Source organism: Pyrus communis, chromosome 4, assembly GCF_041283825.1.
Source record: "Pyrus communis isolate YQ-2024b chromosome 4, ASM4128382v1, whole genome shotgun sequence".
NCBI classification, from domain to species: domain Eukaryota; kingdom Viridiplantae; phylum Streptophyta; class Magnoliopsida; order Rosales; family Rosaceae; genus Pyrus; species Pyrus communis.
The window spans coordinates 3,207,372-3,274,257 of NC_142568.1; the positions used below are offsets into that span (position 1 = coordinate 3,207,372).

Below are 66,886 nucleotides of genomic sequence, written 5' to 3' on the forward strand. Positions count from 1 at the left end.
TCATTTTCTAATCCCAGAAGAACTCCCCCCCCCCCCCATTGAATAAAAGTAAAACCACATGCTATTTTTTATGCCAAAATAACTTTGAATCACCAATTAACAACTCCCAAAAGCAACTTTAGCATATCACCATTTTTACCAACGCACCAACTGAGAATCTGTGACTTGTGCGAGTACATCTTCCAAGTGATAAAGAACTGATAAACAACAGAGCAAAGAGCAAAGAGCAAAGAGAACTAGGCTTTGTCTTGTTCAAAGAATGAAATGACAAACATTCTCACGATGAACGTATGTTTGCAGGTTGAGGTACACGATGAACCGTCCATTTATTTTAGTAGCAATTAATATTTTTATGATTTGAGTTTTAAAAAGCGATAGGTGCTAGTCAGGCGGCGGATATGAGTTTAGTGCCTAGGCGTCTAGACGAGGCCTAGACGATTTTTATTTTATTTTAATTAAGTTTATGATATATTATATAAATAAATATCTATTTACACTTAAAAATATATATAATTATATTAGGATATATAAAATTGCAATATAAAATGACATATAGATTATAAAGTATTAGAACATATTGAAAACATGAGGAACAAACATAAAATGAGTGTCCGTCCAAATATTCAACAAGTTTCTTATTGAAAAAATAAAATGCAAAATAAAAGTTATTTATTTTCTATCTAAGTAAGAGTCATAACCTAAACGGGTGTCGAGATGCTCGTTTTTAATTTTCAAAACTCCTTATTAATCAGAGTAATGACTAGCTACATAACTCCTAGGGAGAGCCTAAACGGCGATAGACGAGAATTTCTAGAACTGTGATCATGACAAACCGTCGTATATTTTTTAGGATTATGATTCTCTCCCCTTCTCTTTCCATATTCTTCAATCCCCTCTTCTCACATTCTCTATTTTATCTTTTTATTTATATAAAAAATTAATATAAAATGTTGACGTAATTTAACCGTCATCGTTCAAATAGAAAGAGAAGAAAGGGAATGAAAAAAAAAAGGGAAAAAGAATCTTATTCCTATTTTTTTATTAAGATCCACTCACCCAGTCACGTCATTTCATTTTCTTAAATACAAGACAATACGGTAGGAGGAGTACGTGGTTGAAATAATTGCTGGACAGGTTTTTCGGTGCCTTAATTAGAAACTCACATGCTGACCTCCATTGGCAAAGCGAAGTTGTTGGTTTGGTTAACCTACTTCCAATTAACTATTCTATGAAAGATTTATAAGCGTCATCGAGATACACCACGTGAACATCAGGTGTTATTATAGAGATACTGAGATACTTATATTAAAATATTAGCAACTTAAAAAATAAAATTTCTTATTACTTATATATAATAATGCGTGATGCACTATCTATATGTCTTGAACACAATGAAAATTTTCTCCTACTCTATAGGGCTGTCTACAAGATCATAGCATACCATTTGCCTCTTCGGATCCTCTTTATGAGGATGATGTGGATTCTCAAATCGTGTCCGTTTATCGTACATTGTGCGATCAGTTTTCGTTAGATACTATTCATATTTAATTTTAAATAAAAGTATTTAAAATGATTTCTGATCGCACAATGTACGATGAATAGATATAATTTGAGTATCTCAAAAATCCTCACAAAGAAGATTCGGAAAGGATTCTCATTCCCATTAGCCTTGCCTTCCAACTACTGACGACTGTCCTTTTCTTTCCTAGACTTTTTTTAGGAATCATATAAATAAAAAATTCGCGTATTGAAAAATACACAATTATGAATAATGCATGTTAGAAAATAAATTTAATAATTAAAAGGGTTTAATTTCTTAATTTAAATTTTTTTTGCATGAATGATCTTCATATAAAGATTAAGAAATTGAAGTTATTGAACAATTAAATATGAGATTTATACAGTACAATTACGTTATTCACAAAGAATGAGATATGTGCTTCCTCTAACGAAGAGATGCAAGTATTATCCTACACATGCATGTAATTATAAAGTTGTTCTTATCCTTGCGTTTGTTCTATTTATCTTCTTTGTAATCATTCCTACAATACTATCATTTACCCATTATTCAACGGTGTAGAGAGCTACAAATCACACAACATAATTAGTAACTTAATCACAAATTTTCACCATACATTTAGAAAACAACAAACCACAATTAACCTCAAATCATCTAATTATCAATGTTGTTAAACAAATCATAAATCAAGCCACCCATTTTAAGCTACCATTTGTTAGTGGCTAGTAAATAATGATCTCTTAAGGGTAAGTGAGGGTGGCAATGTGATTATGAGCCACAGTTCCAATCCACAGTTTGCCTTTTGCTTCCCTAACTTCACTCACAAGTTTCATAACCACACCCTTTCTGTCCTCAAGAACTTCCAAAATTTCTCCCTTCTCGTCGAACAGTGAAATCATTGTGTACATCTTCATCCCCATAATCCGCGCCAAGTAGGTCATTCGGATGGGCAAGCGAAAGTAGACACTACGTATCCAAGGATTATGAGAGAGAACCTCTTGTGCTTGAGTCCTGCAACAGTCTATTGCTACCCAGAACTGGCCCTTCTCATTTATTCTTATATTGTCTGGAAAACCTGGAAGGTTGGCAACAAGTTCCACTGTCCCAGTTTTTGGACCCTCTAGCCAATATTTCATTAGCCTGCAATAATGCAAAGAACAAGCAGAAATATTAGGTTGCACTGTACGTACCCTTATAAAGGGACATGTTCAACTGATTTCGATAAAGTAGCTCAAAATATTTTTCAATTCAACAATTATCGTCCATGAAATCTAAACTAAGTAACTTCCTTCGACAAAGTGGATAACTAGCTCAAATTAAAACTAGCTTTATTTTCATGCTATGGTTTGGATGACCTTGATTAATTAACCAGCTGTGTAATTTATTACCTGCAGTTGGTGGTCTCGGTAAAGAGAAGAACTGTTTGGTCCTGTGAAAGTTGAATTCCATTTGGAAAAGCCAAACCATCCAAGACAATGTGAGTTGTTTTAGTAGGAGGGTCATATCTCAGAAGCCTACCAGTGGATTCTCCTTCCAGTAGTATAACGAAATGATCCCTGCAATTTGATTAATTTCCATTAACACCTCATTTGGTTGCTAATTAGTATATACAATTAGCATTAACATGTGAAGTCAAGATATCACTAATGCAATCATCTTAAAAGGACTAATAAAAAAAAATCTCAGATATCCAAGGACACTTTTATAAACGTTTGATAGAGAAATTTAAAAGTTTGTATGGATTAAAAAAAAATTATATTTAGTGTTTTCAAGAGAAATGCGTAGATCATATATATATATATATATATATATATATATATATATATATCGTATAATTCTTATGTATATCATATGATAAAGTACCACATGAGTGGCTAAAAGCATTCAATCTCCAAAAAATTCAAATTCTTTCAAACTTTCTCTTGTTATTTGATACATGATGGTACACTCGATCTGTAGGACTCGAGTTCAATCGCAGAAACCGATTACACTTGCTTTTTTGGACTTGACTCAAGAAGGAAACATCAATTCTGCAAGAAGCATGCTCTTTCGCATGCTGTTTTGAAATGTTCTTTTCCCGTGAAAACACTTACGAACAAAAATACTTCCATAAAAAACAATCTCAAACACAAAAGTACTTTTGACTTACACACGGTTGTATCTCTTGCTTGTGTCTGTGAAGAAAATAGAGCCATTCCTGTGGATGTCAAGGTCATTTGCAAAAAGTATAGGCTTCCCTTCCACATGAGTTGACAAAGTAGTAGCAATGCCTCCTTCGGGGCCAACAACTAGGAGGCCATAATATGCATCAGCAATGTACAAATCTCCACTCTCTTTGTCAAATCTTAGGCCAAGGGGACGACCACACTTTTTCTCGTGCTTCCATTGCTTATGCGTGGTTGAGTCTATGCCTTTAGCACAAACCTTCTCTGACCTTTTGAGACACACATCCACTATAATTAGCAATGCATGTAATGATTTTCTTTTTTGAAAGCATATAAAGGAATTGGTTTTTTAGCCAAAGTGGTTTTTGAGATCGACATAACTCCTCATTTTAGTCATTGAGTTTGTCCACCGCAAATTATTTTGGTCATTCTGTGAAAAATGTATCAATATCCTCGTTAAGTAGAGGGGTTGATTTGACAAAAATAACCTTAAAAAGATGGTCACGTGGCTGTTCCATGACAATTTAACAAGAATATTGACGGATTTTTCATGGAAATATCAAAATGATTTACGATGGACAAACTTAGGGACAACTTTAGTCGCTTTTCATTGTTAAAACCCAAAGTAAGAAATACCAACTAGCCTAAAGAATTTTGAACAATATTTACTGTACATGCAAACACATTAGAGTTCAAACAATGAAAAAAGACAATTGCATCTCCAAATATGAAACCAAGCCATAAGAAAGAAATGAATAAATGAAATTAGTCACACACCAATTTGTTGTCACAAGTGCAAACGTTTCCCATCCCAAATCCTTGCCCATCCATCTAACAATGCGTCCATCAGCTAACCCTGTGTACGGACCTCGACCCAAAGCATCAAACTCCAACGACTCGGGACCAAAAACTTGATCTTCAAACTCCAGCTTCCCAAGCCCTAACCTACTCTCATTGTCCCTCGGCCACCTCTCCATGACTTGCTTGTACGGTGCAATGCTGTGCTTCACAGGCTTAAACTCATGGTTCCCAAGTGGTCCCATTTGCAGTGGGTCCATCACAACAAACCCTAAAACCAGAATTAGAAGAAGGAGAACTGGGTGCTGCAGTAATGCTTCATCTCTGAGCATAAGCAGTTTCTTCTTCTCCATGTTCAACACAGAAAGAGAAGAGCAGGAGAGTTGGGATGGCGATGTTATGGTGGTGAAGTTGAAGTGTTCATAAAGGTAGGATATGATTGGTTGATTTTGTCATGCAGTGTTTGTGATCGGCTGTGTGGTTGAGGGAGTAGGTTGTATATTTGTTGACCATGTCTTCTGCATTACGCATATCTTATATATTGGTGAAAGTACGTAGATATTTAGTAATGAAGAATGTTATCTGGGCATATAGCAATTGTTTTACGTTGTATACATATGGTTAAGGGGTTTGATAGGCATGCATGCAAGCATCTGTTTGTTGTGATGGCTATGTGGTTGAGAGTAGGTTCTCTCCTATGTGACATCTCTTTTGCATTCACTCTAGGACTGGCAAACGCGTCGTGTTTGTTGTGTTTGTGTTAAACCCGTTATCTTAACAGGTCATAATAGTTTACCTGATAACGATCCGATTCATTAATAGGTCTTGTCGTTTCGTATAGAGTTAACGAGTCATGCAAGAAATTGTCATGCCTAATGTTTAGATGTTGCAAACGATATCTTATCGGGTTCTTAATGTGGGACCTGATAACGACTCAACTTGTTAACGAGTTCTTAACGGGTGACCCCATAATGCCCCCACTTGTTAACAAGTTCTTAAGGGATGCTCGATAAAAACTCAGCTCGTTAACGAATTGACCTGTTATTTCCATGTCGTTCGTATCAAATTAATGATGGTGCGAGAAGTTGCCCGGCCTAATTCACCCATTCTTATTGTTGTGATGGCTAGGGAAATTGCAATCAACTATGAATGCATAAAGGCAAATTTTAAAAATAAAAATAAAAATAAAAACAAAACATAAAACTGCCACTATGGTCTAAAGTAATATTGGTGATGGCTAGGGAAATTGCAATCAACTATGAATGCACAAAGGCCAATTTAAAAAAATAAAATAAAATAAAAAATAAAAACAAAACATAGAACTGTCACTATAGTCTAAGTAATATTTCTTTACATTAAAAAATGTGAGGTCTTAAATTTTGACTCCCATGTATAATGCTAAGAGAACACTGGTTAGCCGGTTAACGTTGGAGCTGTGCTTTAAAAATCAAATTTGTAACATTAGATATTATGCAACAACTCAATTTTAATTATTTACATTTCGCGTCGAGTATCCTCACGAACCTAGTTAAGTTGATGAGGTAACTTTGACCTCCATAGTACTTCTAATTCTCAAAAACTTTGCTCACTGTATTACAAATCACCAACAACAATACACATTAACATTATACATTGTGTGCTATCTGTGATGAACAGCTAGAACTACACAGAACAGAAAGACCCACGCCCTCACTTTCTGATGCCATTGCAAGGCAGAGCTTACTGACTTGTTTCTCCTCAACCGAACTTCGTTACAATGAGCCGCTCTTGCAATTACAAAAACTCGGAGCAAACTAGATTCGCCAATTTTGGGAAATCAGGCCAGGTGGAACAGCAAATGAAATCGGCGTACAATATACATCATCCCAACAGTTCATCCCGGTGACCTTGGTGACGAATCCTGCAAGTAAATGATAACATAAGGCTTCTTTCATGTTTTGATTTTCTTTATTTCTTCTACGTCAAGAAATTTAGTTGGGAACAAATTGTGACAAGATTAGGAACAGTGAAGGGATAGTAGTGGTGCAACTTGCCCCACCCCAAAAGGATAAAGTACAGAAAAACGAATAATATGCCTCCACATAGCAGGAAATGATGAGCATCCCGGCCGGATACATTCTTGGTTGCTATTGGTTTATAGTTTTATACAAACACGACCAAGAAAAAGATTAATTGCTAATGTTCTATAATGCTATACATGTATATGTAAGACAAGGCTGCATATTACATTAAGCAATTGGTTGCCATTTATCAAAATTTAACGGCTTTTTAGCTTAAAATGGTCCATGAAATTCGCATAACTCCTCGTTAGGCAGAGGGGTTGGTTTGACAAAAATACCCTTGAAAAGGTGGGCACGTGACAATTTAACGAGGTTTGTGGTGGACAAACTCAAGGACCACTTCTATCGATTTTCATTGTCAGGTAGCAAAGTGAGGAGTCAATTTTGGCTAAAAGCCAAAATTTAAAAGCTAAGATTGGAGAGAAAGTAAAGTAACTGTGCAGCCAATGAAGTATTCCTTGGCCTATTGGCTGGAAAAAATGGTATTCCTTTGCATATTATGGCGACATTGTGATTTCGGAACTATTCGAAGAATTCTGCCTATTGGAAATTATCTTGACATAGATATATGTTGCTAAAATACTACCATGAGTACTGTAAGTTTTTTTCTAACTATTCGACAAACTTAATTTTCAAACAGTATGTATTTATTGTTATTTTTTAAAATAAAACATGTATTAAAAGAACTCGAACTTACCAATAGGGCACTACGCACAAGGGCAAAGCCTCCTCGTATGCTGATGTGAACCATAACAAGAAAGCATTGATTGTGTTTGTGTAAACAAGCATGCTCCAGGATTCTGCAAGTCACAAGAGAGCATGCGCCATCAGTGTCATACTCATATACTTCCAACAAAAGCAAAACTGTCATGGAATGTCATTTTTTTCTAGCTTCGTGAAGAAAAAACATGTCATACACAAATTCTTCTATTACAATGTTTTCAGTTCCACTTGTTTCTATAACAAAACAATCAGAAAAATGAGTCCATCCAAGCTTTGTGATGTTTAGATGACGGTTTTAAATAGCTCCGCTAAAATTTCATAACATATTGCAAAACTGATAAGTCTAACACCACAAAAGTATACAACGTTCTAAAAATCAGCCTAGGCGGCAATAATAACCTCCAGCGACTGCGTTTTCTTGGCAAACGAGTGATATTCTTCTAACAAATTGTGATATATCGATAATTACTGTATCATAATCGAAAAGGGTTAAAAACTATGTAAATAGAGTATACAATCTCCACAATAAAGGGTTGGCATAAAGATACAAAGCAGTGCATAAGAAACAGAAAAAAAAATTTGCTACAAACAACAAATTTCCTATGCGGTAATAATAACCTCCAGCGACTGCAACTTCTTTGCAAAATACAATAAATTGTTTACAGGCAGGATGTTTTGATCAAGTTGTGCAGAAAAAAGAAAGCATCTCTATATTATAAAACACAACCCCAGAACATAGAAACTTTAATGCTAAAACAAAAGTATACCAAATCTTCAGGAGCGTCATCAACCACTTCAGCAGGTTGGTCTGGACCGATACTTGCCAGGCAAGTTCCCTTGCATCTCATATATTTCTGCATACTGCTCAAGAGAGAATCACAAAGAATTAAATAGATGTTACATCCCATATGAAAAATATAAAGTGCCGCTTAATGTTATGAAAAAGAAAAATGATCAGAAACAAAAACTTAATTGAAAACAAATAAAGTGCAAAAGGAGATGGGAAAGCAGTCAATCAGTTCAATTAAATCTACAAACAGAGCAAGTCCATCAGTCCAACTAAAACTACAAACAGAGCAACTGGAGTAAACTACTACAAAAAAAGACTACGAAATGAATCATCAACGTAAAGCTCCCACACATTCAAGAAGAATATCACAAAAAAAAAAACCTTTTGGGTCGTCATGGCTGAAAAGAATCTTCCATTAGTGTTTAGACAATATAAGTTCCCTTTAAAATGTTACAATCCAAACATGAAAGAAAAAAAAAAAAAAATAATTACAGCATGACGAAAGCCTGTACATATATTTTTCTGCTACTTATTGAATCTATACAGAAGGAAGCATATTTTATTTTTGGCCTGAGCAATGGGCAACATAGAAGTTAACACAATAACTGATTGACATAATATTGATCATATCCCCCATGATATATAATATAGCCAGCTGCAAAGCAGGTGCAGGCTGTGCACCACACAGGACCCAAACGAGTGGATCCACCATAAAAATCTGAGGCATGAAGTAGAAACTACGTATTTGAATTGAGGCTCAAATGCTCATCCATCAACTTTGAAAATTACGACTTTTTAACCATAAAACAAATGTGGACTTTCAAGAAGTTAAACTGCTTGGCTACAACAAACATCTTTACACTTTTTTTGGTCTTTCAAATTGATAGTTTCAAAATTATTTATTAGTCAGTGGTACACAATCAATTTTTTGAATAATAATAGCATGCATTCTTTTCCTTTTTCTTTTGATATAAAAAGGGCCACAATATTAGTGTTTGCATGTATGATGACTACTTTTTAACCAACAAGAAAAATTCAAGAATTATAAATAAAAGGTTCAATAAAGAAAACTGAAACTCAACTTACATGTCACACTGGTTAAGTACCGAAAGCTTATTTGGAACACAAGATTGTCCCTTTGACTTGCAAACTGTATCGCATGATTCCCCTTGCCTGACGCACAAAATAAGAAATTTTGTGAATCAGCTACAGTTTGAGATTTTCTATTAATTGATATATAAATATATAGAGAAAAACAATTGTTGTGAAACCTCACCTTCCAACAAGAACATCAATGCCATTCAGTCTGGCTTCTAAAAATGTATAATTTGCAGCTGTTGACATATTTAGAAAGAACAAAATTAACCCTCTTAACTAGAATTATACTGTATCCAGTCAGAGAGATGGGAACTGATTTTATCAATCAAATTAAAAGGTTTAGCAGGAGGGCTAACAGCAAAACATCAATGATGCTCCAATAGTCCAGTTTGACATTAATTTATATATATATATATATATATATATATATATATATATATATATATATAAAAGACCTTCTACACTAGCATTACTATGTTCACTGTTATATTAACTTAAGATGTATCGCGCAGAAAAGCTATATATTAGTGTGGACTGTGGAAAGAAAATTTCGTTTCAACGACCAAAAAAGGTAATTTAAAAAAACATTTTTTTATACTTACAAGCAAAAAGGAATGCCATTGGACTATAGTACTAAGTGGCAAAAACAATTTAATAATGAGGATTTCTAATAAAAGTTTATCCAAAATCCCATGGAAATTATGGGGAACTAGAAACCTATCAGGTATAACTAGGTTCTGAGTTCTTTTTTTTTACAGGTCATTTATGGAAACAGTTAGCTCCTCCAAGAAAGCAAACAGGAACCATTAATTTCCGAAACCATTACTACATAGGAATCAGATATTAAATAGGGCATGAAGACCCTTGCCACTACTTTGAAGAGCAAGCTAAAGTCTTCTTCCAAATTTGGGCTACTGGTTCCACTTCTATAGCTGTGTCTCATTTTAAGACTTTATTCAGTCCCGAGTACTATTAATAGCATCCTACATCTTTACACTACTATACCAAATTAAGAATAAACAAAACCCTTTTTCAAGAAACAAGGACAAGTTCTTCATCCAAGAAAAAGTCCAACTAAAAAATCATAACACAACTAAAAAATTCATGCTTTCAATGAGGGAAACAATGCACTTTTTTATACAAAAACAACTATAAAATTTAGATGAAAACTGTATAATCAAATGTTAAGCTAGCGTTAGAGCAAGTACTAAACAGCACATAGGAGTTGAAACCTGCCTTCACCCAAAATAAATAAAAGGAATTCTCCACACAATACGAGGAAAAAAAAGGTCATAATGTTTCAAACATGGTCCTCAATAAGATGGGGTATGTTTTATAATTAACCACTACAGAAATCTCTGATGTTGTTAAAGAATAGAACATATTCTAATATATCACCAAAGCCGAATCTTACCTGAAGAGTTTGATGGCAGAGAAAAACAGTGATGGAAATCACTAAGGTAAGCATTTTCATGGACCTGAGATGTTCAAACTTATTCAGACAGGGTCCCAGCATATGAAAACATCACATGCACACATATTGAAACCATACAAATAAAAAATCCAAAATTTCTACTGTTTTGTAAGGTATTTCAATAAGAAAAGAATGAGTCAAAACTAAACGAACAAGGAATCTGGGGAAGTTTATGTGCTACGCTATTATATTTGCTCTTACTGATTATATCCTGAGGCTGAAATCACTATTGGTGCTTGATAGACATTCATGTGCCCTTTTTCTCAATGCTTAAGTCTACAATGGTTGTTTTCTGTTATATTTTCAAATTGGAAATGCTGCCGTTTCTTAATGTGTTTTGGTGTTGTCTTGGATGTATTTTGCAGTTGTCTTGGTGTAGGCAGACGATGGTTTCAGTTTCATTTTTTATTTTTCTTCCTGTAGAGGCATCTAGTCCTTAGTATTGTATCAGTGCTTTTTATTAGTCAGGTCTTGTATCCTATAAGAAATTTAAGAATAGTGAGAGAAGTTGTTCATTTTCTGTCTTTCCTACTTTCCTTTCTGGCCATGATACTGGTTTGAAAAGAAAATTTAGTAAGGGAGAGGAGGATCATAATTTGTAATCGATCATCTGAGTATTATAGATAAGTTTAAATAGCCTCCATGCAAGTCAATGAAGAACCTACAAGTTAGCCGTAGGAATTGACCAAAAAAAATACCCGATAAATGAAATCAACTAAATTAGCTCAATCAGGAGCACTCAAGTAGCTAGCCAAATCTACTAATAGCTCAATCATCCCTAAACATAAAGCCTACACCAATGACAATAACATTCTTACTGTATATAAAATTGATATATTTAATAGGGAGACTGCTATCATATTCTGTCATTTGGACAAATCTGACATCTAACGAAGACTTTTCACTTTCAGTGACCCCTCTGACCTGAATTCTCATGTTAAGTCTGATCACCAGTTTCTTAACCAAGTATTGAGAATCCAGTGACAAAATTCCAATAAAAAGGTACATACCAATTGCGATACATTTCTTGATTAAATCTTTCTACGAGATTTATAAAAAGAGATTGCATGCCACATGTAAGTTAACATTTAAGACCATGGCTCTGAGTTCTTGACAAAGGAAGATACTTAACTTCGCAAACTAATTTGGTCAAACAGGCAACTAATAATTAAGTTACTCCTAGGACCACATTTGATAAATACCTTCGAGAACTTATTCCCATAATGAGGAAACAGTATCTATCATGGGAAAAAGCCAAAAGCAACAAACCAAGTCCAAGAAGACAAACGATTACATCATAAATGCATTACTTACCACACTCTCAGAATTATGACGGCACCTCCCAGCACAGAAATCGAAAGCACTAGAATATGTCCCTGCCAAATGAAAATTTTGAGCACAGAAATCGAAAAACTGAGCTTTCACCAAACTCATTCCATGCAGTGGATAATGGGAACGAATAGCTCAATCAGGAACTCTAATTTTACAAAACCTAGTTCAAATAGCAGCTGAACATTCATTTATCAATGTACAATTTATAGCAAGGAATGCTCAAGATTAGTCTCTAAGAAAAGATTAAAACCTTCTTGTACAATTTATAATTGTACCTGCCGTAGCTGGTTTGGCCATCTTCACCTTTATTACTTGTTCCTCTGTAATCTGTGTCACAAAACCCAGTAAAAATGAAGATTATAATATTATAAAGAGAACAGAAAAGCATAAATTAAACAGTAATAAATAAAAATATACACACATATAACACGATAAAACAAAAATTAAAGAAAATTACCCTTGAAGGATTTAGACAGCATGAAACACAATATTCATAAGAATTACAACACTCTGAAACAACGTTGCAACCACTGCAAACAAAAGGGGGCCGGGATGTTATAAGTTTGCTCAATCTTCTTATAATGTGTAGCATTTCAGAGTTCTACTTAGTGAAAAACTCACTAACAAGAGAATGTTTCTCCTTTTTCAGGGCAGCAGCGGGACCGGGGATTTACTGTCAGTGCATCACAGACACGGCCTACAATGCAAACATAGATTATGTAACTAAGGGAATGAAAACTGACACGGATGTAAAAACCATTAGAGTAACTTCTTAGCAACATTAGCATATTGCAGTAGCAACCATCTCCCCCTTGCCCTCCCTTTTTCTTTTCTCCCTCACAGTTCCACTATGAGCTCATTACTTGTATCATCACTTATATGGACGTTTCACAGGGAAAATTAACCATTTTTTGGCATCTCCCGTTACTTCAATATGAAATCCACAACCAAGAACTAATAATTATAGTATCATGGTAATCCCTTTGAGAATGTTGGGAAGTACTAAAATGTTGATGATTTAAATTTCAAGAATGACAACAACAACAACAACAACAACAAAATAACAGACTCAGTGAGGGACAAGCTGACCATTATCATCAGAAAGTAAGTATCTTCCTTGAACCGTATTTTTGCAAAAGTGCTTCGTTTGAAAGCCAACATCCTTCCTGTAAAATTTCAATGGGAAACAAAAAACAAGCAGTTAACCACACTAAAATTAGCATCAACTGGGGAAGAGCCAGAACAAAATGTACAAAATATAACACCAAACCACGAAAACACAAACAATCCAGATGAGCAATTTGGTTGTTCAACAAGTCAGAAAAGAATTAAGGAAAACTACACAGCACACAAAATCGAAAGTCTACCGCTGTATGACCAAGAAATTACAAATTTACAATAGTGTGTGCTGAATTCGTTTAAAATTCGGATAAATTCTAGTTAAAACACCAAGAAGGCTGGGGTTAAAAGAAAAAAGGATAAGGCATCCTACAAGAACAAGCTGCCAAGCCTGCCATGTCCTCCAAATTAACTTCACATCATTAAACCCACATCAAATACTACGTTTTCTTCGTCTCTTTTAGCTTTTGTACATATTTTATGAAAGGAAAAGAGAAAATTCAAATACCCATTTGGGGAAGCCATCAAAGATTCAAACTTTACAACCGCATCACCACAAAGATTGAACATTTCCTCTGTTTTTCTCAGCAATCAAAAAGACGATATAAAAAGTTCAATACTTTGAAATTACCTGATGGCTGAGATTCTGGGGGAGAATAGAAGGATGAACAGGTGAAAGAATAGCAAGGATAAGTTTGATCTGGATATGGGTATTGCCATACTGGAGAACGAATATCGAAGTTGAATTTTGGGGCCGGATTGAAGGTTTCAATCTTCGTCTTCTTGGAAACGATTCAAAATCTAAGAAATCAAAGGGACGGCCTTCTCCTTCAACGAAAAAATGAAGGATAAATTCAATATAAATCTAAGCCAGTTTTGTGAGATTAATAAACAAATTAAAGTGTGGCTTGATTTCCGAACCACTATCTTAGTTAAAATTGATCTCTGAATTACTTTTTATAATTGAGGCCCTTAATTATTTGAAATTAATAAATTAACTATTTATCGTCAGATTTGATAAAATTTAATCTATTTTATTGTCAAATATTGACACAATTTTAGGCTTATTTTTATTTATGCACTTTAGAACTTCATTTTAATCTCATTTTGTCATTTATAATTTAAAAATCGTTATTTTATTTTTTTAAACTTAAAATTTATTTCACTTTGACTTATGAACTCTCTTTCATTCTTGAAACTTATAAGTCATCTTATATATGAGACCCAACACTTAATAAAACTATGTCACATGTGCAATAAATTTGATTATAAATCTTTATTGTACGTTATTATTTAATAATCAGAGAATATTAAATTTAAAAGAAATTAAGGAGATGAAAACAATAAAAAAGAAATTGATTAGCATACCATACCTAAATCTTAACATGTAAGAAATTAACATATCTAAGGCAATGTAGATCAAATTTTGAGTTTTATAGATATCACTTTCAAGTTTTAGAGAGTAAAATAAGATTAAAATTAAGTTTCGACAAGGCAAAGTTGAGCGAATTTTGAATTTCAAAATGTAGAGAAACGATTTTTGAATTACAAAAAGCAAAGTAAGATTAAGATCAAGTTTTAGAGGCATAGCTACAAATAAGTCCACGATTTTATTCTAGGGGCGTTTGTTGCGCCGGACTATCTCGGACTGGATTAGCTTCAAGGACTAAGCTGGACTGGCTTAGACTAGACTAAACTGGACTAACTTAGTGAAGCGTTTGGTGCAGTATTGGACTAAGAAGCTGGATAATAACAATTTCTAATATTATTTTATTTAATATATAAATTATTAATATTTTATTATGATCTTATCTTTTTCTCCATCTTTTCCTACCATTTCCATCGCCACATGGAGCCAAATTCATTGTTTCCAATTTTTAGGATTGCAATCGATATGATATCAAGAGGTCCAGAACTCCAGAATTAAAACCCAAAATAAACAAAATTAAATAAAATAAAAAAATAAAAAATAATAAAAAAAGAAATTTAACATCAAAACTAAACCCAGAATTGGAAACGCAATGTAAAACACTAGAAAATGGAGATAAAGACCACACACTGTATATTCCTTCGAGAAAGAGACTTTGAGGCCCTAACAAAATTTACCCAGAATCAAAATTAAACCCCAAAAAAAAATAAAAGGAAATGAAAGAAATTAACATCAAAATTAAACCCAGAACTTCACACTGCAATGCCAAATCCATATAAATTTTTCGACCAACCAAACAAAATTAACCCATAACTCCAGAACTCAAAATTAAACCAGAACTCCAGAACGTCCAAGAATGCTATAAAGTGTGCGACTGCAGCGCTATTCCTTTAGGTGGCTTCGACGACACCGAATCTTGGTCGTTGACGATCTCTTCTTCAAGCTCGTCGTCGTCCTCCCTCGACGACACCGAATCTTGGTTGCACAAAAGATGAAGGTGGGTCACTGCCGACGGCCGGGCCATGGTGACGGCTCCGCAGAAGAAGGCGGAGCGTGGAGGGACTGGGGGGGGGGGTGGGGGGTAGGGGGTGGGGGGGGGTTAGCAAGCGAAAGTGGGGATTGGATGTCGGCCTGGTTTCCTTCTTCTAGTCCTTGCTAATACCAAGCGAAAGTGTGGGATTAGGCTGAGAGCTTTAGCGAAGCACGTAGGGACTCGTAGTCGAGGCGAGTCCCATTTATTTTAGTCCCACAACCTACCAAACGTAGGATTATAGTCCTACTTAAGGTAGTCCAAGCCAATCCCTCCTAAGAAGGTGTAACAAATGTGCCCCTAAAGAATAAATCTCATTTGCCAAAATTTAATAACAAAGTGGAAGAAATTTCTGAAATTTAACAGTAAAGAGTTAATTAGCTAATTTTGAATAATTCAGAGAATTAATATATCAAAAAATAATTTAAGATTTCTTAATTTTTTTTAAATTTAAGAAATCAATTTTAATTAGAATAAATCAATTATTTTAAGAAAAGAATTGAACAGAATAGAATAGTTCCCAGTTCCGTCTCTCTCCGTTTCTCTCACTCTCTGCAAATTGCAATGTCCGGAAACCACCATGTCCTCCGCCTGGTGCTCTCATGCCGCAAAATCACAGCACAGGTGACGAGCCCCAGCAGCTCCTCAATCATAGCCATGGCCTCCTCCTCCGAGCAAGAGTTCGTCGCCCGCTACCGATCCAATCTCAACCGCTTCCCTCGCTCCCAAACCTTCTGGGACGCCAAGGTCGCCTCTCGCGTCGGCGAGAAGCTCGCCCTCCGTCTCCGGGATATCGGCGTCACCGGCGTCGAGATCGACCTCCGCGAAGAGCTGGCCAGGCCTGTCCACCACCGCATCAGGGTGTTGCCGCTCTTCGATTCCGTTAAGCGAGCCGGCGTTGTTGTCGATGGCGTTGACGAGCTTGGCCTTGGTGGGCCCTAGGGTTCCTTAAATTTGGTCCCAATGCGCAATGAGTTGATGACACGTGTAATGCAATTTAGTTTTGGTGTGAGTGAGGTGCACGGGAAGGGTGGACCCGATTTGGGATTTTGCGACGGCTTGTATAATTTTTTTTTTTTTTTACATTTGAATATGTAATATTGAATTAAAATTTTGTACCACCACACCGTATTTTGAAACATTTGTATTATTGACTGGTATCTTATGTATGGTAAACCCAGCAGCAAGTGATTCTTTTAGGCTTTGTTACATTGTATAAAGTGTGAGTGGATTGGCTACGACTGGTAAAGTTCGGGATTGAAAAACAATGAATCATGGCCTTTAATGAACTTTTAAATTATTAAAACAAATAATGGATAAACGAGGTAGTTGGACCAATGGTCATCGAACCAAGCTTGTTTCTTTAAATTGAAATTCTGTGATACCTGGTATTTGGGAATTTTATTTAATGTGGAGAATTGCAGTTTTGGTACGTTAGCAAACAAGTCAATGGTTGTTTTAATTTTTTTTTTTTTTGGAAAAAAAATGATATTATCTACATTAAGGAGGTGGATTTAGTCTCACAATAAGGTGATTCAAATTCGCCTTTGACGAGAATCGAACCTAATACAACTGACTTAAAATTAAAGAAGAATATCCTTAGACCGTAGTACTAATTAGCAATGGTTGTGTTAATATTAGACTTCATACAATTTGAATATAATTATTATAGAAACGGAATAGGAGGGGTAGTTGTCATCTTATTATGTATAGAGAATTGAGTCTCCGTTTCCTAAGGTCCTCATTTTGAGGTGACTAAAAACAAAATAAGAAAATGAGTTTTCTAATTATTGAAACTTTTACATCTAAACTAATATAATGTTGTGATTAATATGCAGTCTCACAGGTGCCCAAAACGAAAACTTTAAAAGAGCACGACTGAAGGAATTGATCCATCTTCTCAAATAAACGCGTTCATGAAATACCGGTCCTATTGAGAGCAAGACTGATTCTGAATTCAAGAGAAAGAGAAGACTAATCCCTCTTTTGCTATTTATATTCATGTTTTCGCAAACTGATAAAATTTATACTTTGGTTCCGTAGCTTTCTAATTCGTGGAAATAGTTCCAATCCGTGATTTACAAGCTTTTACTATTTATATTCACGTTTCAAAAACTCACGTTTGTACAGGTTGTTATATTTTGAAGGACTCTTTATGTGTATATAAAGCTGTTAACAATAGCTCTGTATTTTATGTAAATACTTTTGTACATGTTTTATGTATACAGTTTTTATATATTTACGCACCATACTTACAACATGTTATGTCTTTTATTCTAACACTTCCATATATACAATATTTATAATCTATTTGACATTCTTGCAACAACGCGTGAGTATTTGATTTGTAGGTGGTACTATCTATACATCAATTTTTATTTCTCACACATTTTTCTTAATTTTTAACCGTTAATGATATTCATATCATATTTTTATATCACATTTTTATATCATCTTAGATGACATTTAATATGAACAGTCACATCATTTGAATTAATCAGATTCTTAAATTTAGTTTATAATTTAATAAACTAATAATTAAGAAAAACTAGTTAATTAAATGATAATCATGGTATACGAGAAGTCTTTCTCTTTCTTTTCCTTGGGTTTTACAAATTTTTTAAATGATGTGGCTGTCCACATCAGATGTCATATAAAATGGTATAAAAATATAATATAAAAACATGATGTAAATAACATTATTCGTTAGATAAATAAATTGAACAAAGTCACTTCTGATTTGATTGCATTTCCCCATCAGGACCAATATAAAACTGTCCAAAAACGACAAGCAACAAAACAGAAGTTCACGGTTTGATTTAATTTCATCTGTCTTCATCCTTCCGAAACGCCAAAATGAAACGCTCTGTAAAGTTCTACAACTTTGCTCCCATTCGGCACATTTCACATAGACTCCGTGATGGCTTTAATTCGTACTTTATATTAACAATTGCTTCCACTTGTTTTTACCCAGAAAAATAATAATAAAGAGAAATAAAAGTTCCACCCGTCTGCTATTTTGGGTTATCATTCTTCCACCTGTCCAAACTTTAATAGTCAAGATATTTTTTAGTATATTCGAAACACGAAATGATATTCTACGGATTATAATATAAGTGTAGAGATGTTTGGAAAAAAATTATTTACTTATTAATAACACATTGTGTATTAACTCGTGTTCCAGCTATGTAATTAAATCTCTCCACACAAGTATAAACATACAATTTGAACACAGAAAAGTAGATTTAAATTGTTACAGAAATCCAAATGTTATTCAATTTTTCTGTGCATAATAATAATAATATAGTAGGTATGTTCCAGAATAATATTCAAATTCATCATGATAATGATATTTCAAATTTTAAAAACTATAATCTGATTTGAGCACTCTTTTGCTTTTGGAGCCATCCATGAAACCCTTCAAACCTGTAACTCCAATGTTACCTTCGGCTTCAGCAGCAGCTTTTTCTAGAAGCACTTCTTCTTCAGTGGGCTTGAAAGCTGGATGGTTTAAAATGCTTTTAAGCAACTGGGTACCTCTCAAAGCATTTGTCAATGGCAGATGACCCTCCGGAGTGCTCTCATTGAGCTCCCAGATGAACTCACCGGGAAAAGCCCTATAGTTGTATTGCAAAACTTCTGTGTCAAGCTTCTTCATCCACCCTACCTTGATGAAGAACTTGGTGAAGTCGTCGCCTACCTTGTCGTAAATTTTTTTCTGGACGCTGTACCCGAATTTGTTGTTGCTGTGCTGTCTCCATAGGGCGTCGATGGCTTGGAGGTCGGCTTCGGAGATGAACTGGACCTCGGAGAAGAAGACGTAACCTCGCTTCTGGGCTTGTTCTCCGGCGAGGACTATGAGGAGGCGGCGGGTCTCCTCGTCGGCTTCGCGGAAGTTTTGGGCGGAGAGGTGTTGTTCTAGGAGGTCGAAGGAGGTGGCTTGGGTGGAGGAAGAGGGTGTGGAGAATGATGTGGTGGCGGAGATTGAGAAAGTTTTGGTGGAGAAGAGAGAGGGATGAGAGAGAGGGGAAGTTAGGGTGTTTGTGGTGGTCGGTTTAAGGAAGAAGGTGGAGGGAGCATTGTCTATATGGTGGTGGTGGAGGAGGGGTGAGTGGTGATTGTGGCGTATGGATTGGAAAGACTTGGCTGCCATGGAGAGAGAGAGAGAGAGAGAGAGGAGTGTGTGGTGGTGGTGGTGGTGATGGAGAGGAGTTAAGAGGGCATTAAGGGGAAGGGAGGAGGGAGGTGATGGGCTTAAGATGGGGAGAGATGTGGTGTTGTGAGTTTGGATGGGAGGGTGAACGGATGGATGTTTTGATATATGACAGATAAGAAATATGTGAAGAGGTGATATGGAGTAATAGGACGGAGGATTTTGATTGGCTGGATGTGGGTGAGGCTTGATCCTCCTATACACATGTACAAATTATTTAAATCATAATGTATATGAAAATCACTTTTTAGCTTCATATACATTGGCCCAAAAGAAATGGTCAAGTGGCATTTTGGCAACAAGACAAATGTAAAGTTAAAAGACAAGCCAATGGAGCTTTTTAAGCTTAAAACAAGAATGGTGCTATCTATTCATTTATTTTTATTTTTCATATAATGTTCTTAATTTTCGTTCGTCATATCGATGAATTGAAGAAGATTAATGGACAAAAACAATCCAAATTATCTAAGCAAAAGTACGACCGAAAGGGTAATGCTAAAGAAATCAAAATTTTAAACCAAATGCTGTGGTGGTTGATGATTGAATTATTACTTAATTGTTGATTAACGTACTTGTTTCTATTAACGGTACATCATTTGATTTAAATCTTGATCTCTCTAACATTATTCAAAATCAAAACAAAGAAATACAATGAAACAAGCCCATAAACAGATCTCATAAATGTTAAAAAACATCTGCTGTCGGAAAAAAGAACCAACAAACCAAATGGAACTCTCTCCAAACTCATCTAAAGAGCCTAACTTTGGGAAGAGTCGTGGTTTATTTATGGAAGGTAGGGTAGCACACTTCACCTCTGGGTTTATTTTTTTATTTTTTAATGAATAGCACAGAGAATACAATAATCATGGTTTGGAGAAATAAGATTATGATGAAAGATGAAGTTGAATTTTTTTTTGAGAGAGTGCTGTATAGTGATGAATTCAGGATTTGAATTTTGGGGGTCTTAATGTTAAATACAAAAATCGGCATATGTCGAATGAATCTGATGAGTGATATTACGATAACTTGTCGAGTGCTATCAATGCAATATATTGAGATATGCCTAGCACGCATGATATCAAACATTTAGTAGGCACAAAAGGGCATTGTAACAAACATTCAAAGGGTTCTCGGGAGACCTTCACATGTATATTTTCCGGACTCGGATGATCCTAATACCACCTTGGTCTCTATTTCCATCTGCCCCTAACTGTATAGAAGATAAACTAATTGGTTAACTGTTTCAAATAGTTTACTACCTTTATCTTTGGCTTATGACTTTAAGTGTGGTAAACAAGCAATTGTTTCGAATAAATGAGTTTGGCGTATATGTTTTTTACCATGTAATTCTATTTTATTATGGCATTCCTTCACAATAAGCTTTAAACTCGTGATTTATTGCTTCATTGGGGTTCTCTTTGCGTCGATGTGCTCTTTGTGTTGTAACGCTACTGAATCTGCTCATCATTTACTGTTCGATTGCTCATTTTCTTTGGTAATTTGACGTATTTTAGCCTTATGTACGTTATTCTCTAACATCACATATTTTTTTTCTTATCCTCTGAGGCGCGGTTTCGGTACTCAACTCTAGTTATTATAGTGGGGTCTGATTGGGGTTGGTTTTTGTCACTTTGGCAAGCTCGTAATTTAATTTGTTTTGAAGGAAAAATATTTACAGTTGATCAGTTGATTAGTGCCATTCTCTTGCAAGTTTGTGAGGTGAATTCTTGGAGTATGTGTTTTATATTAAACTCAGTTGAGCTTTTGCATTCTCGGAGCGCTTGGAGTGCATCAGAAGGCATTCAAGGGTGCCTATAATTCATGAGGTTCTTTGGCTTTCTCCTTGTGCTTTTCAAGATAAAGTTAACATTGATGGTGCAACTCGTGCTTCTCCGGGCATGGTTGGTTTGGTGGTATTTTCCACACACCTATTTTTACTTCTTACACACTCCTCTTAATTTTTGGCAGTCGGATCAAATGAATTGAAGAAGATCAATGACCTAAAATTAACAAGAGTGTGTGAGAGGTAAAATAAAAAAATAAGTGTGAATAGAATAGCACCGTCCATAGTGATATGAGTGTGTAAAATAAAATGAGGAGACTGAAACAGGAGCTGGAGTTAAAAAGAGAACTTAGTAAAAAGTAACAGGTGGCAGCTTACTTCAGTTGAAGGTTTTGTTTAAGCAAGTGTTGGTAGGTTAATTGTATAGATGGTGCCTAGTTTTTGTGCTATAATCTGTCATTTTTCACCCAGATGGTTTGACAAATTAAACTACGACCTCAAAAGAGTTGGACTGTTACATACGCATGAATGCTTAACATTTTAGTACATCACATCACATACAACAATCATGGTGCAACTAGAAAAGCAGCTTTTAATACAATGACAAAATTAAGTTGATTTATAACAGTTTTGTGAGATTGTGAGGATAACTGTTCTGCCTAGCATGGTGCATTCCTGCTAGCAGACAACTTATGGACATCTTCCCGTATAAATAACCGAGTCAACTAGAAAAATTTGTAATCGCAATTTTATCTATTTTATTTAGTTATTCAGTTAAACCAATGAGTCCATTTCATCACTTCCGCGTAATAACTCTACCAGAGGCGAGCCTATTACAGGAATAGCGTCTAGTACGCCTGTTACAATACTTAGAATTCTCAAACTTTCAATTTGTCTCAAACACTTTCTAACTTAGGCATTAATCTTACATCATTTATTGTTTTGCAGGTTTTCCATCCAATTTATCTTATGCGAAACACTGCATCCACAAATATGAATAATATATCCTAATATTGTAAGTTATAGTTTAAATTCAAAGTTCACCAACTCTTGAGACCATCACGTTTGTGAACTTTTACTGTTTTACATGTGACCCTTTAAAGAATGTTCTTTGATTGGCCATGTCTCAAAGTGGCCTTAATAGTCAAAATTACTATTTGTTACTTAATATTAAAAGTTCATTATTTAAATTAAAAAAAAAAAAGTTCAATTTGCCATTCAGTACTACGATCTGGTAATATTTCTCTTCACTTGAAAATGAGAAATCTTAGGTTCGAATCTTGTGGATGACGAATTTGATACCAAATTAGGTTATCCATTATATGGCTTAGGTGAACTTTCCCTTCCCTTAATGTAAAAATATCAATGTATTAAAAGAAAATGTTTAACTTAGCCCTGTAATTGAACGGATAGATTGAGTTTTAATTAGAATTGTTGATATTCAAGTATGTTAGTTGTAATTAGGTTAATAATAGTTGAACTTAACTCACAAATTGAACGAATGGATTGAGTTTTAACTTGAACATAAATTTTTACAATTTACAACCCAACCTTCAACTTAACCCACCAATTAAACGGATCGATCGAGTTTTAATTAGAATTGCTGATATTCAAGTATGTCAGTTGTAATTAGATTAATAATAGTTGAGCTTAACCACCTATTAAACGGAGGATTAAGTTTTTACCTGAACATAAATCTTTACAGTTTACAACCCAACCCAACCCAAACCAAACCAACCCGACCAAACTGATTTCGGTTGAATTAGTCGGGTTCTATCCAATGTATGGTAATTCTGTTAAAAATGAGGTTACAACTTAAAAGCGGGTAAAACCAACGTGGCAACATACCAATGGTCGTTTGCCGCCAGTGTTGAGCCCAGCGCATATTCCCGGTTTCAAAACAAAGTTGAGCGCCGCCGTCAATATTTTTCTGCGCCGTAATATTTAATTTTCATCACCATTAGGTATTTGTCCAATCACTGGGGATTAGCTTTCTCAATCACAAACACCTCAGTTCTCAAAACCCTTTCACTATTGAGGGTTTTCGACGATCCATTTGTTCCCACTGAGGTGCTTCCCATTTTTTACACTGCATTTTACGATTGATTTTGATTTGATTTTTCATGACCTGGGTTGTGGGATTTGGATGAAAAGGTGAATTGGGTTGGTGGGTATTCGAAGAAAGAGCACCAGGGTTTGTAATTCTTGGTGTGGATTGGGTCCTCCAGGTGTTTGATAAAAAGCGCAAGAGGGTTTTTGGGCTTTTTGGAGTGGGAGAATGGGGCAGAAGAAGAAGAAGCGTGGAGGAGGGAGTGGGAAGAAGAAGAAGGCCTTGAAAGATCATGGGGCTTATGTTGGCGATGATGATAATGAACTTCTTTCTGAAGAGATCACTGCCTTGTAAGTGACTCTTCTTCTTATTCTTAAATCCTTTTATTCTTCGAATAATCGACTCAAAACTGCATATGGAGGGACAAACACTGTGATCACCATGAACAACTTGGGATGACAAATTGAACAGTCAGACGCAACTGGATTGTATTTTATGGCAACTTTTGATATGCACCATTACTAGAATTAATCACAGCTTCAAATGGATTGATTGGAAATGTTTTCCAAATGATATTGGAAATTTGCAATTGTAATCTTTTTCGTGCCACCAATTCGAACAATTCCCTTAAGTTTTGGAGAGGCAATATTCCTCTCTTTAAGGCACGTGTGTGAGGCCTGTAGCTCATAGGATAAAAAGAATGGAATTCTTTTCAGTTTATTATTGTTGGCCAATAAACCTCTAAAAGTGGTTTCAGTGTCATCACTGAAAGGACTTTGATTCTATTGCAAAAACTGAATTGTTGTCTTTTTTCTTTTCATTTCTTCTTTCCCCTGTTTTGCACCGTATGGTAGTTACTGCAGAACATAGCATGTTTGGCATGGGGGCTGCATTTTGTTCCATTGTTTGTTGTCTCTAAAGGATATCATCTACCCATAATCATGTTGTATTGTATTTGAGTATCAGGTCTTCCCATCTGCTTGATTCGCTTTATGTTGATTTTACTTTTGAGTGTTCAAGGTTGGGTTATTTGAGGAACAAATCTGGAGGACAATACATGGATGGTTGTAAATTAATGTCGTTACTTTTTATTATTATTATGTAAATTGTGCACTATTATGTTTATAAAAAATGTTGATGCCTCTGTTTGAAAGATTCATGATAATCATCTTTCTGTCTCATAATTTGTATTGCTATTCGTGTGGGATGTTTAGGTGTGCAATATTTCAAGACGATTTCAAAGTTATGTCTGGATCACATCCTCAAATCATTATTAAGATTAGGTATGTCTTATATATTTTTAGATGAAACAATTCATGAGTTAGACTCCTCTTGATTGAGATTTTGTTCTCTACTGCAACAGGCCTCATTCTAAGGATATGGGTTATGAGGATCTAGATGTTTCTGCACTTCTTTCTGTTAGGTTAGTGAATTTCTTTTCTATATTGCGTTTATTTTTGGTTTATAAATATTCCTTCCCATGTATCTTAATGTTCTCTTGTTTGATAGGTGCTTACCAGGGTATCCTTACAAGTGCCCAAAGTTGCAGATAACTCCAGAGAAAGGTTTATCAAAAACTGATACTGATAGGCTGCTATCTCTTATTCATGATCAGGTATTATTGTTTTTTTCCTAAAACCTTATTTGATAGTTCTTTGAGTTCTTCTGTGATGGAGTGTTAATGCGGTTACAAGCGCAACATTTATTTGTCTTAATCCTAAAAATATTGTATGCCTTAAAGATTAGCGGCTATTTGCCCATTGGCAAAGTTAGTTTTGATATACTGAAGGCTATGTATGAGGAAATGCTTTCAAAATTTTCCCTGAAACAAACAGAAACAGTGCTCTTCCACCCGAGCTTCATTTTAAGAGATATTTCACACAAGGATTTTACACTTGCATGGAAAATGTCATTGGTCAGTCTGACACATAATAAACTAGTGTGCAGCTAGTGCCTCTTTGTGTGGTTCTTTTTTATTCTGAATTTAATTGTTCTGTTTCAGGCAAATTCTAATGCTCGAGAAGGACGGGTAATGATTTTCAATTTGGTAGAGACTGCCCAGGAATTCCTATCTGAAATTGTGCCAGTGGGCCAATCACATGGACCTGTAAGACTTCTCTATCATCATATTTGTGCATTTGTTTGTGTGAGAAAATGCATATACAAATATCATACATAAATTGAATATTCTGGCAGACATCTTTCATGTAGATTTTTTCTCCTTGTTCTGTTTCTGTTATTACACTTTAATTTTGTTCATTCAAATGTGTATGCTGTTCTAATTAACCATGTTTGCTAACTGTCATCCTGGTGGTCTGGATTATTCTTGGATTTTGACATGCTGCCATTGGTACCAATGCTACGCTGTGTTAATTATGGATAGGTTCCAAGTATAAACAAACAAAAAGACTATAAAGAATAATTGCACCGCATTCCAATCAAACACATCTCCGATGCCTGTTTAGAAACCTTTTTGTTGCGCCCCTATCTCTGAGGGCAAGGTTTCATATGATACATGGTCCACAAGAATAAGACAATTAATATTGACAACTATGAAGACTACATCTTTTGATGTGTTAATTATGAATTTGAATCAAGTTTTTTTAGGTGTAACCTTCTTTAACATGTAGATCTGAAAAGTTCACTCTCATTTCTTGATGAAATTTTGCTTATCATTACTTCTCTACTGGTTGTTCGATTGATGGATGCTTTGTATATTCATTTCTCATGGAAGGTAATATGTCCGACTACGGATAGCAGTGCTCAATTGTTTCAGAAGGACGTTGCAATTTTAAGTAACAAGAAGGGGCCTTTTGTTTATGGTTTCATAGACCTGTTCAGTGGTTCTGGAGAGTCTTGGAATTGGGGTTTTGGAGTGGATGAGACCAGTGGGATAAATTCATCGGTCCCATCCCACACAGATATAAAGCAAAGCCCATTGCAAAAGGCCCATCCTAAAGTCATGCATGATATTCAGGAAAAGAAACTGGATAAGCATGCAGAGCAGGCAAGTTTACAAGATGTAAAGCAAAGCCCATTACCTTCCCCTACTGTCCAGTTAGATATCCTTGGAGAAGATAGTGAAGATGGCAACAAGAGCATGTATTCTACAGATTCAAGTAGATTTTTGTTGGAGGAATCAGTAGAAAATGGTGGTAAAGCTGAGAAAGAGGTGAGTAATTTAATACCTTTTCTTTGGGCAGATTATAACATGATATTATTTGATGTTTGAATGCACAAATGTGGATGAATTTCACACACACACGTACATATATTCTTGTATTGCCTTTTTGTCATATTACACATATTGTTTTATTTATTTACTCTTGTTTTTAAAGTAATAGAGAGATTTTGTATCTTGTTAGAAGGCACAACAAGGACTTGTGAGTACAGATTATCATGTATTCTTATGGTGTCTTTGGTTGGAGAGAAATAGGAGGGCTTGATGGGAATGGACTTTTTTATTTTTTATTTTTGGAGTTGAAAGATCACCTTTTTTTTAGTTTTATAAGAATTCTCTCAAAGAGAGATACTTTGTCTTATCTTCCGTTTTCGTCCACTTTTGATTGGCATACCAGTTGTGCACTGAGTTAGTGTTGAATTGACATCTTGCACATCCAAATGATTCAACCCTGATGCTCTCTTGGTATGTAGAATCAATCATAACACAAGGCTGCAGACAAATTTTGTTGTGTGGATGAATGAGTACAAAGAGAAATCTGAACAAGTTATGCCAGATCATTGAATAGAAGGCAGTGACCTTGGTGAAATTTGTTATTCTGGACATTGCTGTTTGATAATATTGTTTTGGGTTCATGGTCTGTTTTTGTATAGGAAGTTTTCTTGGACACTCTATGATACCGCTACATACTTCTATGCTTTTTCAGAATTTGGTCATTAAGGATGATTCAACAGAAGATGAGTGGGAATCTGGAAGTGAGCAATCAGAGTCACTCTCATTTGCTTCCTTGGGTCATGATCAAGTGTCTCAAGATGTTAAAAAGGATCTCATAATGGTAATTTTATGTTTTCTTGTCTTTTCTACACAGAATTTTGATCCTAAATTTCCTGTTATTGTTTCCTCTTATGTTAGGTTCATCTACTCCGTCTTGCCTGCTCTTCGAAAGGACCATTGGTTGATGCCTTGCCACAAATAACCACAGAATTGGAGAAGTTAGGAGTATGTAACTCAATTCATCCAGTTAACTTTGTTAACCCATACACTTACCAGATTCTGATCTCTGTTAATTTCATTTTCAGATTTTATCAGAATGGGCAAAGGAGTTAACTTCTAAACCACCTTCAGTTTTGAACAGAACATTTGATCATGCTTTCAGACAACATATGGTCCGTCATCCCCCTTCTTCATTTCTTTGCTGCTAAGATCTAGCGTCTAAAACCATTTCACATCGTTACATACCTTCTCTTATCTAGGTTTCATCCCGAATCTCTCAATTTTGGGAACCCGCGTCTGATTGCGATGGGCCAAGTACATCTCTCCCAAGCTCTCGGTATCTTAATGACTTTGAGGAGCTACAGTCCCTTGGTAAAGAAATTTTTTTCGTATGTTTTTTCATTTTGTTTTCCTAATAGCTCAATAGCCTCAGTTGTTCTTTAAGTGTGTCTCTAGGTACTAGGTGGGTAGTTTATTATGGGATTTTTGATTGGCTGAGCTAGTTATAGATTATAGTTTGGTTAGTAAAATAAAAAGTAAAGGTTATAGATCCCTGGGGGTGTCCATCCATAGTAGACAATAAAAATTACTGTTTGAGCTCTTGTATTTGTTTTGTTCTGTACAAAAATTTATCTATTTTTATTTAAATATATTTATTTTAATCTTCTTAAATGGTAATTTACAGATAATGCTATAATAGGTTTTTCATACCCAAGAAAAACCATGGAAGTTCTTGTTATATTGATGTATGCTATGTAAAAGCACTTGAACAACAGCTTGTCAAGTTGTCATTGTTATTCTTGCCCTTCATTTCAGCCTTGAAACGTGCAAAATTATTGATCAAAATAGATAGAATGATAAGAAAGTAATACTGTAGCTTGTCCATCTCTTCACTGGTTTATTATGTGCAAAAAAGAGGTGGAGTTTGGTGCTCACTTGTTTTATGTTGTCCATATAGTTAGTAAGGCAGGTGTAAATTGGGTTATTCCTCTATCACCTCGAAACATTCTTTTTCAGAAGTATTTGCCTTTTGGTGGTGGAACAAACAGCAAGAATTTTGTGGATTTTCTGTATTAGTTGCTTTGTAGGTAATTTGGGTGGAGAGAAATGGAAGAGTATTTGAAAACTATAGTGGGGATGTAGAAGTAATTCTTGGGAAAAACTCAGGTTTTGGGCATCATTATGGGCTTCTTTTTCTCCAGCCTTAAGGGATATGTCATATATTGTAATTTTATTAGATTGGAGGCCCTGCTGTAGGATAGTTTCGGGAGATGTATTACAATGTAAGAGGGTATTTTGGTTTTGTTTTGAGGATTGTATCTCTGGTTCACTATGTTTTGTATTTCCTTTTACTCTTATATATAATCCTCTAACTGGCATTGCGCTTCATACTTTATGAAGCTTTTAATATTTATTCGTCAGAGGAATTTTGTTTCATTTGAAGTATAACCAGGAAGATTCTTTTTCAAAATCTGGTACAGGTCATGGTGGCTTTGGCCATGTTGTATTGTGCAAAAATAAGCTAGATGGAAGGCAGTATGCAGTGAAGAAAATTCGCCTCAAGGATAAAAGCCTTCCTGTTAATGATCGAATATTGAGGTATATTAATGTTTCCTGCACAAATTTGAAATTTAGGCATCGTTTGGCGTAGAAAAATTTCCTTTCATGAATCATGAAATTGATTAGTCATTTGTCAGTGGGTCTTTGTATCGTTAATTTCAAGATAGTAACTTTATAAGGAAATATAAACGTAATTCTGCTAAAGAAGAAAATTAACTATGGAGTGAACTTCAGTTATCGGATGAGGGGGGCAGTAATCAATTACAATTTCTGTAGATTCTTAAACACTCTTATGGACTACAAAGGTTCTCATATGACATTTGTATTGGGCAAAAATAATATATTTTTTTGGAAAACTCCACATAGTTAAGTGAGCAACCTTTGGAGAGTTTTATATAGAGTCTGATAGAGTATGGCAGGTTTCTTTCATATATTCGTACAGATTTGTGAAGATATATTTTTGCTTATGTTTAGGTAATAACAATTTCCTATCAAATATTCTTTGGCTTTCATATATTTCAATCACTATCATAGTAATAGCTATTAAAAATTCGTTATCTTTTCAACACAATTGTGAATCTAACTTCTTAAGTAGCTATATGTTTAAAATGTATAGCTGAAAATATTTTTTTTTCCGTGTTCTAAAATTTGTTTGTGGTTCAACTTTGGTGAGATACTTAGGGAAGTAGCTACACTTTCTCGTTTGCAGCATCAACATGTCGTACGATACTATCAGGTAAAAACTTTCTTATTTCCTGCTTATGCATTTAATGGCATGCTTCTGCAAGTTCTGTAACAATTTCTTGTTTTTTAGTTTCTATGATTTTGTATATGCAATATTGTCTTAGCCTACATTTATTTTCAAAGCAGCTTGCATTGGGGACTGTTCTTTGATATTGAAAAGTTTAATTTTTAGGGAAGTTATTTTTTCTTACAATCTTTTGTCTCCACAATGGTTCTAATATGTAATATTTGCAAGCACTTCCAGGCGTGGTTTGAAACAGGGATTATTGGTGCTCATGGTGATACCACATTGGGTTCAATGACTGCAGCCAGCACCACTTTCAGCTTCAAAGGTACAAACTCAGCAGATGCTCTTGGGAATGAGAATAAGCTTGAATCGACTTATCTGTATATTCAAATGGAATATTGCCCTAGGTAAACTTCTATTTTGATTTGTTGTATCTTAAGATATACTCAGAGATTGAATTTTAAGACGCTTAGTGGTTGGTTAGTTTTTTTACCATTTTACATCTGTAATTACTGCAACCTGGTTCATTATGGTATTGTTTTGAACCATTGCATCACCCTTTTGGCAGGCTAGTTTTTCTTATGCAATTTAGAAAGAATAATAAAACATGCCAAATCTTTGTTGTCAATAAGACTTTTTGATTTTATTACTCCTCATAGTCCATTGTTAAATCCTTATTGACTGCTACCTGATATGAGTCGTAGTGAGGCATATCTTTTGTTGCTTGAGAGTTTTTAATTATTGGGCTTCCTGATTGACTGCTCCCGATCATCCATCATTCCTCATAGAATCCTTAGAGAAACCTGCAACTATGATAACATTACTAGGCTTGTAAATAACTAAATGTTGCATCGGCATTGAGGTCAGATTTTAAGTATATCTAAATTTGAGACTGTCACAATGTATGATAGACTGTCACAATGTACGATAGGTAAAAGGTAAGAAAATGGGAAATAAAAATTGAAAAGAAAAATAAGAATACAAAGGAGCTGAAGGAAACTGTCTATAGGCTCTGTACTGTTCCAGTTTTTTGTTGGTTTATTCTCTATTATTCGTTGCACCTTGCAGCAGGTCTAATTTAAAATTCTTTCATTCCTTGAATTTAGTTCCATAAATCCTTAAAATATGCTTCTTTTGCTGAGTTTTTATCTTATATGTTTCTTACTCTTTTATTTTATTTCTATTTTATGGTTTGAAGGACTTTACGCCAAATTTTCGAGTCATATAGTCGTGTTGACAAAGAATTAGCATGGCATCTGTGTCGTCAAATTGTTGAAGGCTTGGCACATATACATGGACAAGGCATCATTCATCGGGACTTAACCCCAAGCAACATATTCTTTGATGCGCGTAATGATATTAAAATTGGTGATTTTGGTCTGGGTAAGTTCGGATTTTCTTGTATAACATCATTACACTTCAGTATGTCTTAGTTTGAGAACTATGTAGTCTGTTGAGCTTTTTATGTACTTGCATTCAGGTCTTTTTTGAAAAGTGTACTTGTTGGTTTCTCAAGAGTACGGTGTGTCATAGTGTATTGTGTTTTGACTATTATAAATGTGAGAACATGGTAGGAAAAATGCATGAGATGTGGTTACTTTCATGACTATTCTGTCATGAACTACTTTTTCGAGTAAAATTCTGTTTCTTTTGGACATACCAATTTTGCTTCTGAGAAGAGTCGAGTTCCTGGGTGATAATATAAAATTTACTTTCACACACAACTCATGAATTTTTATTTAAAGTTGTTTGCTAAATTCAGGATTTGTACTTAATCCTCAATGTAATTTGTTTTGTTTCAGCCAAGTTTTTTAAGTTGGAGCAGTTGGACCAAGAACCAAGTTTTCCTCCAGATACAGCCGGAGTTTCTCTTGATGGTACTGGCCAAGTTGGTACATATTTTTACACTGCACCAGAAATTGAGCAAGGATGGCCAAAGATAGATGAAAAGGTAAATATTTTCGCTCTTATTTTTGCATAGTTTTACACTTGATTGTACTGGTCAAGTTGGTACATATTTTGATTATTTTCACACTTAGTTTTGTAATTTTTTATAGTAAGTTACACAATATGGCATGTGCCACTTTTAAAGGCATGTAATCTGTTTTTAATCAAATAATATCAGGTAAACATCATTGAGTCAACTTGGATTGCAGGCTGATATGTACAGCTTGGGAGTTGTATTCTTTGAGCTATGGCACCCATTTGGGACTGCAATGGAACGACACCATGTCCTATCTGACTTGAAACAGAAGGGCGAACTTCCTCCCGCTTGGGTTGCTGAGTTTCCTGAACAGGCATCTCTGTTGCGGCGTTTAATGTCTCCAAGTCCATCAGATCGTCCTTCTGCCACTGAACTTCTAAAGCATGCATTTCCACCACGAATGGAGTCTGAGTTGTTAGACAGTAAGTAACAGTTATGATCTCTGTATTTATCTTATTAAAGCTAATCTCATCAGATGAAAAACGCAGAGTTATGAGTGGTCAGTCTATTTCAAATCTCTGCAGACTGCTGCACTTCTTTATTCTAATCGCAAATTAATGTCTGTAATTGTTGACACTAAGAGACCAAGCATTGATATATATTAGTAGAATATATTAACTTATGCAAGTCTCTACAACTTGACTGTAAAGGAAAATACATGACAAAGGCAAGTAAAATAGAATGTGTTAGACATGGTTTCCAACACTCCCCTCAAGATGGACCGAAGATGTCCATGAAGTGCAGCTTAAACTACAGTAGCCTGAAGTACAGATGAACATCCGTACAACTTGATATCACAAAGCAAGTAGAATTATATGTCGCGACCAGTCAGATTGACCAAAAAGAAGATATGGTCTGAATGACGTTGGTTAAAACCAATTAAATGATCACCATACAACTTTTGCTAAACCAAGTGGTTGGTGATTGTTCTTGTGCTGGTTAAACCCCACCAGCTCCTCACTAAACCTAGTTGGAGGATCTTTGTGCTTGGTGATTTGTTAATTTTTATTTTTATTTTTCTCACAGATCAGTTAGTATTTCATATGTGTTTGAGTCCTGCTAAGACATCCCCCGAAGAACCTTTAGGAATCTCTCAATTCTGTGGGTGATTCTTGGTTATCATGACAGTTTTATTTATTTATTATTATTTTTATTGTCATTCATAATATTTGTAGGGAATACAATTTCTTTTTACCTGGTGCTGGTCCAACATGTTCTTTGGGGAGGATGGTGAAGATGTTTCTTTATGATTCATAATACATACATTTGTTTTCTCTTTCAAAGCAATATTTAGAAATTTTCAACTGATTCCATTAAGTTTTGAGTTGCTTGAGTAAATGCTTTCTGTCAATATGCTCAGATATTCTACGAACAATGCAAACCTCAGAGGACAGAAGTGTGTATGACAGAGTTCTGAATGCCATCTTTGATGAGGAGATGTTAAGCGTGAAAGATCAGCAACATCGTGATGGAAGTGTGGGATTAGGTGGAAGGGATACTTCTGCTGTGCAGTATGCAGATTTACAAACTGAGGCTCGTGATTACGTTGTTGACATCACAAGGGAGTTGTTCAGACAGCATTGTGCGAAACACCTTGAAGTAATACCTATGCATTTGCTAGATGATTGCCAACAGTTCAATAGGTTTCTTTCTTGAACTCTTCGTAGTGTGTTTACTATAATGTTTTTATGACATAGAATTACTTTCTGTTTCTTTTTATGTGTTCATTCATACTGATTATTTGTTATATCCTACAAGGAACACCGTCAAACTTTTAACCCACGGAGGAGATATGCTTGAACTTAGTCATGAGCTGCGCTTGCCTTTTGTTAGTTGGGCGATCTCCAGCCAGGTATTAAACAAATCAAAATAAATGTTTTGTTGCTTGTTTTTCTTATTGGTTGCATTCTTGTTGTACAAGATACAAACATTAATCCTTTTCAGTTCCTAAGTTATCTTCTTATTGGTTTCATTCTTGGTTGATCATGCTGGTTTGGCAGTTTTGAAGCTCTGCTTGGGTCTTGTTATTTTCCTTTGTGAAGCTAAGCGTGGTTGCATCCTAAGTAGATATCATACATGTTGGCAAAATCATTACAAAAGTACCCGTATACAAGGGGAAACTAGTAGTTTCATAAGTTGTTGAAGAAAGATTGATGGGACTTGAGTTATGTATGCTGGAAATCTACTTATCTTATCAATTTCTACAAGGTTCAGAATCTCAGTGAGATTTCACATATATTTTCGGTTTTATAAGGAGAGAGATAATGGCAGCAAAAAACAATTTTATCATTGTTTTTCATTTTGCCAAGTTTAGAAAAATACTGGCATTCTTTTAAGGGAAGGACTAGTAAATTCTGTAACATAGATGAAAATAGAAACAAAAAAATATGCCTTTTAGCAGCAACAAGGGTGGGTGACAGACAAGGGCTCGCTTTTAATGATAAACTATATATACTGAATTGTGAACAGGAAAATCATGGGAATGTGGATGCAGACAATTTGGCGATGAGAATGCTAAAATGGGTGGTTTGAAAGGGTCGTATGATGGATTTAGGAGAATCTACTTGTGAATTAGTGATTGTTCATTTAATAGCTAAGAATCAATTGAAAGTTGAAACCTAAGTTACTGTTTGCAAGAAGATCAAAGTTGGATGAAAGTCTACAGTAGAGCACTGGAAACAGGGAGTGGCCGAGATTCATTGAACCCTGATATAAGTTTTTAATGCTGACAGTAGTTTGACAAGTTGAAAAAAAAAAAAAACGTGGTATTTGTTATACAAGCTTCGGACTTTAGGCAGTGTAATGTGTCCATCCAATAACCGATGCCTAGTTTCAATCATGCATTCCACCATTGCAAAATTCTGAGGACATAACTCAGTTAGCAATGGATTTGTTTGGAACATGAATTATTGTTTTATGTTTAGCCGAGATAAATTTATTTATAAGATGAAATTATTGCTTTATAAGTTTATATACATGCTTGTTTTGTCTCTAAAATTTTATGATAAAGTCAGGGAACATAACTTGGCCATTCTACTTGTAGAAATCTTCATTCAAACGTTACGAAATATCCTCTGTGTACAGAAGACCTGTTGGACATTCACCCCCAAGTCGCTACCTGCAGGTATGAATTAAATGCTCGTTTCTTATAGGTCTCTCTCTCACATTATATTTTATCTGTATAGAATGTTTTTAAAATGTTTATGCTCTATCGTTAACTGTACTATGATTTTCTGCCTAAGTTGATGTTTGTGGCTTAATAATACAACCTTATGTGAACACAGGGTGACTTTGATATTATTGGAGGCGCATCAGCATTAACAGAGGCAGAAGTCATCAAGGTGATAAATTATCTGATTTATTTATTTATCCCTGATTTATTTAGTTATCATTATTGGAGGTGCATCAGCATTCAACAAATATCACGTTATTTCTGGACAATAATTTGTTATTTGTTGGTAATTGACTAGCATGCGCTGGCCAATGAGTTGTGTTATAGGCTTTATAGCATATGCTTCATAAGTGTGTCTCATCTTGCAGGTGACAAGGGACATTATAGCTCGTTTTTTTCATTCAGTTTTTTGTGATATTCATCTAAACCATGGGGACTTACTGGAGGCAATTTGGGCTTGGGTAGGAGTCAAGGCAGAGCATAGGCAGAAAGTAGCAGAGGTACACAGTTGATGTATTCTGGATATTTCCATAAACAATCTGTGTAATTCATTGATGGTATGATGACTCATTGATGCTGCCCTTTCTGAATGAAGCTTCTGTCTATGATGGGCTCTTTACGTCCTCAATCTTCTGAGCGGAAATCCAAGTGGGTGGTAATCAGACGCCAGCTTTTGCAGGTTTGATAAAAATTATTAAGTGTTTGCACTTTCTAGTTTTCTAACAATTACGAGTGTTCATCATAAAGAAAACAATTGTAATTGGAGTTACCTAGCAGCCGAGCGGATATTCTTGTCCTTATGATTTACTAAATTACTATCTAGTTTGGCATATAGAAACCAAATGAAAGTTTTTATCTGGTGTGGTTAATTCCTTTTATTTTTATTTTCTGTGTTGTTTTTTCCCTTAATAATGAAGTGAACAATGTCAGGACTAAGATGCTTTTCCGACAAACCAAAATAGATTGTCAAGTTATAGGATCTTCGATTCTATAGATTTTTATATATCTATTTTGTTTGACAAGAAACATATTTTCAGTAATAAAAGGAAACATTAAAAACATGGGAGAAGTTGTCCACTGCACAAGCAGTCTACACAACTACAACAGTTACAGAGTACAGAATTGTAACATTACATGAATTGAAATCTAAAATACAAAAAGCATTTGGAGGATTGTCTAGTTTGGTAGCTATGTTGTCGTACAGTTAAACTAGCACAAAAAGAGTTTTGTTAACTCAATTGTGAAATAATGATTGTGAAAATCATTATATTTTGAATATATTGTCGGTTTTAGAAAGATTATCTATTTCTTAATAATTATTTTCTTTGACAGGAACTTAATTTACCGCAAGCTGTTGTAAATAGGTTGCAAACTGTTGGTTTACGGTTTTGTGGACCTGCAGATCAAGCACTTGCTAGACTGAGGGGAGCCTTGCCAACTGGTATTCTTTTCATGGCTGATGTAAATACATGTACATCAATTGAGAGATGATAATCAATATCAGAAATTTAATGCAGATAAACAAACACAGAAGGCACTTGATGAGCTGTCGGATCTCTACAGCCACTTGAGAGTTTGGAGGATCGAACAAAATGTTTACGTAGATGCACTTATGCCACCAACTGAGAGTTATCATAGAGATTTGTTCTTCCAGGTATCTTAGCTTTAGATACATGCTAATTTTTCTTTTTCCTCTTCCAAATAGCATAGCTATACTTTAGTATTTCCTATCGGAGGAAAGTTCATAGAACTTATTCAATGCATCTGAGGCAGTAGAGTGAAGAACACATTAAACAAATGAAATTTGAACTTTTCAAACATAATTAAAAGTGTTTTACGACCAAATGGCTGATTTCAAAATAAGCATAATACTTGGGTACTGAATAGTCAGTACCCAACTATACTGATTTTGTGCCAATAAAAAAATGCCATGTGTTTCTTGTTTTTTAGAGTCCAAGGAAAATTAAATAACATGTTCATTATTTTTTAAGGAACTGTTATTGGCACTCCAAAATCTAATTGTGCACTCCTTATAAGCGTATTTTCTTTCTAGATATATAAAGTTTAGAGTGTACAAGTAGATCTTTGGAGTGCCAATAACAATCAATTCCCGTTCTTTAAATAAATGACCATGTGTTAAATATCATTGGCCATATCGCAAAGTCAGTATATTGGGTGCTAACCAGTCAGTGCCCAAGTATTGTCCACAAATAATAAATCAGATGGGGTTTATCATAGAACTTTACATAAAACATATGAGTGATCACAGAACATTAAGCAAAGAATTTTCACTCCCAAAATACGTCATTTCATTTCAAACAGCAGTTCAATAATAAATAAAAATAATTCAAATACTACACCTTACAAGGCCAACACATTAGTCTCCTGATGTATGTACTCAATTGCACATGTCACTTTTGTGTTTGCTAGTGTGTTAGTGTGATGTTTTTTTCTAGAAGAAACAAATTTCATTCCAAAAAATGAAAATGTACAAAAAGTAAACAAGAAGTCCACCAATGGACTGGATAAAACTGTTTGAGTGATTTTGTTCTTAAGAATCTGTTTGCAATATGAGTCCCATCAATATTCTACTACGCAATTAAAAATAAAATATATACATTCCCATACAAAATATTTGATAAGAAAAGAAATTTTTTATTTATAAAGATTAAGTTAAAATTTCTCTCCTAGGTATATTTAGTGAAGGACAACAATCCTGGATCACTTGCCGAAGGTGCACTGCTTGCTGTTGGTGGCCGCTATGACTATTTGCTTCGTCAAATGTGGGGTCTTGAACATGTAAGTTACACGCATTTACTTTCTTCTAGTTACCTTTTGTTGTTTACAGGACCAGAGAGTGCTGGAAACCACAAGAGTTCTTAGTATATAATATATATAGATGTGGGTGAACAATTGATAATGTGCTTGAGCTCTTTTTCATTTGCATATGCCAGTGCCCTTATTATTGCCTAAGTTGCTGAGTAGAAAATTTGGAACTGAATTTAGTATGCCCCCTCTGACTTGACTATCATATGGCAAATTATACTTGACTATGTTATAAAACCCCTCATGCTACTGGAGTACTTTTACTATTTTTGAGGTTTATGTAAATTTTCAAAGAAATCGCATGATACCAAGAAATCAGAGGTTTGAACGTGGGAAATCTTCAATACCATTCATTGAGACAAGCAATGTGTTGGAAGAGTTTTGTGCTTCATAGAACAGTTTTGTTCGTAGTGGCTGTCAAAATTTGGGGTGTTGGTGGGATATGCAATTGGTGGTAGGTATCAGATTTTGGTAGTATATGTGGTTGGGAATCACATCTTGCAATCACGTTTTTTATTTTTCCCATGAAAACAGTTGTTGCCAGGTTTGCTCCCATGCCTTTTGAATTGGAGAGTTGGTATTTGGAGTTGGTGATGGCTATATTGTGGGTTATCTGAAAGGAGAGACATATGAGGTACAAGAGCTGTGGAGAGGGCGAGGTTTTCGTCGGTCCTTAGGGTTTCGGTTACACCAGAATTTGAGGATTTTACTATCTCTTTATGGGCTAAATTGGAAGGCAGCTATAGGATAATGTGGCTGTAGTAGGTTCATTGTTTATCTCTGTGAATCAGACGTACTCTTTTATTGGTGCCTCCTTGTTCACTAATCCTTGTGTATCTTTCATCTTCTCTTAATCATATTTATATTTATGCTATACTTACATCTTGCGTTTTCTCTTTTTTTTTTTTTTTTACATTGACAATGGTTTTTGTTTTCTTTTTGTTAGAAATCAAACCCTCCGGGTGCTGTTGGGACCAGCCTTGCATTAGAGACAATAATTCAGCATTCTTCTATAGATTTTAAACCAATCAGGTATATTTTTACTAGCTTATTTAGTCTATCTTGTTACATTGCTACTTGCTGCTAAAAGTCCTGATCATTATCTTTAATTTAGATAAATTTCCGTATGATTTGATTTTATTCTTGCAGAAATGAAGTTAGCAACATTGTTCTTGTTTGTTCAAAAGGAGGAGGTGGTCTATTGAAAGAGCGCATGGAACTAGTCGCCGAGCTATGGGATGAAAACATTAAGGTTTTTAGATGGAATTTTCAAAGATTTTTATGCTATAAATGGTTGCTTTAACTGATTCTGTGCTGACTAGCGAATCCTTTGTCTATTAGGCTGAGTTTGTCCCAACACCTGATCCAAGTCTTACAGAGCAGTATGAATATGCAAATGAACATGACATAAAGTGCCTTGTCATCATAACAGACACAGGTGTTTCACAGAAAGGCTCTGTTAAGGTAATATATGTGCTAATGTAGGAATAATAGCTCAGAACAATTGATGTGTCAAAATGTGTGTTTATGTTGATACCATAATACACTCGCTGGCAAAAGAACATTACTAGTATATATATATTAGTAAGTGAATAGTTTTCTCCGTGAAAAGTAGGTAAAACCAAAGCTGGGAAGTTGAGAAATGACATTACATCTGCAGTAAGACACTATAAATTTGGCATCGATTAAGTTCTTTTCTATGTTTTTTACCATGAGGAATTTACGTTTAGTTGGAAGTGGTCCTAGTAGATTTATAGAATGATAAGATTTTTCCTACTTGTTATATCTAAAGTTCAACATTCTTTCTTTATGATCAACTATTGCAGTGTTATTTTACCCTGTACATATGAGTGTTATCCATTTTGATCGGATTTCGATGATAGTCATTCTCAGAAGGCTATAACCTATAAAAATTTCTGATTGCTTCGTTTCTAGATGAGTAAGGATGTACCACCGGTCCACCGTACAGATTTATTATATTTCAAGAAACATAAATGAATTGGATGAAAAATAAAAGAATTTGATAATAAATCTGGAGGTGGTTTAGAGAGAAAATCTTCGCCCCAGATTATAGCCTACAAGACTTAAATGTCGATTAAACCTTCGATTCTTGAAAGCTTGGATTCATCTCCTGAATTAATTTTGGAACTTTGTTTAACTGTATCTCCAGGTCCGTCATCTTGAACTCAAAAAAGAAAAGGAAGTTGACAGAGAAGATCTTGTCAGGTTTCTGCTGGATGCAATGGCGATACAATTTAGAAATCCTTCCATTTGGACTTAGGCGTGTCATCAAAAGCACAACTTTTTCTGGTACGTGAATCAAGATGCCGAAGTACCTGCATAATTTCTGCATATAAGATTGCTTGTGAAAATAGTCCCAACAATAGCAGCTTTTTTTATCTGTACCCTTTGTTAGGAGCCCTTATACACTGATTATCCAGCCCTTGTCCTGTTTCCATATTTTGTTCAGCTTTCCTTCAAACCTGTTGAGTTCGGGGGTGGTTACGCGGTTGATTTTAGTTTTCTTTTCTTGTGGGAAGATTGTTTAGGGTTCTTCACTTTGTATATGAATTCGCAAATTTGTATATATTTACGAGCCAACTTGTCTAATGAAACAGAAAATAGCAATAGCAAAGCTTTGTCATGTGAAGCAGAATGTCTTATTTCTTTTAATGAAGAGAAATTTTAGGAATTCTTGGAGCTAACGGAAGACTTGGCCCAAAACCTAGGACAATAGCGTTCTGGAATTCATACAGCCGACCTCACTTAGTGGGATAAGACTTTATTGTTGTAAGAGAAATTTTGGGATTCAAAACTTCCCATCGTCTCTAATTGTCTTCATTTGGTTGACAACGACAGCAATAGGCATCCGCCCGCTAGGCGACATTGCAGAGCAAGAAATTCCTATCTGCATTACTGAATCCAAACATTCCTCAAATCTTGTTGCATGGAGTGGAGCACGGTCACAATATCTTGTAATTGGTCTTTCTTGTATGTTATTACCGTATGTTTCATCATAATTGTCACCATCACCATCTGTTTCGAGGAGCAAAGAAGGGTCAACTACGTTCATGACATGGCAGGCAACACTGTAGCTGCAAATTTGTGAATGCTTAGACCATCGTTGAACGTGTCGTCTGTAGGTCTTTTTCCAATGAAAAACATTGCTCGGCTTTAGATCATAGTGAACAATGGGAGTTTCGCAACGATGGTGGAGATATAGAAGCAACATCGATGGCAATATTCAATTTCTCCATAGTGCTCAATCTCTTGATTTGAGATTGCTCGTCTTTTGGATGCAACCATGAATCTAGGCTTTCGTTTTTCATGAACTTGAAAACTAGGCCTTTGAAGCCGTTACCTTGATTATCCATGCTTGAGCAAGCAGTTATGATCTGGAGAAGATTTTGATGCCTTATACTTTTTAAAGCTTTGCATTCATCAAAGAAACTCTCATACGCTCCTTGTTGATGAAGGTTTAATACCTTAATAGCAACTATCATTCTATCGCTAGGGAGTACCCCTTTGTAAACAAAATCAAAACTTCCCGAACCAATCAAATTGTCCACAGAGAACCCATTCGTTGATTCGAGAAGTTCAGGGTAAGACACCTGATTTATAATCTTTATAAGAATGTGCCATTAGAGGTCTACCTCTTTGCGAATATGTAGTTTACTAACCTAATTTTCACTCAAATGATAATTTAAGAACTAAATCGGTAATTCACTTGAAATAAAATTAATTGTTCATTGGGTACAACGGTTGTGTTTCTGAGGTTAGACAAAGAGGAACAAGTCCAAATGCCGAGGACCGCGATTGGGCTGGGCTGACTAAGATTTTTCCTGTGTTATTTACACTATGATTTACTTTACCCAGACTCTGGTTGAGAGCAGTTCCAGCGTTGGCTGGTGCTCAGGGGAAGGGCTGGTGAACAAGGCCATAGAGCCTGAGTGAGAGAGTCCACCGTGTGGCAGCCCGAGGGACAAGCCGCCAGTTGCCAGCTCGAGAGCTCGAGGGCTTTATGACGCACGACTGACGTCACCCAGACGTCAACCACTTTTTTTATTTTTTTCTGTCAGGCGTGTGGCTCTCAAGCGCGCGTATGGGCGAGTGGGCCGACAAGATTTCAGGAATTGGAGCCCGCGACCCATTGAAAATTGTTATCATTAGGAAGCCACATGGCTTCCCACAGTCCGTTCGATCTCAACGGTAAAAAATTTTGGACCGTTTGATTTGCAACGGTAATAAAAATAAAAAAACCTTATTTAATATCAACCGTTGGATCTGAGATCAACGGTTGATATTATTAGCCTTTATAAATATTAAAAAAAAACAGTTTTAAAAATCAGAAATGTTATCGTTGTGACACGTGGCAGAATCTGGAGTGTTGGAATTCAATTTTTTTTAAATCCAACGGCAGAGATTAATTAGTTGAATAAAAAATTTAAAAAAAATTGTAAAAAATCCGAAAAAAAAAAATATTTTTACTTTTCTATAAATACATACTCATTATCATCTACCTAACACATAAAAAAATTGAAAAAATTAAAAAAAAATCTTATCAGAAATCCATCACCAATAATTATCTTTTTCGGATTACGACACGTGGTGCAACGAGAACGATTAAAAATCTGTCGGTCCGAAATTACAAATAAAATTATTTTGTATTATTTTATAACTTTTCGGATAATGACACGCGGAGCAACGAAAATGATTAAAAATTCCAATCCGAAATTACAAATAAAATTATTTTGTATTATTTTATAAATACAAAAAATAATAATATTTTATTGCCTATTGCCAAGATTATTGAAGTGCAACGGTGGAGATGCAAAATGTAGCTATTATTCATCAGGGCAGTTACTGTTCACTTAATGGATAACATAATGTATTGCCTGGGAGAAGGGTTCCCACGCTATAATTGCTCTGAACATCATGCTCAACAATTTGAATCCAATATCCATCACAGTAACACATGTTTGAGTGTTTCACCATCCTTTTCCATCCCTCTTTTCCCTGGTATATTTTGTTGAAATCATTACTAAAACTAAAAACGAAATGATTATCTAATTAATAGTTGGTGGGTAGACTTGAAATGACCTGTAAAATAACGGATAATTGACGAGTCTATTTGTTAACGACCAGACATGTCAAACATCCGCCTAATGTTGCTTTTAACTGGTTGGGAAGCTAATTATGCCTTGTCTTATAGTTAATTAGTGCAAACTACCCTAAACCCTATACCCAATCAGTCAATTAAGTTAATTTTTCCACAATTAATTTTGTGAATTGAAAGGAATTTTGCATGACTTGGAATATTTGGACGAACGCAATAAAACTGCAAGGACAAAAAATGAAACCAAAAAAAAACCTTCATGGACGAAAGTGAAATCGATACAATTTTTGAAGGATATAATAATAAGGACAGCCACCACATACCGTATCTACACTTTATTCACTTCAGAATCGTTCAATATTTTAAACAGTATCTCAAATCGATCAAAGACATAAAGCACCAGACATTATCAATCGCAAAACCTCCCTCGCCGGCTTCGCTTCTGCTCATTGATCCTTCTTCCGGCAATGCAACACGACGCAAATCGGTGTCGACATGGTTGCATGTTGAGCATCTGGTCAGCAAGCCCTTGTCGGCGTTTCGCTGTACGTGTTCTTGTAAATGTTGCATAAGCTTTGAAGGATGAATCTTGTTAGGGATGAACCCAGGGCTGTTGTTATAGTTCCACTTGGCTTCAACATCTCAATACAAAATGAATCGCCAAGTTTTAATTTTCTGACATTTCACGATTAGGTTTTGAAATAGTATCAATTTATGTTTAATTTAATTTGAATATATGGTTCTTCATTGTGTTTGATGACGTGACAAGCACATTGACTCTTTTATAAGTTGACGTGGAAGCCACACTTGCATCACATAGACTAAAACGAGTCACCGTGAAGCTTCAGCTTCTCCTCAATCAATAATAGCAAACAATCACGTAGATTTGCCGCTGTAGTATAAGTGTGGCTTCTACACAACGTGTCTCATATCATCAATTTGTATGAAAGCTCATTGGGTCAAATTTGATGGAAGACGCAAATGTTATGATTTCGAGACCTGAAGGTGCACTGTGAGAAAATTTACATTTCGTCACCCATTTTGCAAACCAGCTATAACTAAAATATATATAAAAAAAGGGTAAAACGTAGCTGGTAAAAAATGAAAAACGAAAAAGAGTTACAAACGTGATATTAGCTCAATCGATTAAGACCGTTCACCTGGTGTACCAAATTGTTGGAACTGAATAAACAAAAGAACTGATTGTCACAGAATACAGGTGGCAGTCATAATACTAATACTTCCATTAATTTTTTTTTACATTTCATCCTCCAATAAACTAAATTCAAACCTGCCAACATTAATCAAATCAAAGATTTTGATCATCTTACTTCCTTCTGCTTGGCCAGTTTTTAAAAATTATGCTGCAAGAATAACTTCTCTTGAGGTGATGCAGGTCCAATCTCTTCTTCCAAGCTCCTCAAGCCATCACCACCACTCCCACAGTTGCCCAAATTCCTACCCTCTGTGGTCTTCCCATCGGCATCGGCATCTGAGGCCGATGACTTCCTCCTCTGGGAAGAAGCAACACTCGGAAATGTGATCCATGAAGGAGCTCGGAATTCAAACCTTTGCGCGTCCTCCAGTTCTACCACATCAGTGTCGACTGACCTGTTTGAAGATTTTTGTGAGGATTTTTTGTGCATTCTACTGCTTCCCAATACCACCTCGGTTGGCAGAATAGGTTGCTCGTTACACGGGCTGCCCATTAGCATGGCAAGAGCTCGTTCTAGCGCTGTCGTCACCTTGTCCATTGATGGCCTCTCCTTCCCTCTCATTCTCACACATTTGCAGGCTACATTGGCAATTCTTTTCAAGGCTTCAAGGTCAGGTGGGGGTTTCAAAACTGGATCCAAAATTGCACTTATGTCTCCTGACTTGATCAGAGGCACTCCCCATTCAACTATATTTCCGTCTTCATACTGCATATCGATGGCTTTTCTGCCACTAAGAATCTCCAAAAGCAAAACACCAAAACTATAAACATCAGATTTGGTTGTAAGGTAATGAAGTCTGTAGTACTCAGGATCAAGATACCCTAGAGTTCCGGCTGGTAGCTCTGCCAATGGGGAGCCACTGTCTGCAGGTCCCAGTAACGACAAACCAAAATCAGCCACTCGAGCATTGTGCTCCTCGTCAATGAGAATGTTTGAAGACTTAATGTCTCGATGAATCACCGGTGGGCAAGCATAACCGTGCAAGTATTCAATTCCCCGAGCTGCTTGGACTGCAATAGTGACCCTTCGCACCCAATCCAATTGCTCTTTCAAGGCTTTGTTCTTTCCGTGGAGATGCTGATGCAATGATCCATGAGCCATGAACTCATAAACAAGAAGACTTTGTCCGCCTTCTTCACAATATCCGAGCAGATTGAGTAAATGTGCGTGGTTTAATCGTGAGAGCAAGTCTAGCTCTGTATGGAACTCTTTCGAATTCTTTTGCATGTTAGGAGACATTATAGCCCTTTTGACAGCAACAACTGTCCCGTCTTTTAAAACACCTCTGAAAACACAGGAGAAGCTTCCCTTTCCAACAACAGACTCCTCTCCAAAGCCGGCTGTGGCCCTTTCAAGCTCCTCATACGTGAACATCTGAGCTCTCCTTATCTTGAGGTCATCCAACTCGGGACGAATCTTACCATTGTCTTTCTGGAAAGATCCACCCTGACCATTCTTTTTCGAATTCAAATCTTTTCCTGTGCACTGACAGTTGCGTAATCTGTAGCGAACATATAAAATTGCAGTTATAGACACAACACTCACCAAGAACAGAGCAAAAGCAACCTCCGCAATAATGATAGGCAATTGCATGGACCAAAACCTTTCATTCTTCTTGCCATATGAAGATGAACAATTTGAGAAACATTCAGCTGAGTAACAAATAGAACAGTTATATTCACACTGTCTATCAGATTTCAAAGTACATTCGGTTTTTGGGTACATTTCATCTGGACAATCATAGCTGCACGGCATGCAAATATGAGAGTTAGGTAACTTGCAAGAGGCACTCTCATTACTGAGCTCATAGAAACCAGGAGCGCACGGAGTGGACTTGCAGAATCCAGGTGCCATAGGTAATGGAAGAGAAGTTGGGAATCCATGTCCCCAACAAACCGGTAAGAATGATTTGTCAGCAAGAATTCCACAAGTGAAGTAATTTCCAGCAGCAATCTCATAAACCTTAGCACCATTAGGAGCCGGTGTACTTTGTTTCACAATAAACCCCCAACAAATCACCTCACGGTCATAGCTCTTAATTCCGCAAGCATGGAACTTCCCTCCGACAACTGAAAGCATTGGGTCATTTGGAGCCATATCAACATTGCCCTGACCTGAATATGCCACTGAAATTTCTTCTTCCATGACCAAGCTTCTTCCCCAACAAACGGTTCTGGAATTCACAGGCTCCAAAATCCCACAAACATGATACCCACCAGCTGAAATCTTCCGAAACCTCATATCTTTGGGGATCAAGCTGATAACCTTGCTACTAGTCTCATCACCCCAGCAAAAGACAGTCCTGTTCTGGGCAAACAATCCACAATTGAATTCTGAGCCAGCTGAAATCGACTGAATCTGCCCATCAAACACATAGTTTTTGGTCATGTTATATCCCCAACAATCAACAAAAGAAGTGTTTCTGAGCCTGCCAGTTAAAGGTTTTCGTAATCCACACAAATGATAATCACCAGCACTGATTTCTAAGTATTGAGCTTCTTTAACAATGGGTTGAGGGACACCCATTTGGATATAACCACTGCTTCCCCAACAATATGGCTGGTTGGAATCCATGAGAAGTCCACAAACAAATCCATCACCAGCAGTTAAACCGATAAATGGGAATCGATTAGGAGCCCCGTGTGTAATTGCTGAGTTTGATCCATAGCAGGTCACAACATGAGACCCATCTAATTTTAACCCACAGAAAACTGGACCTTTCTCTCCATAAGAAACAGCAATGGCTGACATGGAACCTAGTCCTGAAGCTAAACACCATAAATCTGATAAAACTACAAGTTCAGCAAGAAATCCAGCTCTCAGTATGCTGATATTAAGAACCCAGATCAGGAAATCATTTACTGAAAACCCCATTATAACAAGCCACTGTAAAGCTACTCAAAGATAAAGTTTCACCCACCAACTAAAGTTGCTGACTTTTATTTCCTTCCAAATTGAAGGACAAAGTCTGGTATCCAATGCAGTAATTTACAAGGAAAATCTGTGTTTCTGGTGTTTTTCTAAAGAGATGCAACCACATTATACTCCCCTTTTCTCCATAACGAAAAATGAAGAAAAAGGCGAAAAATTAAACTAAGTGGCCATGAATTGATGAACAGAAAAAGAGGCGAATGTGTGACAAACCCACGTACCAGAAGCAACAGATCAGCAAAAACCAAGCAGGACCCAAATCAGAAAATCCCTTCTGAAGCAGGCAACTTTTGCAAAAAGATTAATAAAGGTAACAACTTTAGAGAAGCCCACACCTCCAAGTTATCTGTTGCTGAAAACCCATGTGAGAAAACCTCATGTTTCTTCACTTTTCTGGTGCTGAAAACAAAACTTCCAAACTTGAATGGGCTTTCTGCAATTTTGATTCCAGGAAGCAAAGAAAACAAATCACCTTTTAGAATCCCATGTACTTATTTATTTGATTTGCTTTCAGGTTCATCTGTAAAACTCAAGAATGGGAAGAGTAATCTGGCACTTTTCTGTCCATGAAATTTTGCTTTGAATGAGTGTTGGGTGGTAAGGTGAATTTCATGAATGGAAATTAAAGAAAGCTGGATTGTTGCATGTGGTTGCAGGGTATTGTTGTTGCAGACTAGAATCTAGAGAGAGAGAGAGAGAGAGAGAGAGAGAAGAGAGAAGAGGAGAGAGAGCATTTAATACCATGAAACTGCAGCTTCTGAATATGGCGTTAGGTGCAGGTGAAGGCAATAAATGAGAAGTTAATGCAAATTCATCTTTTCATGCCTGCATTGGAGCACACTTGGCTACCCTTCTGATTTTTTTTTTTTTTAACTTTGGTGAAGATGCATCCAAATTTTTTTCCAATTTAAATCTTGCTTCCCCTACTTGATCATATCAAAATGTATCGCACTTTCTCATGGTTTTTAATGTTTTTGTTTGCTCTTGCATGCATGACGTCCATATTTTGAATATTTTTAATAAGATTTACGTGTTTCTTTTATGTGAACAAATTTCATTTGTTTGCATTTTTATTGGTTTTTTCCCCCTTAAAAATAAGGTTTCACCTTGCTATATTCTCTTTTATTTTTATTTTGAACAAATGATATTATTTACATTAAGAGAAGGGAAAGTAGGTTTAGTCTCATAATAAATTGTTTTATTCGTTTTTGGGTCATGTTAGACATAATCTGCATTCTTAACAAGTTGATAAAAATGAGATATTTTACATCAATAGGTGAAAAAATCCCAACACAAACAAAAAGATTAAATAAAATGCATTTTAATTAACAAATACTTCATTACTTTATTTGCAAAGTATTTAATTAGGATGTTGACTTTGTTGTTAAAATAATATTTGAGAGAGAGGAGAGAGAGGGACAGCTAGAGAGGATGAAAGAAGGGCTTAACCGCTTAAGTGTTTCTAAAATTGTTATTTCTCTTTGCTTTTGTGCCTTTATTTTTATTAATTTTGGTAGATTTTACTTCCTCTAAGTAATACAAATTATAAATATATATATATATATTTTTTAGATCATATAAGATTCTTATTCCTAGTCTACACAATCATACTAAACATAAAATACTATTTATAATACAAATTATATATACATATATAGTCAAACAACTTTAAACAAATAAAATATAATATAACAATTTAACATATCACTAACGGTAGCCCACCCTTATAAACACAACTCGTTAAGCCTTAACTCAAACAATGACTTTTCGTGCATGTTCCAATCATGTTATGGATCGTCGCTTAGTACTATCAAAAACGAAATTGAGTTACATTATTGCTAATTTATAGTGCTCCTTCCCTTAGTGTAGATAATATCGTTTGCTCAAGAAAAAAAATTCATGTTATGAGTCATGCACAATTATATATACATATAGTCAATTAGCTTAAACCAAACAAAATATAATGGGGAAGTGTTATTGGCACTCCAAAAATCTCATTTTCCACTCCTCACAAGTGTATTTTTCTTTTCAAATATAGAAAGTTTGGAGTGTAGAATGAGAGCCATACAATATAGCAATTTAACATATCACTAACGAGCCCACCCTTATCAACACAACTCGTTAAACCTCAACTCAAACAATGAATTTTTCGTGCATGTTTGAAGTCATATTATGGGTCATGCACAATTTTACTAGGTCTAGTCTCACGACTCATCAACCAATATGTCCCAAAGTTTCTCCACAAAAAGTTCATGGCAAGGTAAGTTATTAAGATGCGTTTTGATATATTCGTCTTGTTTTTAAACTTGTTAGACCAAACATATATATATATATATATATATGTATATATATATATATATATTTGTCTTTTAACGATTTAATTATACATCCTTCTACGATTTTGGAATCACTCTTAATTAACCCATTTTATTGTACCTAAATTACAAGACCTAGAATAGTTTACATAAAAAATAGGATTTGGATCCCATCCGGATCCAAGTTATGGGGATTCTGGGGGTTCTCACATCCTAACCGTTTATTGTACATCATGCGGTCATAAATCATTTGAAATTTATTTATTTAAAATTAAACACAAATAGTACCTAACGAAAACTGATAACACGATGTATGATAAACTGTCATGATGTGAGGATCCTCATAAAAAAAAATAAACAAGGAAAAAATGAAGGAAAAAGGGTTCCTACATTCTTGCTAACTAATGTCTCTTAGTTTGAGGTTCAGCTCGTAGAGCCAAAGCTAGGGCTGCGTGGCACCTTGGTTTCACATAAGTAAAAGCTCTTCGGAGCTGGTGATGCTTGATAAAAAGTCTCATCTCTCCCCTTTGAGAAACCATGGGACTCTGTTATCTTGACACCGTCAACGTTGCTATTGAAGTTCCAAGTAATTCTTTTTATGTTCACATATTGTAGGTTTGTTAATTTTTCTTTTAGCTTCACATTCCGTTGATAGCTACTCGTATTGATTATCACAGTTGAAAAATTCTTGGATGAGTTTCACATACTGTAACTTAGGCTTAGGACGTGTCGAGAGAATAGTCTGCTATGATACTATGATAAACTTTATAGGCTCATACAGTTCCACCACCAATACCACCGATATTGTTTCAACTTAACTACTTATTACTAAGTGTTGGGTTTATCACAAAAGGCTTGGGGTGATATTAAGAGTGAAAACTCACATATATTATTTTATCATATGACCACTGTAGGATCCTATTCTTCAAACCCTTTTTCCGGTGACTCCGATGAATCCAATCATGCTCTCATCTGTCTCTTTCTTGTATATTTAAGAACTTGGATCAAATCAATCAAGAAACCGAGACGGTTGCGAATTGGTGTTGATGGAAGAATTATGCGGAGCCATGTTCGATGCCGACCATTTGAAGGACACTATTCGCAGCAGTTCAGTGGGAGAAAACCTAGTGCTTCATTCAAACTAAAGGATATGAACAATTTCTAGCCTTGGGAAAGTCTGAAACTAACTGCAGAATTAAGAATTTTGCAATCTTTGCATTAGTAGACCATTTGTAGGGTTCAACGCCCAACTCTTTTTAAAATTCTGAAGTGCTTCTGTAATTACCAAGGATTAGGCTAATGCTTACCGAATTATTTTTCATGTCAACTTATTTCCCAACCAATACTGCAGTGTTACTTTGACTTCTACGTTACAGCTATTGTTTTTAGTGCTTGTCTAGAAGTGTTTTTACAATGACTGAAAGTACTCTTAGAGAAAATGTTTCTGAGTTTCAAAAGCACTAAAAATGCTTTATGCAAGAAGCACCAGTTATGTGCTCTGTTGTTTCTTGTAGGATGCACTTTAAGTGTTGTTCCATGATTCACTTGCATTTTACTAAAAATATATTAGTTCAAAAAACATTTTTACAAAAATAGCTTTCAACCATTTTAAATGCAGTTCAAAATGAACTCTTAATGTATTTCAGTATATTATGTTTCTCAGTATTTGATTTAATCAAGTTAACTAAAGCGGTGTGATTATCATGGATGGCTACCAAAGAGCCAACAAACTCATGGACCATACCATCCCTTATTGTCTTCCATCTTCATTCATTCCTCCAAACAAAACGGCACTCCACCAACATCACAAATGCAACGGCTCCAATTTCATACTCTTCTAGTAACGACATTAATTAAGTTTTTATAATCAATATTCTTATTTTAAATTATACTACAGAGAACGAGAAAAGTTGAATTCAAAAATATAAAAGACAAATAGAAATGTTATATCCATCAAAGCGATCCATCACTTATAACGGTGGTTTAAGTTGATAACCTAAAAGTAGTGGGGACCAACCGCATTTCAATCACCTTAATGGAGAGCCCATATTACTGACCTACAAATTTATTAATAAATATCTTTGTTCCATTAAACTTTGCTTTCATAGATTGTTGTGAATGCCATGCTCAATGAATTTTATATTTCATCTCAAGATTTTGTAAGTATAAATTAGTGAATAATTGACAACATTTCGTCCTGATTTACATATCACGTGTTCCCAATGCCAAATTAAACGTAATTTGACTCGTTTCATGCTAGAAACTTCTTATGTTATCGAAAATTGTTCCCTCACACGACCACAACAAAGCACAAAACACAATCGGGTAGCAAAGGGACGACGACTAGGAGCCCGAATTATTAAGAAACTTTTCAGTTTGTCCGGAATACAGTTCGTTACATAAAGCATTATAATACAATTGATTGAAATTTTTTTTTTTTAATTTTTAATAAATTGTATTATTACACTTAATGCATCAGACCGTGTTCTAAGCACATTAAATAATCTCTTCAAATTATCGGCAGCAAATCACATGCATGGTTAATCAAAGTTTATGCAAGTCTCGATAAGATTGTGTTACTAGCAGTGGGCCCTAAAGCAGTATATTTGTGAGTTGTGATTTCTAATTTAATTTTCTTTACAATGAGTTTTGTAAGTATTAAATAAGTTTAAAGTTGGAAGGACTTCCAGTTCGAGTTGAACTCTGAGTTTACTGTTACCCAACATGTGCACTCTTATTTTTATTTTATTTTGAATACTTTTAAAATTTTTATTGTACAAAGAAATGTTAAGACGCACTCTAATCTTTTATAGTAAAACTCAAAATTTATCTAACTAAACCCACCCCAACTCACTTGTAATGATCCGTCTCCAATTATTACGATTTTTATAATTTTTAAATGTGAATTTACGAAAATGCCCTTGGAGGAAAAGTGTTGACTTTTGTTGACTGTCGTGTCACGTAAGATTCATTTTCTTAGCGTATCCTCGTAGGACTCATCGCTACGGATGCGTGGGCGCAAACGGAACGCAATTTGGAGTTATAACGAATGAGTTATTAACGTTTAAAGTTAGGAGCATTTTAGTAAATTGGTTAATATCTAGAAAATTCCATATTTTTGAAGCAAAATTTGGGATGCCACATGTGTGGCCCAGATTAAAAGGAACAAAGGATGGTCGGTGCAGATGGAGTATAAATGAGAGAAAGGAGGGAGAGGTGAGACAAATCAGAAGAGGAGTGATGTGAGGAGAACCAATAGGAAACAGAAGAAAGAAGGGGAAGGGAGAGAAATGAGAAGCACGGAATCACCCTTGACTCGTGCGACCCGCGAACCTGGTTGTGACCCGTAGGTTTCTCCGGTGAAATTCATCATTTTTCCGATGGATTGGGCTAATCTACCACTCCCAATCCTCATATTGACCCTTCCTCTACCATTTCTACATCAAAATTGAGAGGATTGGGTTTGGAATTAAGGGATTTTGCACCAGTGGGTGCGACGGCTTCGGGGTGGCGATCCACCAGATCCGAAGGTACCTCAGTCAACCACCACCATCAATAGACTTTCCATGAGGCTTAGAACAAAGCCCAATCAGTTGTAGGGGCAGCAGAGCACCGGAGATGGCGAATCAAGAAGCACCCTTTAAAGGGTTTTCGACGAGTTTTAGTGGAATTGGGGCTTTTCCCCGGCCAAATTGGCCTTAGTCACAGGTATGAAAGTTGCTCCACTCACTGAGATCTTCACTTCTGTGAAGTTTGAGAATTTTTAGAAATGGTTGAATTTTCCGGCGAGACGGGGCGGCCGACCGCCACCAACGGTGGTGCGTAGCCAACGGGCCACCGATGCTATTTTACACTAAATTGATATCCATATGATGTGATTTGAGTATTGTGAATCTAGTTTAATTAGGCCTCGTTTGGCAGCTCAGACTGTACTAACTATTTCTGTCGGATAGGATAAATAGCTACCGGATAGTACTGACTAAATTAGTCGGGTGTTTGGTGCAGTATTGGATTAATGACCGTATTATTTATACTGTGTTTGCAACTGAATCGGATAGGACAAGAGAAAAAAAAAATTTAACAAATCTTTCTTTGTTTGTTGAACTTTTCTCATATTTATACTTATTGAAAACCACATAAATTTTCAAATAACAAAGAAAAATAGTAAATTTCATACATCAAATTAAAAATATTTTCCAATAACATAAAAGAAGGTTCACAAAAAACAACTACAATCGTTATGATATATAATCCAACCACATATCCAAGTTCATAAAATATACAAATGCAAGGTGGTTTCAGTAAGAAACAACTTGTCCAGATAGCCAAAATATATGCATGCTACTTTTAACAAAATATATGCATGCTATAGCTTTTAACAAAATATATTGTTGTCGGTTTGAAATGTCAAATGGGGTTACTTTGTCCAAGTAACATGAGTACAAAGGCTTTTTTCATTGCACCATCCAAAGACGAGAATGTCCTCTCATTCTGTGGCTTTTCGAAAAGGATATTTAGTGCCTTGATTTGATCCTCAATAGACAAATCCATCTTTGACAATTCTAAACAATCTCAGGTTTTGGATCCACTCCTTTCCCAAAAGAACCTTGTAAAACTTCACCCAACTTATCAACTGATTCAAAAAGCATTTCTTTAAATGCCACAGCAAGATCATTATCATTAGTAGCTCTCTTCCTTTTCCGGGTACTTGAACTACTGGACCGTCGAGCAACAGAGGGAGAACTAGTCTCTGCCTCATCTTCATCTTCATTAATGTGCTCAGGCTCATTCATCATCTCAGTAGGAGTTGCAGCTCCTACTCCGGTTGCTCGGTCTTTCCCAAAAATAACATTCAATCTGTCATACAATGGAAACGATTTTCCTAGCCAGCCTTCTGCTTCTTTGTTAACTTGCAATGCGAAAACAAATCACACTATCCATAAAATACAAACAATCTTATGTTGTTCCCTTCAACCTATCTTGATATAATCAAGCATCCATTAATTTAATTAAGTTGTTATAATGAATAGGGCTAAAGGATATGGTTTGGTACTATTAAATTGTATGTAAGGGAACATGTTAAGTAATCAAATATGTAAAGTTAAATTCTAGTATTATGTTAGAGAATTACCTTTACATAGGATTGCCATACTTCAGTGCTATCAACCTCAATACACTTTCGTACATCATTCCATGCAAAACCAGTTTTATTAACCATGTCATAAACTATTGCATAATCTTTTTTCCACCTTCTCATTTTGGACTCAATATGTGGAACTGCCTTTATATTGGCATTAGGACATTTCAAATTAATAGCTGTTTCAAACTGAGCCATTGTTCCGGGTTTGAAACAATCGTTATCACATCGCAAATTCCTAACAACTGCCTCCTTAAGTATGGAGAGCAATGCATCTTCTTCATGTTGTTTCCAAACCTTTCTACTTCCTTTTGGTTGACTACTTTGTTCACTTTCCATTCCTACAATTACATACACAACATGCGGAACACCCTTTATATTGGCATTAGGACATATAATCAATAATGCATATAATTAATAGTAAGTGATAAAAACCATAAGCAAATCATCACACTTTTTAAATAAATACATAACCAGGTCGCACTTTGTTCGAATAAAGTATCATAACCGTATACATAAGAAAACACTATTTGTTCAAATAACAAACCATAACCAAATCACAACATGCATATGTAAAAAAATTTAATCAAATCACACTTGTGCACGCCACTCATTGTACATATTCATAGTCAAAGTGTTTCTCCATGCAGTCCATTCTTGTGTAGGTTGAACACTGCCAATCATATCTTCATCATCATCACTACTTTAAGATTCGTCCAAGTTTAGGATTTTATTTTCTATTGGATCATCTGACATATGCCTTCTAATAAGATTATGTAATAGGCAGCAGGCTGTCATAATCCTAAATTGTGTTTTAATTGGGAAAAATGATGGACCTCTTAAGATGCTCCAACGCATCTTAAGTAGTCCAAAACATCTCTCAATGACATTTCTAGCTTGAGCATGTTTCATATTGAAATACTCCTCATGATTAATCGGGAGTCTTCTATTTCTCCACTCCGAGACATGGTAACGCACTCCCCTATACGGTGCAAGGTATCCTGGACCATTTGTGTACCCACCATCCATAAGGTAGTAAAACCCTAACACAAAAAATGTATATTACTATATATAAGAAAAATGAGGATTCAAATTACTAATATAAACAAATAATCTATTGTTACCCGTGGGAACTTTTAATTCCGATGGTCTACTTATCGCATCTCAGAGTACTCTAGAATCAGATGCCGACCCTTCCCAACCTGGGTACACAAATATAAAATTCATGTCCACATTACAAACTCCCAACATATTGGTCGCAATCTCTCCCTTTTTAATCGGTATCTTGGTAGGGACATGAACGTTAATGTAAGTCCCATCCAATGCCCCCAAGCAATTCTAAAAAAAATCATTAACATTAGTATGCTCAATATATTTAATTACATTAATTTTAGAAGTAATTTTTATAAAATATGAAGAATACCTCAAACGAACTCCATTTAGGATCTGGGTGGGCATTAGGAATGGGTTCTGGCACTTTCAAAAGTGTACCTTGTAGCCTTAACACTCCATGTAGAATGGAATTGAAATACCTACTTATGGTCTCCCCCGATCGACAAAACCTCCTCCCAATTGTACGATTCTTGACATGATGGGCAAGTATATGCAAAAACATGCAAACTTGTTCTTCCATTATCACTACACCATCCAATTTTACTCTACCATGGTCAGGAAGCATTTGACATAAATAGTGGAATGTTCTTCTATCCATTCTAATTTGGTTCACACACTGAACATCATCATATCCTATCGTGCTATCTAAATAGGTTGACCCTACCATTCTCCTAACAAATGTGCGATTTCTAAGTGCAAGTTGCCGATTCCGCCTTCTAGCTGAATTATGATTCTTGATGAACCACATCATCAACCAAGTCACAATATTCAAGTACCACATGTTAACAATGAAGCATGCCACAATCTTTCTTTGATCCATGTCTAGTGATAATATAAAATAACATTATTAGATAATGGCAAAAAAATTAAGTAACTGGAGCATGAATGCATAATAACACTGAAAACGGAAGGAAGCATGTTAATAAGTCCTACCAAAAAATGTCATAGGCAGATAAAAAATGTCATAGGCAGATAATAAAATGTCATAGGCAGATAATAAGTCCTACCAAAAAATCTCATAGACAGATAATCCAAAAAATGTTGAAATTTTTCACACACACACACACACAAGAATAAGAATTTCATGCCCCACAGTATAATATCTGTGTCCAATCTAGAAAACCCAGGGAGCCCTAAGCAGCTTGCCTATTCTTTTCGCACACCTTTGAATGGAATAAGCTGCGCACGCTGCCCTTGGTTTTCTCTTGCATTACAAGCGCGCGCGCGCACACACACAAGCTGCACACGCTGCCCTTGGTTTTCTCTTGCATTGCAAGCGCGCGCGCGTACACACACACACAAAAGTTGCGCACGCTGCCCTTGGTTTTCTTTTGCATTGCAAGCGCGCACGCACACACACACACAAGCTACACATGCTGCCTTTGGTTTTCTCTTGCATTGTAAGCACATGCGCGCGCGCACACACACACAAAGACACAGACACAGAGAAAGAGAGAGAGACACACACATAGAAAGCGCACACACACACACTATAAGGTAATTACTTTACAAACTGGAATAAATGCCAATCAACAATTCAACAACCCTAGTTCGAAATTTTTCACACACACACATACAGTTAAAATTGTAAGTTCAACACCAACAACAAACCCTAAATTCGACCCCAATAGTAAACCTTAAAATTCAAAAATTCTAATTAAAACACAAAATTACATAATAAATTGCATAATTAGAGAGAAAATGATAACTAGATTCAATCAATTGAAAGAAAATTGCAAGAAAAATAGGAGGAGGGGGAAGAATAGAGGGAGGGGCGGAATCCTAGAAGAAGAAATTTGAAAAGACGAGTTGTGATTCAAACGAAGAAGAAGAAGTTGAGAAGACGAACCTGGGATGAGAGGAAGAGAGAGTGCCTGTAGAGCACCTGGAGAGGAAGAGAGGGTGCGGAAGACTGGTCTCTCCAACCAAAGCCCGACTAAGTTATACCGTGCATTTGCACACTATTAGTAAGTGGGTAAGCATCGGGTAAAAAAGGTGGGCCCGGATTATTTAATACGGTGCCTATTTAATCCAAACAGTCACCAAACACGGTACTGAAGGAAAATTTGTGAAAAACAAGTTCATTTGAGCAACATCAACAACATGCAATTAACAATTAAAAGGCGGAATCATGTTTATATGCACTCAAAAACAAAACTTAACCCATGAACTTCAAAGCCTAGTAGATAGGTGAACCAAGACTCAACTCAAAACAAAGTGAGTTGAGAAATCAATACCTTTGTAGATTCCTCTTTGCATAAGCAAAGGCTAATCACCCAAAGAGAGGGCCTTCATTCCTTGCATCTTAGATCCATGGATTTGGATGGATGAAAAGGTTTCTCCAAGTTCCCAAAATTGAAAACCTCTAAGTCTCCACACCAAGGCATATTGTAGAAGAAATGAGTGACCTTGGAGGAGTTTGATTGCTAGATGATCCCTCCAAGGTGGCTGAAATTTTAGAGAGAAAGGAGAGCTTGTGTTCTCATCCTTTCCCCAAAAATTACCCTTAATGAATTTTGGCTATAAAGTCATACTTATTCCTTAATTCATTTGAGTGGCAAACTTGTAAATAAGTCCAAAACCACTCCTTCTTTAACATGGGATTTATTGGGCTATTTGGGCCTTTGTGAATCATTATTCATTAAGTTGTCACACAACTTAAGTCAATGGACTTGACGTTCGAAGCCCATTGGGCCTTAAGGTCCAAAACTATCCCGTGGTCTTTTAACGAACTTATTCGTTTGATTAATAATCATATTAATTAATCCTTGCCATAAATAATTAAACCATTTAATTATTCTTACTCATCTCCGTTGAATCTTCAATCTCTACCTTACACGGTGTACGATCCATTAGGTTCCTTTTAGCGAGGCAGTGGGCGATTCAAACTCTTTCAAATCGATTGTGAATTGAAACTTACTTTCAATTCTTCCGTTAGTGATAATACACTTTTAGGGCTTCCACAAACCATGGTTGACGCCTAGCAGCATGTCATGGTTACCCAAGCTAATCAGAAGAGGTGGAGAACCTATTCAGTTTTAGGATTACAAATGCAATACGGTCTTTCTCTAATACAATACTCTTGACCACATTGTTTGGTTTGATAGTTTATTCATGTCTACTATCCAATGTGAGTCTTGTGCTTATATGATTACCTTGAATGTGATTTGGAACACATTCCTAAATCTCATTCATACTCTGGCCAGAGATTCTAAATCATATTATAGAGTATTCTCCCTCAAACAGTTTGAAGGTTAGAGATCCCTTGTTGCGCATTCACTTGTCTCCATGGCTAAGTGGCTTAACCCCAACGATGTCGTGGACACCCTCCTGATGGAGTGACTTTGCCATAATCAAAGATTAAGGACCTAACCACAAGACAACTGTGATGCCTCAGGTCAAAAGACTAATTTGCATTATCCCAACCATGAGTTCTCATGTGACATGAATATGAGAACTCTTCGTTGATCGTGTTCAGTGAACTCATTCTCTATTGAGCACCTACGTACTTGTCTTGATGTCACACACACCAATGACTCAAGACTAGTCACTCTCCCTGAGAAAAGACATAGCACGTACTAATCTTAATGGACTGTCAATGCCCAATTGACAATCCTATGATCAGGAACGTTTAGGATGTGTCAACGAAAGAATGGTCTCATGAATCTAACTTCTTTAGATCGCATTCTTCCAATCACATATTCCTTGGACTTATCGTTTAAGCATATAACATTTATATGAGACGGCTCAAACAATAATCTTTGCCCTTTACATTAAACTAGATTAGTTTAACATGTGAAATGTCCATAAAGTATCATCATATGATTGGTTTTAGGGCACATTTCCAACAGGTACACCGTATTATTAGTCCTATCCGGTGCCTTATACGGTGTGCCAAACAGGGCCTTAAGGTGTGTTACTTGATAATTATATGAATCGACGATCCGACTGTTGGATCGTCACCAAACTTTGATACGTTATAACACGTAATATTTGAGGATATTAGAAATTTACAGATCAGGAATCCGACGTACGGATCTTCCCAATTAGAACATGTAAGTTATATGTTCTATTGATAAGAATTTTAAGACATGATTTGATAATTGTTCTAGGCGACAATCGTTCGTGACGCCTTGCTATTTGTGCTAGGGAGTTTTAGCACGGACTCCAAGTGAGTGGGCTTTTCGGTTTTCTATATATACGTATTTATGTTTCCCATTTTTCTCAGAAATGGTTTTAAGTGGAATTTCGTTTAAAATGTCATGTCATGGTTGCTTTACATTTTAGCCTATGCATTAGTATAACTTTGCATAATGTTGCATGATGCTGCGGAGCCCAAGTAAGCTACAGGTGAATACATTATGATGTTAGTGGTTGTGATGTATATGGATATGCCTGGATGCATTTGGTACTCATTATCCTGCACCCTGGTGTTAGTGCTCCGCCCGAGGTCAGGGCCTAGCCTTCACGTGATCATTCACCTCCCGCACCACACGCTCACCTTGGATCCAAGGTAGGTGCCAGCCTGTCATACAGACTACATGAGATGGTTCCGACTCGTAGGTGACTTGCGATACGTCGCACAGCCTTCACTTGATCGTAGCACTTGAGCGTACTTATTTACACCCAACCTGTCGTACATACTTCATTAGGTGGTTCTGACTCATGTGCAGGTTTAGAGCCATACATGTCATGTTAGGTGACTCTGGCTGACATATCATTTAACATTGATTTATTTCACCTAGCTTACTTATTTCATTGATGAGATACTTGACATGGCATATACTTGGTTTTCACTACCCTCGAGTATGATTTCTATATACGTATGTATTATTATTTTCTGGAAAATTATACGGGTTTTACTGTGAGGGGTTATAATGTTTTCAAAAATGTTTTTATTAAAAACTTTATTTTTAGGCCCACTCACCCTTGTTTTTGTGCCCCTCCAGGTTTAGCTGCTAAAAGTTCGTATCGACGAGGATTCTTGGTGAATCTCAGTATAGGTGGTTACCTCTAAGAGTATAATCCTTACCCACACTACTATACTTTACTTATGCTCTGACGTTGCGTGTGAAATGGGCTTGTTCCCGCTCACAGTGCACTCTGGTCCTTAGGCACTTTTAGGGCTAAATTTATTCATATTTTCCACGTCAATATACTTTATGACTTCGTCACCTTCCAAGTGTTGGCTAGCACAGCTCGATTCGGAGTCCTAGTGGACATTCCGGGTCAGGGTGTGTCACACTCCAATTCTTGGGTTAAAATTGAGTTTTGGACAAATTTTGGCCAGGATTTGAGTTTGGGTTAGTGGGATGGCTACTCCTGGGTGTGGACATGCTTAGCAGATGAGCATTGCACAGCGCAAGATGCGCAAAGCGCTGATAGTGTAGGGGTCCCATGCACATGGGTCTGTCGACCAAATGAAGTTAAAAGCTTATTATGGTTTCGATTGGGCAAGTTGTCCATTTACTCACTACTCAACAGAAAATGGTCTTGCTATCCTGCTGAAGCAGAATATAAGACTATGGCTAGTAATTGTTGTGAGGTAATTTGGTTACGTTTTCTACTGGAGAATTGGTGCATTCCTTTAACTGGACCATCTTTTTTACTTTGTGATGGTCAAGTGACATTACATGTAGTGGTCAATCCTTTTTTCCATGAGCGAAATCATCATATTGAAATGAATTGTCATTTTATACGTGATATGATTGTTGATAGCACGTTAGCTACTAGACACGTTGGTACGACACAACAGCTAATAGACTTGTTTATGAAGCCGCTCGAAAAGGATAAGTTTTCAATCATGTTACGCACGTTGGGAGTTCTTGACATCCACTCTCCAACTTGGGGTACTATTAGACAAATATAGCAAATTAGTTAGAATTTGATTATAATTATAATTGTAATTGTACTCCTGGCAAGAATTCTTGTTGTATAAGGAATGTAATTGTATATATTGTATTCCATATAAATGAAAATATTATTCAAGCCAAACATATTTTTCCACAGTATTCCTAGCACCCCTATATCTTAGTGTCACATGTGGATTCTAGATGTATCTCGAAATTGAGGTGTGACAAGTTTGATGTTCACCTTCTATATGTTTTCCATTCCGGAAAGTTTCTTCATTAGATTCCAAATTATCATAAAAAAAACTGTTCTTCTCAACTGAGCATCTGCAAGGTAGGACAATGTACAGAAACTGACAGTAGCATTTTTGAATTAACAAGAACTTCTAGTTTGAAGAGGGATTACTCCGGACTATCCCTCCCATATCATGATATTCAATTATTCATAGAGAAAAAGACATGAACAGATGGCAGAACACAGCCAAATATGCAGTAATGGAAGTCCATTCAATTTGTTCCTCACTGTCGGAAAATTTTGCAGTAAACCAGCAGAGGGCATTGAAGAAATTACAAATTCTCCCAATAACGAAACAGGTGAACTTATATGGTGTGCTGTAAAAACACAAAAATAAATCAAATTAGTTTTTGGATGGTCTTCGAGCTGCGTTGGCCAGGGATTTCCATTGCCTAGCTAGAGGTCGAGGGTGATACTAAAATCCTTCTTGATGCGATCAATGAGACTATCTCGCACCCTGGCATCTCTTGACGCTGGTGTACAATATTTAAAAAATAGCATGCAGATATCTGCAGGATACCTATTTTCACCAATTTTCATCACTTTTATCGTGAAACACATTTTGGCAAATGCTCTTGCTAGTGTTGGTCAATCTTCGTTGTTTTTGGTGACTAAATTTCCCCGTGAGGCGCATTCCACTTGACTTTGAGATTTTTGTAGTTTAGCTTGACCTAGAGGATTATCTTTATAATAGTTTTTTGGGAAATTTTATTTGAACACATATAATCTCTTTCTACATCCAATTTACTCTGCACACCCATATTATTTTTAATTAAAGAATTAATCTCTTTAAATCCAAACTTAATACCTAAACTACCCTCACAAATTCAATTCAAAATGTAAATTTATCTTTATACCCATTTAGAAAACAAAATTTCAAATTGCATAGTTTGGTGAAGTTTCTACTTGTTTAAGCGAATGAAAGCTTTCTAGAGTTCAATTTGTGTAGACAAGTCAAATAATTTGGTGAATTTTCTACTTGTTTATGAATCATGTGAGACCACCACAAATTACGATAACAAAAAGTGGGCTAAACATTCTAATCTAACAACAATCCTCACCACTTTTTGCCCTAATGAACCAGTAGCTGCGTCATTCTTTTTTCTTTTTTTTTTCTTCTTTTTCGAAGCAATGGCATGAGTTTGTATGAGATCCAAACAGTAGCAGATTACAAAGTTTGGGATAAATCCTGCAACACTAATAGCTACAATCAGCTAACAATATGCTCATTTGCTTTCGTGAGTGTTACTGTTATGATCACATAGAGCTACATGATCGTAATCTTTTCTCTTATTACTACTTTTTCCTCAATTTTTACTCTATCAAATCATAAGCAATTAGACTCTTAAAGGAAATGACCACACAGAAAGCATAGCAAACCCAAAAACCCATATTCTCAACTTTCAGCATTGATGTTTGTGAATTGAAATGTCACATCCCGGCCCGGGCCCACTCCACCACCGTAGCACGATATTGTCCGCTTTGGGCTTACCATTCCCTCACGGTTTTGTTTTTGGGAACTCACGTGCAACTTTCCAGTGGGTCACCTATCATGGGATTGCTCTAGCCCCTTCTCGCTTAACTTCGGAGTTCCTACGGAACCCGAAGTCAGTGAGCTCCCAAAAGACCTCGTGCTAGGTAGGGATGGGAATATACATTTAAGGATCACTCCCCTGAGCGAAGTGGGATGTCATAGAAACCTAAAAACTCATCTTTTCAACTCTTAAAAAAATTGAAATCAAACCATTTTTTTTTTTTTTTTTTTTTTTGCATAGATTGATTAAACCTTAGTTTGAGAATTTAAAACTTCAAAATCACTATCCATCAATAAAAAGCTTGTTTTTAGCTCTTAGATATTGAGTGTGGGTTTGTTGATAACTTTTATTTTTATTGTTAATTTCATCTTGCACTTGATGGTAATTATGCAATAGAATTAAAAAGACAACTCACATTTAATGTAAGATCCCACATTGCCCAGGGGAGTGATCCTTACATGTATATTCTTATCCCTACCTAGCACGAGACCTTTTGAGAGCTCACTGGCTTCGGGTTCCATGGGAACTCCGAAGTTAAGCGAGTAGCGCACGAGAGCACTCCCAGGATGGGTGACCCATTGGGAAGTTCTCGTGTGAGGGGCGTGGTCGGGGCCCAAAGTGGACAATATCGTGCTACGATGGTGGAGCGGGCCCGGGAAGTGGCCCCCCTCGGGCCGAGATGTGACAATTTGGTATCAGAGCCTAACCGTGGCCGTGGTGTGCCGACGAGGACGTTGGGCCCCTAAGGGGGGGGTGGATTGTAAGATCCCACATTGTCCAGGAGAGTGATCCTTATATGTATATTCTTATCCCTACCTAGCACGAGGCATTTTGGGAGCTCATTGGCTTCGGGTTCCATGGGAACTCGGAAGTTAAGCGAGTAGCGCACGAGAGCACTCTCAGGATGGGTGACCCATTGGGAAGTTCTCGTGTGAGTTCCCAGAAACAAAACTGTGAGGGCGTGGTCGAGGCCAAAGCGGACAATATCGTGCTACGGTGGTGGAGCGGCCCCGGGAAGTGATCCGCCCCGGGCCGGGATGTGACATTTAAATTTTAAGTTGGGTGTAGAAAGAGGTTACATGGGTTTAAATAAAATTTCCCTTATTTCTTTCCTGCAAAAAAAGGAGATTTTATTTAAACATCACTTTTATTTGAATCCATCGACTTTTATTATTACAACCAATATTACTATACTAAACTACCTTGAGGGAGAGGACGGGTGCAAACCCGAGTAGGAGAGAAAGTACTTATTCATCAAGGCAATTATGAACTTTTCAGGTCGAGCATGGTACACCACCAACATCATCAATATTATCTCAACTTAACCACATATGCAAGGTGTTGGGTTTTGTTGCAAAAGGCCTATGTGACACTAGAGATGGAAACTCCCCATATATTAATTGTATATTATTTTTCATATGTCCAAGTAAGAGTAAAGCGTACGATAGACATTCCACCTCCCCTCGACCCTCGCAAAGTGGGAAGTTTTGTTAGCTTGGCCTTTTCATATGACCGATGTGAAAACCTATCCTCCAACAAAACCACCACTTGCGAGTTCACTCGCTACTAACTTCAAACAAAATTAAACCAAAACAAAACAATTGAACCAAACCAATAACCAAAACAAACAACTGAGGAAAAAAAGTAGAGCTAGTCTCCATATCTTAACTATCCCATAAGCGTCTTGAGTGAGGTTTCCGGTGAATATTGGCTTCCGTGGCCGAAGAAAGTGATGGCGATTCCTCAGGAGACTCTTCATGATTTGGACCAGAAGGCACAAGCCTCGTAAGATCATAATTTGCACCTGAAGATGGTGGTGGCGGAGTATATACCTTCGAAAGTGGTTCTTCAGGAGACTCTTCATGGTTTGGACCAGAAGGCACAAGCCTCATAAGATCATAATTCGCAGGATCATCCAACACTTCTGCAGGCGGCGGTTGGACGACGCCATGTTTAGAATCTGGACCCCTAAGAACCTGCCTCTTGATCCAATACCTCAAGAGCCGATGTGGCTCAGCAAATTTGGTGGACTGTTTGTTTGGGGATCCTTGATCACCAATACAAGAGGAAAATAGAAAGAGAAGGCAAGTAACAAACAAGTGAGTCTTAGAAAACTCCATATTTGATTGTTTGATTGACAGTATGTTTTGAACCGGAAAATACGCTTTCTTATAGGATTTCTTGGACGAATTCTGACAGAATATCACAGTAAAATCTTGTGTAATATTGGGCACGTTAATCTAAATTACCGTTTTAAGAATAATTGGTCGAGATTTTCTACCACAAATACATTAAATTTTTTTTTTCAATTATATTACAAGGAAAACATACCATTTTAATTGTTAATTCAATAGTAATTTGGCTGTAATTCAGTGTTTATTCAAAAGGATTAAGTTGTGATATTTTATATTAAGAGTGCTACTAGACCCACCCCAATGTCTTATTTTCCCACCCACATGATAATCTCACCCACCATAGAAAATTAAAAAAGTAAAATGTTATTTCCCCACCCACCATTATTCCCAAAATAACCATAATTTTTTTTTTAAATAACTCTAATATATCTTTAAATAAAATTATAAATAAATAAATAAATAAAAATAGAAAAAAAAATGAAAGAAAATGCAAGACCTAATACCTAGACATTCATCATCTCCTTCACACATAAAGCCGCCCTGCAGACCCCGGATCCCCAAACCACTCTTCTTCCTCTTTTTTTGTCAAAACCACATATCTCACACCCAATTCTCTTTTTTCTCCATTGAAGTTTCTCGCCTTCATCTAGCACACGCTCATTCCTTCCTCCAACCTTTCCGTCGATTCTAACCCAAATCTTTCCCAACCTCTTTCCACCAAAGATATCACACCCCACCCAACATTATTTATTTATTATTTTAAATTTTTTTTTTTTTTCAAAATTTTAGTACTGAATTAAATAAGGGTTTCAGAGTCTTCTTTTAAAATGATAAATATGTTATTAACATTTTCATTAAATGGTGGGTGGGGAAATAAGACACCGGGGTGGGAATATCACCACTCTTATATTAATACGATAGTGAAACTTAGGTGACCATAAATTGAAATAATTTAATGACAAATTACAGACCGTATTTCACATGGCATATCCTGGGTTCGATTCCTGGCACTGGTGGATCGCACGACGTTGGTCAAGTGAGGCTGAAATGCCTATGTGAGTCTTCCTGGCCCCCAAAAGAGTGGACTGTCATGACGAAGCCACCAACTCGTCCCCTTTTAATAAGATGGATAACAGGTCTCAAACCCTCAAATGCAACAAGCCACACGCTTTAATATATCATTTTCAATCTCA

The 66,886-nt window shown here is 36.1% G+C and overlaps 6 protein-coding genes across 10 annotated transcripts; 2 read left to right on the forward strand and 4 right to left on the reverse strand.

Moving 5' to 3' along the window:
- Window positions 1-2,158: 2,158 nt before the first annotated feature.
- On the reverse strand, window positions 2,159-5,067 carry LAP3 (Calcium-dependent phosphotriesterase superfamily protein). Its single transcript, XM_068461241.2, has 4 exons — window positions 4,462-5,067; window positions 3,669-3,953; window positions 2,908-3,075; window positions 2,159-2,659 (listed from the first exon to the last, which is right to left on the reverse strand). Exons 1-4 carry the CDS (start codon window positions 4,833-4,835, stop codon window positions 2,260-2,262), a joined length of 1,227 nt encoding a protein of 408 aa, XP_068317342.1. The 5' UTR covers window positions 4,836-5,067; the 3' UTR covers window positions 2,159-2,259.
- Window positions 5,068-5,921: 854 nt separating this feature from the next.
- LOC137721716 (glycosyltransferase family protein) lies at window positions 5,922-14,009 on the reverse strand. Of its 2 annotated transcripts, none has more exons than XM_068460742.2 (12): window positions 13,710-14,009; window positions 13,049-13,125; window positions 12,581-12,656; window positions 12,417-12,489; window positions 12,235-12,286; window positions 11,942-12,003; window positions 10,568-10,631; window positions 9,332-9,389; window positions 9,142-9,228; window positions 8,033-8,126; window positions 7,240-7,342; window positions 5,922-6,382 (listed from the first exon to the last, which is right to left on the reverse strand). In XM_068460742.2, exons 1-11 carry the CDS (start codon window positions 13,796-13,798, stop codon window positions 7,250-7,252), a joined length of 825 nt encoding a protein of 274 aa, XP_068316843.2. In that variant the 5' UTR covers window positions 13,799-14,009; the 3' UTR covers window positions 5,922-6,382; window positions 7,240-7,249. The 2 variants fall into 2 exon arrangements, with proteins under 2 accessions (XP_068316843.2, XP_088548452.1); XM_088692326.1 differs by having other exon boundaries at window positions 9,332-9,392; window positions 13,710-14,008.
- Window positions 14,010-16,016: 2,007 nt separating this feature from the next.
- LOC137721688 (uncharacterized) lies at window positions 16,017-16,736 on the forward strand. Its single transcript, XM_068460714.2, has one exon. It carries the CDS (start codon window positions 16,102-16,104, stop codon window positions 16,477-16,479), a length of 378 nt encoding a protein of 125 aa, XP_068316815.1. The 5' UTR covers window positions 16,017-16,101; the 3' UTR covers window positions 16,480-16,736.
- A 1,928-nt stretch (window positions 16,737-18,664) lies between these two features.
- Window positions 18,665-19,913, reverse strand: GUN4 (protein GENOMES UNCOUPLED 4). Its single transcript, XM_068461681.2, has one exon. The coding sequence runs from the start codon at window positions 19,688-19,690 to the stop codon at window positions 18,899-18,901; it is 792 nt and encodes a 263-aa protein (XP_068317782.2). The 5' UTR covers window positions 19,691-19,913; the 3' UTR covers window positions 18,665-18,898.
- Window positions 19,914-23,379: 3,466 nt separating this feature from the next.
- Window positions 23,380-40,951, forward strand: GCN2 (protein kinase family protein). Of its 4 annotated transcripts, none has more exons than XM_088692327.1 (30): window positions 23,380-23,603; window positions 23,688-23,933; window positions 24,798-24,866; window positions 24,947-25,006; window positions 25,093-25,198; window positions 25,586-25,690; window positions 26,318-26,755; window positions 27,471-27,599; window positions 27,677-27,763; window positions 27,844-27,930; window positions 28,018-28,129; window positions 29,239-29,356; window positions 29,999-30,053; window positions 30,306-30,475; window positions 31,267-31,451; window positions 31,871-32,019; window positions 32,225-32,474; window positions 33,413-33,695; window positions 33,811-33,904; window positions 35,096-35,176; window positions 35,337-35,393; window positions 35,593-35,724; window positions 35,820-35,903; window positions 36,557-36,665; window positions 36,742-36,878; window positions 37,916-38,023; window positions 38,997-39,082; window positions 39,200-39,302; window positions 39,392-39,514; window positions 40,221-40,700. In XM_088692327.1, exons 2-30 carry the CDS (start codon window positions 23,812-23,814, stop codon window positions 40,329-40,331), a joined length of 3,750 nt encoding a protein of 1,249 aa, XP_088548453.1. In that variant the 5' UTR covers window positions 23,380-23,603; window positions 23,688-23,811; the 3' UTR covers window positions 40,332-40,700. The 4 variants fall into 4 exon arrangements, with proteins under 4 accessions (XP_088548453.1, XP_088548454.1, XP_068317726.2 ...); XM_088692328.1 differs by having other exon boundaries at window positions 23,439-23,933; window positions 40,221-40,360; window positions 40,467-40,700; XM_068461625.2 differs by having other exon boundaries at window positions 23,449-23,933; window positions 40,221-40,360; window positions 40,521-40,700.
- A 3,376-nt stretch (window positions 40,952-44,327) lies between these two features.
- CR4 (crinkly4) lies at window positions 44,328-48,072 on the reverse strand. The gene has a single exon (XM_068462798.2). The coding sequence runs from the start codon at window positions 47,255-47,257 to the stop codon at window positions 44,519-44,521; it is 2,739 nt and encodes a 912-aa protein (XP_068318899.2). The 5' UTR covers window positions 47,258-48,072; the 3' UTR covers window positions 44,328-44,518.
- Window positions 48,073-66,886: the final 18,814 nt, after the last annotated feature.

Coding starts and splice junctions, on each gene's coding strand:
- LOC137721716 (XM_088692326.1), bottom strand. CDS start 13,798: ATGGCAATACCCATATCCAGATCAAACTTATCCTTGCTATTCTTTCAC. Junction 13,126..13,709: donor CCCAGAATCTCAGCCATCAG/GTAATTTCAAAG, acceptor GAAATTTTACAG/GAAGGATGTTGGCTTTCAAA. Junction 8,127..9,141: donor GTACTTAACCAGTGTGACAT/GTAAGTTGAGTT, acceptor TCTCTTGAGCAG/TATGCAGAAATATATGAGAT.
- LAP3 (XM_068461241.2), bottom strand. CDS start 4,835: ATGGAGAAGAAGAAACTGCTTATGCTCAGAGATGAAGCATTACTGCAG. Junction 3,954..4,461: donor GCACTTGTGACAACAAATTG/GTGTGTGACTAA, acceptor GTGTCTCAAAAG/GTCAGAGAAGGTTTGTGCTA. Junction 3,076..3,668: donor AGCAAGAGATACAACCGTGT/GTAAGTCAAAAG, acceptor ATCAAATTGCAG/GGATCATTTCGTTATACTAC.
- LOC137721688 (XM_068460714.2), top strand. CDS start 16,102: ATGTCCGGAAACCACCATGTCCTCCGCCTGGTGCTCTCATGCCGCAAA.
- GCN2 (XM_088692327.1), top strand. CDS start 23,812: ATGGGGCAGAAGAAGAAGAAGCGTGGAGGAGGGAGTGGGAAGAAGAAG. Junction 29,357..29,998: donor GTTAATGATCGAATATTGAG/GTATATTAATGT, acceptor TGAGATACTTAG/GGAAGTAGCTACACTTTCTC. Junction 39,515..40,220: donor CACAGAAAGGCTCTGTTAAG/GTAATATATGTG, acceptor CTGTATCTCCAG/GTCCGTCATCTTGAACTCAA.
- CR4 (XM_068462798.2), bottom strand. CDS start 47,257: ATGGGGTTTTCAGTAAATGATTTCCTGATCTGGGTTCTTAATATCAGC.
- GUN4 (XM_068461681.2), bottom strand. CDS start 19,690: ATGGCAGCCAAGTCTTTCCAATCCATACGCCACAATCACCACTCACCC.